The sequence below is a fragment of the Rhinoderma darwinii genome, chromosome 11 (genome assembly GCF_050947455.1).
Source record: "Rhinoderma darwinii isolate aRhiDar2 chromosome 11, aRhiDar2.hap1, whole genome shotgun sequence".
NCBI lineage: Eukaryota > Metazoa > Chordata > Amphibia > Anura > Rhinodermatidae > Rhinoderma > Rhinoderma darwinii.
In genome coordinates this window covers 23543784-23615872 of record NC_134697.1, presented here as the reverse complement: position 1 = coordinate 23615872, position 72089 = coordinate 23543784, and the positions used below count along the sequence as shown (strand labels likewise).

Here is a 72089-nt window from a genome sequence, read left to right as displayed (position 1 = left end):
CGGACCCCCACCAATCCAAACTTCTGACATGTCACTATGACATGTCAGACGTTTGTTGAACATTTAGTTACACTTTAAGGTTTAATTGAATAAGTAGTAATGTGAAATTCTGATAATAACTTCATACAATGGCCATAATAATGCAGCCTTACATTCAGAAATACACAGCAATCATATTCATAGTCATCAAAAACAAATTTATATATCGCAATACAAAAAATCCAGTTTCTGCAGCTTGTGGTTTTTGAAACTTCAGGATGCTGCACCATGTGTATTTTCCTGGCATTTTTTCTATTGATTATGGCGTATACATTTGGTACCACATTAACATGTGCTTCTTTTCTGCAGCAGTGTCATTGCCGGGAGAACCCCTGACTAAATGCTGAAATCTTCAGTACAGAGGGTAATGGTGTCTACTGATTTAAAGGGATGACTGTGGTCCCCGGAGTCTAACGCTAACCTTCCCCCATAACCCCAACCCCTAACTCTAAACCCATGAACTTAGATGTGATCGATAAGAGGTGGATCCCGCACCACGTCAGAGGCAGACAGGACCCGCTGTCACTGAAGCCGTCATTCCCGCTGACCTGACAGATTCGGCTGTGACCGCATTATACACCTTCTATGTATCCAGGATGTGGTTTAGTAGGATATACAGATCATTGGATAAACTTGAATAAGTCCGGTGGCATAGCTATAAGGGGTGCAGAGGTAGCAGTCGCACCCAGCAGACCAAAGGTTCCCCGTCATATAAGAATACCCCAATATTATTAATGGCACATGGCTGGTAAATAAAGCGCATTGTGGGACATAATGAGCACAATCATTCACTTAATAACAATTAAAGTCAGATAGGAAACAACTCGTAACAGCAATAGCAAATACTCGTTCATCTGCTGATCGTATAGTTTTAAAAATTGAAAATATTATCGTTGTTTGCAGCACATCTCCCGGTGTAAACAGGGAGACGCGCTGCCGACATGATAATAATCTATGGGGATGAGCGATCGTCCCCATACTAGCTCCTTTTGACCGGAGCAAACGAGTGCCGATTAACGAGCTATCTCGTTGATCGACGCTCATTGCACCGTCCAAAATTGGCCGGTGTAAGAGGACCTTAAAGATCTTATTACTCGACCCGACCCGACGAGGGCAATGTAAACCAGTGCTGATCAACGAGACAGTTCCTGTATCGGCACTCGTTTGCTCCTTTCACAAGGAGCTAGTATGGGGACAAGTGCTCGTTACTCCGATCGCTCGTCCCCATACATTTCTATCATGTCGGCAGCACATCTCCCTGTTTACACTGGGAGATGTGCTGCCGACAACAATATAAATAGTTTCAGTATTTAAAACTATACGATAAATGAGAGTTTGCTCGTTCATCGGCTGATCGGGAAGGAGCGTTCTGTGAATGCTCATTTGCCCAATAATTGGAAAGTGTAAAAGTGCCTTTATTCCAATCACTACCATTATTGACATCAATATTGCAGTAATTATTCAAGTTAAATGGTAAAGAAAAAAGAAAAAAAATAGACTTGATACACACCCTTTTTTCAATGTTAATGTCACTCCCATCATGCCTTAGTATCAAGTAAAAATGTCAGATGCTCTTAAACTGTAAGGAGCTTTTGCCTGTGCTCATTGTCACCCCTGGTGTGTTCTTTCTGACTTGCAGGATCAGTTAGTGATCTCTACTGTTGGGACAGAAAGAACAAGGCACAAGTTCTAGAAGTAGTGGCTTCCTCTTCAGGGGTAGATCTCACAGGCTAATACCTGGAAGGTACCGTCTCAAGAACAGGGGCACAATGACATTTGGAATCACAATTTACGCAGAGGAGTAGCTGGACTGTATTCACATGGGGCAAAGATTCCGTTTGTTGCCCTTAACTTTCACCTAAATATTCTAAACAAGGCAGAGTGGCTTATTGGTGCCCCCTTGGCACCCATTACTCTGCCTATATGCCTCACCAGCCCCAAATGCAATGTTTTCTGTCTAGTTACACCCTCATCAACTGTTCTCTCTGAAAACAGTGCTCCCTTATTATAATAGTGCCACACACTGTGCCCCTGTAAAACAGTACCACTCAATGTGCCCCCGAATACAATAGTGCCACACATAGTGCCCCTAAATATAATAGTGCCACACACTGTGCCACCTTAAAATAATAGTGGTACACACTGTGCCTTTGAATATAATAGTGCTGTCAGGGCCACCATCAGAAATTTCTGGGCCCCATCCAGTCAAAGGGGGCAACGGAAATTGTCGGGAGGGGGACTGGGGTGAGATGCAAACTGGCAGTGGCTCTATGGAGGTGGGCATGGGCTCTGTCAGGGGACAAGGGGGAGAGACTAGGTGGCAGGGACTCGGTGGAGGGGGAGGGCTAAGAGAGCAGAATGTGACAGAGGAAGGAGGGCAGCCAGGGGAGATATGCATCCTGACATGGGCTCTGGTGAGCGGCAGGGGGGAGACAGGTGGGCAGGGGTTCTGAAGCTGCTGCGTTTACACAGCAGACTCACTCACTAAGTTGCAGTGCAGGCAGCGGCTTCTGGCTCCTGCAGACTCTACAATCTTCCACCGCCCTGGTATGCCTAGACAAAGTCTTCACCTCCTCCTCACACATCACACACATGTCACCTGCGTAGATACCAGATACAAAATAAATTCATACCCCTGACCAGACCCTTAAAATAATTCAGACCCCCGGCTGAATACTTCAAATGATTCAGACCCCTAAATAAATTTACACCCCGAATAAGACCCCCATAATAATTCAGTCTCCCATCCAGACCCCTAAATGAATTCACACTCGCGACCAAACACCAAAATTAATTTAGACCCCCAATCAGACTATTACATTAATTCAGATCCCACGCAATACCCCTAAATTAACTCAGACTCCTAATCTGACCCCTAAATTCAGACCCGAGACCCCTAATTTAATTTACAACCCCAATCAGACCCCTAAATGAATTTACATCCCCAAACCAGACCCCCCCCCCCCCCAAAAAAAACAAACATTTAGACAATTATGTATTTAGCGTTCCCGGGACCGCTTTCATCCACTTCCGTCTGGGCGCCCCCTCTTCTCTTCGGGTGTCTCTTCTTCTCGGGCATGTAGTTTCGGGCGCTGGTGCCCTGCTTCACAAGCCTGGACAAAAGCACAGGGGCCCGCCTGCCAGCACTGTCCACCGCCACCCAAAGTTAATTTGGAGAAAGGAACGGGCCCCATTATATTACAGGGACCGTTCCCTTCTCCAAAGTAACTAATGCTGAGCTCTTTTTCACAAAACTAAAGCTGTGTAGCCTCACAATGTTAGGTGCAACGGTGCATATAAAGCCATGATCTCATGACGTCACACATAAAGTTATGACACTACCCGACACTACCGACACTACCTTCAGTCTTACGAAGAAGGGACCAGCATTTGTTACTTTGGAGATGGGAACTGGCCCTGTGATATAATAGGGCCCGCTCCTTTCTCCAAATCAACTGTGGGTAGCGATGGCGGTGGAAAGTGCGGGCAGGCCGGCGGGCCCCTGTTCTTTATTTTTGTGGACCGGGCCCCTGTTGGAAGTACCAGGGGTACTACCCTGATCGTGGCCCTGAGTGCCGCACACACAGTGCCCAACATACTGTGCCCACGGAGTATAATAGTGCCACATACTATGCCCCCTGAAAGAAAGTGTTACACATTGTGCCCACTGAATATAATATAACTAAAAACTATGCCCGCTGAAAATAATTTTTGCCACATATGGTGCTTCTGATTATAATAGTGCCACACTTTGTGCCCCTAAAAATAATAGTGCCACACATTGTGCCCTCGAAAATAACAGTGCCACACATAGTGACCCCTGAATGGAATAGTGCCACACATTGTGCTCTGTAAATATAATAGTGACACACACTGTGCCCCTTAATATAATAGCACCATACTTTGCACCCTAAAAATAATTGTGCTACAAATAATGTACCTATAAATATAATAGTGCCACACATTGCGTTTCCTGAAAATAACAGTACTACACGGTGACCCCTAAATGGTATAGTGCCACACATAGGGTCCTCTGAGTATATTAGTGCCACACATAGTGCTCTCTGATATAATAGTGCCATACAGAGTATTCTCTGAATATAATAGTGACACACACTGTGCCCCCTGAAAATTAAAGAGCCACATATAGCGCCCCGGAAAACAATGATGGCACAACTTGGCCCCCTGAATATTATAGTGCCACACATAGTGCTCTCTAATTATAATAGTGCCACACATAGTGCTCTCTGAAAATAATAGTGGCACACAATGTACCCCCTGAATATAATAGCCCCACGCACTGTGCTCCCTGAAAATCATTGTGCCACATATAGTGCCCATGAATATAAAATTGCTACACATTGTGCACCCGTAAATTACATTGCCACACAAAGTGACCACTGAATGCAAAAGTTCCACATAAAGTGCCCCTGAATATAATAGTGCCACACATAGTGCTTCTAAATATAATAGTGCCACCCACAGTGCCCCCTGAATATAACAGTGCCACACATTGTGCTCCCTAAGTATAGAAGTGCCACATACTTTGCCCCCTGAATGTGGTACCACTAAACAATGTGCCCCCTAAAAATAATTGTGTCACACATTGTTCCCCAAAAAATAAGTGCCAAACATTGTGACCGCTGAATGCAATAGTGGCACCTAAAATGCCCCTGAATATAACAGTGTCACACATTGTCCCCTGAATATAATAGTGCCCCCTTAAAATAATTATGCCACATATAGTGATATAAATATAATAGTGCTACACATTGTGCCCCCTGAAATTAACAGTTCCACACAGTGACCCATAAATATAATAGTGCCACATATATTTCCACTTAATATAATGGTAACACACATAGTACTCTCTGAATATAATAGTACCGAACCGCTAACAATAACCTCTAACTGTAACCGCTAACACTAACCCAAACCCCTAATTCTTACCCTGACCCCTCATAACCATAACACACCAACCCTTACCCCTAACCCAATCCCTCAAATTGACATTCCAGTTATAACATGTTATCATCTATCCACTAATTAGGTGATAACTAATAGATCAGCGGGATTCTCACCACTGGGACCACCCCCCCCCCCCCCCCCCGATCTGCAGAATGAGGATACTGGGTCCCCCGTTCCACCCAGCAGCAAGACTGCTTGCCAAGATAGGAGTTGAATGGAGCAGCAGCTGAGCATGCGCTCCGACGCTCCATTCAAATGCTATGGCACTGACAGAAATTGCCAAGTGCTGTGGGGTATGTAGAACATATGACCCTATATTGGCCATCGGTGGGGGTCCCAGCAGTCGGACTTCCACCAATATAATAGTTATCAGCTATCCAGTGGATAGATGATAACTTGTTATATCCGGAATACCCCTTAAACTCACTGGTTCCCAATCGTATTAATATGGGGGAACCCCTGAACAATATTTCCATTTCTGGGAAATCCCTATGCCCCTTCCTACCTCTAAAAAGCGTGGTGCAGGGGCGAATAAAACATTCTATAATTCTTGCCTAGAACTATATTCCGGTTTAGATGTTTTGACTGTTTTACCAAGCATATTTTGGCCTCCTTTACACAGGGACATTGTCTGGCATTTTAAACTGTATGAAAAAACTTCACAGTAAAATGCCATTGTTTTGGGGCAGTCACACGTGGCAGATTTTGTTGAAAATCAGTTCTTGTATTTTCTAATAGGTTGTAATCATACAACCCAATAAAGAACCCACCACTAGCTGAGGGCTAAACAAATCAATTATAAAAATTAACCTTTATTCAATCCTTTTAAAAGCTAAATATTTCTTTATTTCATTATAGATAACGTGCTCGTAATTAAAAAACAATCATGGACTATCTACTTGTATCTAATCTTAGGATCTACCAGATATATCATCCCTCCTCAGTGGATAAATCGTTGCAGAACGCTGCCGGAGAAAAGCTGAGGTGATAGCCCTTGCCCCTGCGCTGCTAGTACACTGTGGGGGCAAATTTATCATCCTTTGCAGTGCCAATTGCCACTTTTGGCCTTTTTACGCCTTCCTCGCCACTTATGTAGGAAGGAGGCGTGGCCTCATTAAAAGGGGGCGTGACACCAAAGCCCAAAAAATTTATTAGAATTTACGCCAGCTGGTGTAAATTTCACTCTATGGGGCGTAGCTGGGCCCCTACCTTGCACCCTCATCTTAATCTAACTACTCCCCTCCCCCTATTGGGAGGAGTTTACTCCAAATTTTCTTCCTAATAAAGGGGTTTTCCAGCTTCTGACAACTGATGACCTAGCCACCAGATAGGTCATCATTAAATGATCTGTGGGGGCCAGACACCCAGGCCCCGCACAGATCAGCTGGTCCGATGCCTTCGTGCACCAGACGTACAAGAACAGAAGCAGTTAGCTCTGGCCACGGAATAGCAGCTGAGCTGCAGTTCTGTATTCAAGTGAATAGGAGCGGACCTGAAGTTCTGCAGCACGACTGCTATGCTACGTACGGAGCCAACTGCTTCCGGGCACTGTACATAGCATTATGTGCCACAACATCCGGTGCCCACAGGCCACCAGAGCAGCTCATCAGTGCGGGGTCCAGGTGTCGGACCCGTACCAATGACTGATGACTTATCCGGTGGATAGGTCATCAGTTATCAGGTGGACAACCCCTTTAAGACTTGTCCATGAAACTCCAGTCTTAATAAATTCCCCCGTTTTCTGTATTTCACTAACATCTGTAACATCATACATTATATTGTACTCATAAAACATTTATTACTAGCTGGTCTATTATGTAAATTCACACTGGACCAAAGAAATTCTCTCATCTCCTTTAGGGTATGTGCACACACACTAATTACGTCCGTAATTGACGGACGTATTTCGGCCGCAAGTACCGGACCGAACACACTGCAGGGAGCCAGGCTCCTAGCATCATAGTTATGCACGATGCTAGGAGTCCCTGCCTCTCCATGGAACTACTGTCCCGTACTGAAAACATGATTACAGTACGGGACAGTTGTCCTGCAGAGAGGCAGGGACTCCTAGCATCGTATATAACTATGATGCTAGGAGCCCGGCTCCCTGCACTGAGTTCGGTCCGGTACTTGCGGCCGAAATACGTCCGTCAATTACGGACGTAATTAGTGTGTGTGCACATACCCTTAGATTGTCAGCTCTTAGGGTCGGGGTCCTCCCTCCTTTTGTTTTATGGTCAGTAGGTGTTTACTTGAGTTGTGATTCTGCTGCTTCAGCTGATTGTATTTTTATTATTATAGAAGAGATATTATCAGTGTGATGTAGATTTTCCCAACGCAATACAAAAGAACCACGAAAACTGCTCCAGTCAGTGAGGTCTAGATGATGTCAGAAGAAGTTATGTAAAGCCATGCAGAAAAGATCAATAATGAGCTGATTAATTGGAGCCGTTCTTATCGCGACTCACGGTAATTACTTTGAGAATTAGGGTTTATGAGCTCATTGTGGATTCTAATAGTGAAATCCTGTTGTTAATACGATCAGATAAGACGCATGCACTTCTATTAATCGCACGTGTATCTCATGTAGCAGGGTGGCCTCCGGCACATTGGACAGTTCTATTCAGAGTCACTAAAACTGGGCCTAATATCTGCTAATCTGCCCTGATTGGGACCTGGTAGATGATGGATTATTAGCTGGTCATTGAGCTGTACTTATAAATTACTTTTAAAGGAGAAGTCCATCAAAAAAATATTTGGCCCCATATGAAAATGCATTATGACTGGTCCTGTTTCTCAAGAGCGGCGCCTGTAGGGAGCTGAATGCTGATTGGGTGAAAGTATATATGTGTATGTGTATGTGTGTGTGTGTGTGTATATATATATATATATATATATATATATATATATATATGTATATATATCCAAGTGCCTCATAAAAGCCAAATTCTCCAAATTACGGAAATATATGTGAAGAATACCAGTGGGGTCCCAGAACTTAAAGGGCGTCTGTCACCATAATGTCCGTATTAAACTAGTAACGGGGTATTGTAGAGGAGACTAACCTGTTCCTAGCGTTTATTTTACATTTCTGCTTACTGCCTCCTTTGTAGTGAGATACATTTTATTAAGTTTATGTTAATGAGCATTTAGGTGCAACGAGGGCGTCACCGCTCCCCAGTTCAACCCCTCTCCCTCCTTTTTTACATTAATTGACAGGGGCCAGGCGGCGAAATTGTCACGTTCATGCCTGGCCCCGTACGGTCTGTAACGCGTGCACGACCCTGCTCTTCACTCGGAGCATGGCAGTACGATCTTTCCGCTCGAAGTTCTAATCTGCACTATAGCGCATGCGCAGCGTCCCTGCTCTTTATTTGGCACATGCGCAGTCGTGCGTGCGCATTGCAGATAGTACAGGGACAGGCATGAGCGCCGATTACACCGCCTGGACTACACTGGAGGCAGTAAGCAGGAAATTAGAATAAATAAACGCTAGAAACAGGTTAATCTCCTTCACGATACCCTGTTACTAGATTAATACGGACATTCTGGTGGCAGGACAATCATCTATTGGCCAGAGTGAAAAGTAGCTACAAAAAACATCTTTATATCTGGAGGACCCAACAACTTTGTGCATTATATAGATAGTGCATGGATTTGAATGGGCACATAGCAATGCTTATAGATCACCTGTGGTGGCGCTGCAGGGGAATTAGACATATGCTGCCCGGTTCTACCACAGGTTCCAGGTAATCGCTGGGGATTCCAACAGCCAGACAACTCCGTTTATTGTCGGGTTATCCTTCGAACAAATAAAAAAGGATTGACCAAATCTGACAGCCCCTTTAAGTGCGCAGCAGGATGTACTCAAGTTAGGACAACAGGAAATGAATTAAGTTTCTCCCTTAAGAGTAGAGTCCTTCCAAAAAGACAGTGGACCACTTTAAATTGTAGAAAGATCATCAAATAGTTTTGCACATGAAACAAGTGATAAAGTGTTGGAATTGCCAGAGTAGTGGATGCTGGATTAAAGGAATTTTAAAGAGGTTGTTCCCCTACAGAGCAGCTCTCCGTTCTAGCACATAGGGGACCCCCCTCTTTGACATCCATACATCTTAATAGGGTATATAGACAGGGGTTGTCCTACTGGAACAACCACTCTAAAGTAGTTCGAATAAAGTATAAGGTATTTCACCTGTTGCTTTTAGGTTAAATTAATAATTATGATCCCGATCACTCCAAAGTGATCATAACATTTCATATTGAAGAGATATTAAGAGTATATTCCATGCTACTAATATTTTAAGCAATACAGATGATCCACACTGATAGGAGTTTTTAAAAGTAGTACTTCTGTTACAAAAATGTGGACCCATAGGAACGCATTGGAATCCCATACATGAGTCTTTGGGGGCAGAGGATCTGTAGTCTAGTGCATTATAATCTTGACTCATTGATAAACTTAACCATCACGTGAATTATGTACAATGTGTCTTACAGATATCTGTTCATATAGTGTAGATCATTATATTATACTATCTACAAATACCAGTGGATTATTTTATATTTGATGCTCTTCTGTCATCTAGTGTTTAAATAACGATTTACAAGTGCAGATTCTTTAGCTTGTTCTCTGCCTCCATCTTGTGGAAATTCTTGAAACTGCAAGAAACTATATATTCAGTTAATAAATTAAAATAAATCTGCCCATATCAGTCTATGCTTTATTATATTACCTTTTTTAACAACTGGAAATAGAAGTTAATAAAAAGCGTTGCATGTATCCACTCCTGATTTTCCCTATTAAAACAATGACGGCTTCCAGGGATTCCACTCCTTCAGGGAGCTACAGTGGCGATAGTAGATGATAGAGCAGGAAGATACCTCACTGCTCTGCTTTAGTGGCGTCGCTACCGCTGTAGCAGCGGCAGCTGCTGCTAGCGGCGCCGCCGGCCATGAGGCTATGGCTGCTACAGCGGTAGTGACGTCACTAAGTTAAAAAAAACCCCGGGCGGAAAAGAGGCTGCTGAGTCGCTGTGCCCGGGCTCTTCTGAAAAAAGCAGGGGAAGGGAGCAAGCGCAGCACCCACTTTCACCTGCTGGAGTGATGCGCCCTGTACAATGGCACAGCTCGCACACCCTAAGGCTTGCCCTGACATTGACGTGGAAAAAAGGCCAAGCGACTCAACTATGCAAGAAAAACTAGGAACAGGTTTAATGCAATACCATCAGGGAGGCATCTGATTGGCTCCAAATTTATTCTGCACCAGGACAACGACCCCAAACATGCAGCCAATGTCATTAAGAACTATCTTCAGCGTAAAGAAGAACAAGGAGCCCTGGAAGTGATAATATGGCCCCCACAGAGCCCTGATCTCAACATCTTAGTCTGTCTGGCATTACATGGAGACACAGGATTGAGGAAGCGACATCCACAGAAGATGTTTGGAACAACCTCCCTGCCGAGTTCCTTCAAAAACTGCACGGAAATGTGCCTAAAAAAATTTGAAAGCAAAGGGTGGTCACACTAAATATTGATTTAGATTTCTCTTCTGTTCATTCACTTTGCATTTTGTTACCTAATAAAAGAAAAACTATTAACACTTCTATTTTTGAAATCATTCTGACTTTGCAGCATTTTTACACAATTGCTTAAAACTTTTGCACAGTACTGTATATCATAAACCTGTCTCACGGTAAGTAAAATAACAGCTAGGTGTTTCCATAGTATTACACCTCCAGTAATTATTTGTAGTAACGAATAGAAACTCCACAGAATATATATACACATACATACATATATATATATACACACACACACACACACACACACACACACACACACACACACACACACACACACAGGGAGTCATACGCTACGCATTGTTTAAAATATAAAAATCTTACATTTTTGTTACATATCATAAAAATAAACATTAAATACAAAGGAGATTCCAACAAAAGTTGCTATATCTGGACTACAAAAATCAGACCACTATTAAAGTATCAACGGTTCATACGTCACATATACATCAGGGTGTAGAATACCCAACAGAGGACAATGTTAAATCATCACAAAAACTAGCACGTAACCACTGGCTAAAGGGCCCACGATATCATATATTCTAGAAAAAATGCCTAGAAAAAGAGGGGCACAAAGCTATAAAGCGTCTAGAAAACGACCAGCTAGCACGTATCAATCACAGCTGCTGGTCCTAAATAGGTATTTGAAGTAAATATGTTACCCATTAACAACACTAGGTACGTGCGCCAGCGATCGCGCTGTGCCTGGCCATTTAACCCCTTAAATACTGCGATCAATAACGATTGCAGCATCTAAAACATTAGAACGAGGCGGATGCCCCACCCTGACAGCTGATTGCCGATGGTGGTCATGGCAGTCCAGGAGTGTAATGAAGGCCCCCGCCTTTCTTAATTGCCTTTGGCGGCGCTTAACAGGAGCCTGGAAAAATGACAATATACTGCAATATATATTACTGCCAGCTAATAAAGTCCTGTGATCACAGAAGCGTCAGCGCTAATTCAAGCAGGTGCTCTCTCATGCTGGGCTTCTAAGGGAAAGTATCCACAATGTCCATACTCCGAAAAATTCATTTCCGGAAAAAGCCGAACAGACACGAAGCGGAAGAGCACAGAGGTTCTGTACATGAGAAGTTTTTATCTTTCAATCGTGGTATCATTTTAATGGGGCTTTTCCACAAAACACACGTATCCCCTATAAGTCTATTGATTTTATATCCGTTTGATTCTGGTTGTACAGGTGCAGATCCGGCACATTCACGAACATTTTCTGCCCTAGTTTCAATAGCTAATTTCTTGCCATAAACACAAATGGATCCTAACAGAGGAAAGTATTCATCAAAGGTAAATTTAAATGGTAACACCACAATACCATGCAGTGCATCCCTATTTGAGATAAATCATCCTGAAATTATTCTTCCGGGGTTGTTCCAATATTAAGTGTTTTTGTAATAGAATTCAGAATTAAAAAAATATTTTTGTAATTTACCTTGTTACAAAAATGCTCCAGTTGCGAGATATTCCCTTCACTTCATTATACTGGCACCCCCTGGTGTTCAATCTGTAAAGTAATGTGAATGTTCTCCCACTCAGCTGAATGAGGGAGGACGCACGTGCTCAGTTCTACTGTCCAACTGCCACCAGCCAATAGAAAATGTCTTCTCTGCTTGTCAGTAAAGATTTAGAGACAAAGCTTTTATTCAGAAACAGCTTTTAGTGTGGATAGAGACATCTCCTGCTCATCCTCTCACTGTGTAAGCTGCAGGCTCTCCCTCTTCTTCACTTATATAGGGCTGGGCTCTCCCTCTATAAAGACATGTAATGTGGGGCATTTGTAAAGCTTCTCAGAGAGTAGGCAGAGGCAGTGAAACAGAACATCTGCGTATACAAGCTATGACAGAGAGGGGGAGGAGCTGCAGCAGAAAAGACACGCCCCTGAACTGCCGGCCTGAAGAACTACTAGCAGAGCAATTAATGTGGAGATCTCTGGATCCATGTAAGATGCAGGGCTGTTTTTTGCAAGAGATTGTCATGCACCGTATTATGCAAGATTTTCTTTCCCCTTAATTTTGGGAAAACTCCTTTAAAGGGTAACTAAATGTTTGACAAACTTCTGACATGTCATAGTGACATGTCAGAGGTTTTGATTGGTGGGGGTCCGAGCACTGAGACCCCCACCAATCGCTAAAACAAAGCGGCAGAAGCGCTCGTGTGTGCGCTCTGCCGCTTCGTGTCTGTTCGACTTTTTCCGGAAAGCCGATGTATCGGAGTACGGGCTCATAGACTTTCTATTGAGCCTATACTCCAAAACATTCATTTCTGGAAAAAGCTGAACAGGCACGAAGCCGCAGAGCGCACACACAAGCACTTTGCGATTTGTTTTAGCGATTGGTAGGGGTCTCAATGCTCGGACTCCCACCAATCAAAACCTCTGACATGTCACTATGACATGTCAGAAGTTTGTCAAACGTTTAGTTACACTTTAAGAATTTATGTGCACTGTAATTCCTGACAAGTGTGGCTGTCACCAAGAAACAACCTCTTTCGCTATTAAGGAATGTAGACATCATATAGAGCAGGGGTCTCAAGCACGCGGCCCGCGGGCCGCATGCGGCCCCTGGGGCTGTCATCTGGGCCCGCGGGACACAGAGCCGCTAGTATCGGCACTACTCCGAGACTCTGGAATTCCCTGACATCGCTGTCCACATATGAACAGCGATGTCTGGGGCTTCTCCAGAGCCGGAGTCCCGAGCAGAGCGCTGGTGTCGGCTCTGCTCCGGGACTCTGTGGAATTCTGACTTCGCTGCCCATATATGGACAGTGTGTCAGGGTCTTGCCCAGAGCGGAGCAGAGCGCTGGTGTCGGCTCTGCTCCTGGACTCTGTGGAATTCCCTGACATCGCTGTCCACATATGAACAGCGATGTCTGGGGCTTCCCCAGAGCCGGAGTCCCGAGCAGAGCGCTGGTGTCGGCTCTGCTCCGGGACTCTGTGGAATTCCCTGACATCGCTGCCCATATATGGACAGTGTGTCAGGGTCTTCCCCAGAGCAGAGTCCCGGGCAGAGCGCTATTATCGGCTCTGCTCCGGGACTCTGGGGAAGCCTCTGACATCGCTGTCCATACATCGACAATGATGTCAGGGGCTTCCCCAGAGCAGGAGTCCCAGTGATGTCAAGAGCACAGCTGGAGTCCCAGGAAGAGCCTACTAACGCTCTGCCTGGGACTCCAGCTCTGGGCAAGCCCCTGACATCACTGGGGCAGCCTCTACAGAGGGCACTGGGGCAGCCTCTACAGAGGGCACTGGGGCAGCCTCTACAGAGGGCACTGGGGCAGCCTCTACAGAGGGCACTGGGGCAGCCTCTACAGAGGGCACTGAGGCAGCCTCTACAGAGGGCACTGAGGCAGCCTCTACAGAGGGCACTGTGGCGTTATCTACATGTGGGTGTGTGACAGTATCTGAAGAGGACACTGGCATTATCTAGGGGTGTGTTGCCTTATCTACAGAGGGCACTGTGGCCTTATCTACAGAGGGCACTGTGGCCTTATCTAGAGGGCACTGTGGCCTAATCTACAGAGGGCACTGTGGCCTTATCTACAGAGGGCACTGTGGCCTTATCTACAGAGGGCACTGTGGCCTTATCTACAGAGGGCACTGTGGCCTTATCTACAGAGGGCACTGTGGCCTTATCTACAGAGGGCACTGTGGCCTTATCTACAGAGGGCACTGTGGCCTTATCTACAGAGGGCACTGTGGCCTTATCTACAGAGGGCACTGTGGCCTTATCTACAGAGGGCACTGTGGCCTTATCTACAGAGGGCACTGTGGCCTTATCTACAGAGGGCACTGTGGCCTTATCTACAGAGGGCACTGTGGCCTTATCTACAGAGGGCACTGTGGCCTTATCTACAGAGGGCACTGTGGCCTTATCTACAGAGGGCACTGTGGCCTTATCTACAGAGGGCACTGTGGCCTTATCTACAGAGGGCACTGTGGCCTTATCTACAGAGGGCACTGTGGCCTTATCTACAGAGGGCACTGTGGCCTTATCTACAGAGGGCACTGTGGCCTTATCTACAGAGGGCACTGTGGCCTTATCTACAGAGGGCACTGTGGCCTTATCTACAGAGGGCACTGTGGCCTTATCTACAGAGGGCACTGTGGCCTTATCTACAGAGGGCACTGTGGCCTTATCTACAGAGGGCACTGTGGCCTTATCTAGGGGTGTGTTGCATTATCCACAGAGGGCACTGCGGCAGCATCCACAGGGGGCACTGCGGCAGCATCCACAGAGGGCACTGCGGCACTATCTAAAAAGGGGCTGCCCAATCTTGACATGTGTGCTAACTGAGCCGCCGGACTGCATTTAGCGGCACTTAAAACTGGAACGCTGGATTGTTGAAATAAGCACGTGGAGAAATATCTCAAATTTTAAACCTAGCGCTATTATTATAGTAATGTAGTATTATTATTCTAGTAATATAGTGTTATTGTAGTTCAAATAACTAATTCATTAACAATAATTTTGTATTGTATCAAATTTGAAAGTAATGCGGCCCGTCAACTTCCCATTTTTTCTATATGCGGCCCACTTACCCGGCCGAGTTTGAGACCCCTGATATAGAGGGTCTCCGACACAGCACCCCTCTATTGGCTGAGGGGAGGGCAGCTGCATTTGGGCAGCATGTAATACAACATTTGCCCTGTAGTGGCCGCTGCAGGTAAAGTTTGCAGCCGCCTATAGCTTCCCCCCATCGTTGACAGCCGATTGCCTGCAGATCGGAATCTGGAAAAGGCGTTGTCCTAATGATACACTTCCTCCAACCACATAGGAGTTGCTCTTTAAAAAGTTCACTGAAGTTCATCATTATTGATCACAGCATTAAAAAGACTTGAACGGATTGTAACAATGTTTATTAAATTAAAACTTTTTTTTATTGACATTTAATCGAACGAGATTTCACATAAATGCGCAGAAGCATTGTCGTCCCTAAGGCCCCATTCACATCACGTTTTCTCAGTATGTCCATTGTGTATGCCAGACAAGCCGACAGAGGCCAAAAGAGTGTTGAAGCTGGCATACGTCATTATACTTTTTTTTAAGGTATGGAATAGCGTAAGAATACAATGCTATTCGATGCAACAGGAAAAAGATGTATACTGTAAGGTATCCCTTTTTTTTTTTTTTTTTGGTGACTACAGTTTGGGGAGTCTTCAGGTGACATCGGTCACAGGCATCTGTTTAACAAATAGATTATGGGCCTTTCATAACGTATACGTCAAAATGAAACCATTGTAATCTATGGGTGACGGATATATAAACGTGACAGATGCCTGTGATGGGCTATTATAGCATCCATTTAACGTATACATCATGAAAAGTTCCTGATGCATAAATTAAACGGATGCCATAATAGCCTACGGGTGATGCATGCCACAGCATATCTTCAATGTATGTTAGGAGCTATTCCTGGGGTATACACTAAGTGTAGTTAAAAAAAACGTGAAGTGAATGGGGCCCGATTCCTTATGAACTGTATCTGGTACAGACCCCCTCTGGAGGAATCATTACAGAAGAATAGTGGGTAAGGCTACGAGGCCATAGACTCCGGGTCTGAGCAATCCATTCACGATCTCTGTACTTTCCTACCACACCTCCGATCTATTAATGTCCACCCTTCAGCACGGACACCAATTCATTGCTTTCTTTCAACTCCTGTATGAAGGTAAAAAATGGAAACAAATTAACCAGGATCAATGTAACGAAGGTAAAGCAACATGATCCTATTACGTCTGTACTAGGTCTGCACATGTATAGAAACCCCCAACACTGAACGTCAGGTAAGAACTCACATCCCAACAGAAGGCTGCGAAAAGGAAACTGCATTTCCACAACTCCGGGGACTAAATGTGAAATACAGATCGTGGAAAAGCTCTTAAAGTGAAATCGGGAGAACACATTAGCGCTACCGTTCCCCTAAGACACGGGCGTCCAAAGAGACATTTGTAAAGAAATTCTGCTCAGATCTCCCAGCACATTTTAATAACAGACAAATATATGAAAGGGTTAAAGCGAGGCCAGAAACGTGACCCACTGGGGTGTATATTCAACAGGTTACATATAAGATTGATCTACATAAAAAGTGGAGTCACTTTGTTAATAGATGACGTTACTGATCTCGTACAGATCCAGATAAAGAGCCTTTATTATACTCCAGAGCTGCATTCACTATTCTGCAGGATTCGGAGCTGAAATTCTCCAGTCATTTCTTGATGCTTCAATGTCTGCACAATGATTTGCATTCTGGGAATTGTGATCTTTACACCAGGGACTGTACAGAGACGGGATACTGTCCCACTGCATTACAGGAGCTAAATTTAGGGACGGGTCTGACAGCAAGCTCGACAACAGTGTCCAATAACTGCATCAGTGTAAGATAAGCAACTCCATGTATTTACAGAGTTTCGAGCTCATAGTCCCCCCATGTTATCTATGGATGTCTTTATGGGATATCAGAAGAGGACTCAGGCCAGGGCTGCACCTAGACTTTTTATAGCGCTACCGATTGATTTTAACTCTATAGTTACAGCTGCAGTCCAAATGAATTGCATGCAATCTTGTGGACTGCAGTTGTCACTCCAGTGTGAGGGTATGTGCACACGCTGTGTTTTCAGCCATTTTTCGGGCCATGAACGTCCTGAAAAACGACTGAAAAATCGGAAGCAGAACGCCTCCAAACATCTGACCATTGATTTCAATGGGAAACACGGCGTTCTGTTCCAAATGGCCATTTTTTTACGCCTCGTTTTCCAAAAAAAAGCCTGCCAAAAAGAAATGCATGCCACTTCTTGAGCCGTTTTTCATCGACTCTATAGATAAACAGCTCCAAAAACGGCCGTCAAAAACGCAGCGAAACATGCGACTATGGTTAAAAAAAAACATGCGGAAATCAGGAGCGGTTTTCCCTTGAAAACCGCTCCGTATTTTTAGAAGTTTTTTATTTTGTGTGCACATACCCTTCAAATCAATCCGTAGAGCTACAAAAAGTCAAGGTGTAGTCCTGGCCTTAAGGTGGAATTTCAGGATAAGTGCATGTAAAAGAAATTATTCTTACGTAGGTGCATTTCTATCAGTGCATCACAGCAAGCTGTTTGTGGTATGGGTAGGATCCAGAACCGTTATAGTGATACTCTCATGGAAAACTCTGCTTCCCCCGTCAAAATTTGCAAATGACGGCGGAAAGTGCAGCGTCGTGCCTCAGTTACCGTATGACGATCTAATGAGACGTTTAGGGCATGGTACTGTACAGTAGTTAGACAAACAAAGAAAACCATGTCTGACGCTGAAGCTCCCACTGTCGCTGGCAAATTTCGGCAGCAGATGCAGCTAGTGGTGTATGAGAGGGTTCCCTGGCAAATTTTTCGGATGAGATGGATGAACCATTCAACAAGGCTGAGCCATTTCATACTCTCTGCCTTCACATTGGCCGTCTCGGATCATTGCTCATTGTGGGAAATGCTACGCAGCAGTATAAGAGGGAGTAGGAGATGTGTCGTAAAAGTAACAGGGTACTGTGTGTGCGTTCCTAGTGATCCCTGATGGTAATTAGTTCCACTGCTTTAACCCTTTCAAATTCAACACTAGTCATTGACTACCTTGACAATGTCCAAGCCTCCAATCAGTTCTCCCTTTGCGTACAGCTGGGGGTAAGTGGGCCAATTAGAGTACGTTTTTAATCCTTGCCGAACCTTAAAACGAGAGAAAACAGATAATACAACCGATTAGTAAGAGAAATATTACATACAGACACTGGAGGATTCAGCACAAAGCCCATAATCAGCATCACAGCCCATAATCAGCATCACAGCCCATGAAACGTCCCTTGTAAATATAAATCTTCCTCTGCCGTAGTTGGATATTGTACAAGTTCTGATATTGTTCTGCTTCCGGAAAAGAGGAGTGCTTGCTAATAGGTCACAGGGGTTTGTCATCTTGTGAGCAACTTATAGTTATTATAGTATAGTATTATTGTTATTATAGTATAGTATTATTGTTATTATAGTAGTATTGTTATTATAGTATTATTGTTATTATAGTATAGTATTATTGTTATTATAGTATAGTATTATTGTTATTATAGTATTATTGTTATTATAGTATTATTGTTATTATAGTATTATTGTTATTATAGTATAGTATTATTGTTATTATAGTATAGTATTATTGTTATTTTAGTATTATTGTTATTATAGTATTATTGTTATTATAGTATTATTGTTATTATAGTATAGTATTATTGTTATTATAGTATTATTGTTATTATAGTATAGTATTATTATTATAGTATTATTGTTATTATAGTATAGTATTATTGTTATTATAGTATAGTATTATTGTTATTTTAGTATTATTGTTATTATAGTATTATTGTTATAGTATAGTATTATTATAGTATAGTATTATTGTTATTATAGTATAGTATTATTATAGTATAGTATTATTGTTATTATAGTATAGTATTATTATTGTTATTATAGTATAGTATTATTATTGTTATTATAGTATAGTATTATTGTTATTATAGTATAGTATTAGTTATTATAGTATAGTATTATTGTTATTATAGTATTATTGTTATTATAGTATTATTGTTATTATAGTATTATTGTTATTATAGTATAGTATTATTGTTATTATAGTATAGTATTTTTGTTATTATAGTATTATTGTTATTATAGTATTATTGTTATTATAGTATTATTGTTATTATAGTATTATTGTTATTATAGTATAGTATTATTGTTATTATAGTATTATTGTTATTATAGTATTATTGTTATTATAGTATTATTGTTATTATAGTATTATTGTTATTATAGTATTATTGTTATTATAGTATTATTGTTATTATAGTATTATTGTTATTATAGTATAGTATTATTGTTATTATAGTATAGTATTATTGTTATTATAGTATTATTGTTATTATAGTATAGTATTATTGTTATTATAGTATAATATTATTGTTATTATAGTATTATTGTTATTATAGTATAGTATTATTGTTATTATAGTATTATTGTTATTATAGTATTATTGTTATTATAGTATAGTATTATTGTTATTATAGTATTATTGTTATTATAGTATAGTATTATTGTTATTATAGTATAGTATTATTGTTATTATAGTATAGTATTATTGTTATTATAGTATAGTATTATTGTTATTATAGTATAGTATTATTGTTATTATAGTATAGTATTATTGTTATTATAGTATAGTATTATTGTTATTATAGTATAGTATTATTGTTATTATAGTATTATTGTTATTATAGTATTATTGTTATTATAGTATTATTGTTATTATAGTATAGTATTATTGTTATTATAGTATAGTATTATTGTTATTATAGTATTATTGTTATTATAGTATAGTATTATTGTTATTATAGTATTATTGTTATTATAGTATTATTGTTATTATAGTATTATTGTTATTATAGTATAGTATTATTGTTATTATAGTATAGTATTATTGTTATTATAGTATAGTATTATTGTTATTATAGTATTATTGTTATTATAGTATAGTATTATTGTTATTATAGTATAGTATTATTGTTATTATAGTATTATTGTTATTATAGTATAGTATTATTGTTATTATAGTATAGTATTATTGTTATTATAGTATTATTGTTATTATAGTATAGTATTATTGTTATTATAGTATAGTATTATTGTTATTATAGTATTATTGTTATTATAGTATTATTGTTATTATAGTATTATTGTTATTATCCCCTTAATGACCGCCGATACGTCTTTTTATGGCGGTCATTAGTGGGCTTTATTCTAGAGCGCCGCTATTCTACGTCGCTGCTGTAGAATAAAGTAAACAGAGCAGGGAGCCGTGAAATCTCCCTGCTCTCAGCTGCCAGAGGCAGCTGAGGGCGTCCCTGCTCTGCCGGGTGAGATCGATATTAGTATCGATCTCACCCGTTTAACCCTTCAGATGCGGTGCACAATAGCGAGCACCGCAGCTGAATGGTTTTGGAGAGAGGGATGGAGCTCCCTCTCATCTCACTGACACCCGGCGATAAAATCGCCGAGTGTCTGTGTCTTCTATGGCAGCCGGGGGTCTAATAAAGACCCCCAGGTCTGCCTGGAGCGACTGCCTGCTAGATCATGCCGCAGGCATGACCTAGCAGATGCCTGTCCGTTTTAAACGGACAGGCAGTAATACACTGCAATACAAAAGTATTGCAGTGTATTATAATAGCGATCGGAGGATAGGGAAGTCCCCTAGTGGGACTAGTAAAAAAGTTTAATAAAGTTAATTTTAAAAAAAAGTGAAACAAAAAAAATGAAAAACCCACTTTTTCCCCTTACAAAATGCTTTACTATTAAAAAAAAATACAATAAAGCAAAAAAGTTACACATATTTGGTATCGCCGCGTCCGTAACGACCCCGACTATAAAGCTGTTACATTATTTAACCCGCACTGTGAACGCCGTAAAAAATAAAATAAAAAACAATGGAAAAATTGCTGTTTTCTGTTAATCCTGACATTAAAAAAATGTGATAAAAAGTGATCAAAAAGTCGCATCTACTCCAAAATGGTACCAATAAAAACTGCAAGTCGTCCCGCAAAAAACAAGACCTTATACAGCTATGCCGACGCAAAAATAAAAAAGTTACAGCTCTTTGAATGTGACAATGTAAAAATGTAAAAAATGGCTTGGACATTAGGGCCCAGAATGCAAGCAGGGGAAGGGGTTATAGTATAGTATTATTGTTATTATAGTATAGTATTGTTATTATAGTATTATTGTTATTATAGTATTATTGTTATTATAGTATAGTATTATTGTTATTATAGTATAGTATTATTGTTATTATAGTATTATTGTTATTATAGTATTATTGTTATTATAGTATAGTATTATTGTTATTATAGTATTATTGTTATTATAGTATTATTGTTATTATAGTATTATTGTTATTATAGTATAGTATTATTGTTATTATAGTATTATTGTTATTATAGTATTATTGTTATTATAGTATTATTGTTATTATAGTATAGTATTATTGTTATTATAGTATAGTATTATTGTTATTATAGTATAGTATTATTGTTATTATAGTATTATTGTTATTATAGTATTATTGTTATTATAGTATTATTGTTATTATAGTATTATTGTTATTATAGTATTATTGTTATTATAGTATTATTGTTATTATAGTATTATTGTTATTATAGTATAGTATTATTGTTATTATAGTATTATTGTTATTATAGTATTATTGTTATTATAGTATTATTGTTATTATAGTATAGTATTATTGTTATTATAGTATAGTATTGTTATTATAGTATTATTGTTATTATAGTATTATTGTTATTATAGTATAGTATTATTGTTATTATAGTATAGTATTATTGTTATTATAGTAGTATTATTGTTATTATAGTAGTATTATTGTTATTATAGTATAGTATTATTATAGTATAGTATTATTGTTATTATAGTATAGTATTATTATAGTATTATTATTGTTATTATAGTATAGTATTATTTTTATTATAGTATAGTATTATTATAGTATAGTATTATTGTTATTATAGTATAGTATTATTATAGTATTATTATTGTTATTATAGTATTATTGTTATTATAGTATAATATTAATATTATTATTGTTATTATAGTATAGTATTATTATAGTATAGTATTATTGTTATTATAGTATAGTATTATTATAGTATTATTGTTATTATAGTATTATTGTTATTATAGTATTATTGTTATTATAGTATAGTATTATTGTTATTATAGTATAGTATTATTGTTATTATAGTATAGTATTATTGTTATTATAGTATAGTATTATTGTTATTATAGTATTATTGTTATTATAGTATTATTGTTATTATAGTATTATTGTTATTATAGTATTATTGTTATTATAGTATTATTGTTATTATAGTATTATTGTTATTATAGTATAGTATTATTGTTATTATAGTATTATTGTTATTATAGTATTATTGTTATTATAGTATTATTGTTATTATAGTATTATTGTTATTATAGTATAGTATTATTGTTATTATAGTATAGTATTGTTATTATAGTATTATTGTTATTATAGTATTATTGTTATTATAGTATAGTATTATTGTTATTATAGTATAGTATTATTGTTATTATAGTAGTATTATTGTTATTATAGTAGTATTATTGTTATTATAGTATAGTATTATTATAGTATAGTATTATTGTTATTATAGTATAGTATTATTATAGTATTATTATTGTTATTATAGTATAGTATTATTTTTATTATAGTATAGTATTATTATAGTATAGTATTATTGTTATTATAGTATAGTATTATTATAGTATTATTATTGTTATTATAGTATAGTATTATTTTTATTATAGTATAGTATTATTATAGTATAGTATTATTGTTATTATAGTATAGTATTATTATAGTATTATTATTGTTATTATAGTATTATTGTTATTATAGTATAATATTAATATTATTATTGTTATTATAGTATAGTATTATTATAGTATAGTATTATTGTTATTATAGTATAGTATTATTATAGTATTATTGTTATTATAGTATTATTGTTATTATAGTATTATTGTTATTATAGTATAGTATTATTGTTATTATAGTATAGTATTATTGTTATTATAGTATAGTATTATTGTTATTATAGTATAGTATTATTGTTATTATAGTATTATTGTTATTATAGTATTATTGTTATTATAGTATTATTGTTATTATAGTATTATTGTTATTATAGTATTATTGTTATTATAGTATTATTGTTATTATAGTATTATTGTTATTATAGTATAGTATTATTGTTATTATAGTATTATTGTTATTATAGTATTATTGTTATTATAGTATTATTGTTATTATAGTATTATTGTTATTATAGTATAGTATTATTGTTATTATAGTATAGTATTGTTATTATAGTATTATTGTTATTATAGTATTATTGTTATTATAGTATAGTATTATTGTTATTATAGTATAGTATTATTGTTATTATAGTAGTATTATTGTTATTATAGTAGTATTATTGTTATTATAGTATAGTATTATTATAGTATAGTATTATTGTTATTATAGTATAGTATTATTATAGTATTATTATTGTTATTATAGTATAGTATTATTTTTATTATAGTATAGTATTATTATAGTATAGTATTATTGTTATTATAGTATAGTATTATTATAGTATTATTATTGTTATTATAGTATTATTGTTATTATAGTATAATATTAATATTATTATTGTTATTATAGTATAGTATTATTATAGTATAGTATTATTGTTATTATAGTATAGTATTATTATAGTATTATTGTTATTATAGTATTATTGTTATTATAGTATTATTGTTATTATAGTATAGTATTATTATAGTATTATTGTTATTATAGTATTATTGTTATTATAGTATTATTGTTATTATAGTATAGTATTATTATAGTATTATTGTTATTATAGTATTATTGTTATTATAGTATAGTATTATTGTTATTATAGTATAGTATTATTGTTATTATAGTATTATTATAGTATAGTATTATTGTTATTATAGTATAGTATTATTATAGTATTATTGTTATTATAGTATAGTATTATTGTTATTATAGTATAGTATAGTATTATTGTTATTATAGTATTATTGTTATTATAGTATAGTATAGTATTATTATAGTATAGTATTATTGTTATTATAGTATAGTATTATTATAGTATAGTATTATTGTTATTATAGTATAGTATTATTATAGTATTATTATTGTTATTATAGTATAGTATTATTGTTATTATAGTATAGTATTATTGTTATTATAGTATTATTGTTATTATAGTATATTATTATTGTTATTATAGTATTATTGTTATTATAGTATAGTATAGTATTATTATAGTATAGTATAGTATTATTATAGTATAGTATTATTGTTATTATAGTATAGTATTATTATAGTATTATTGTTATAGTATTATTGTTATTATAGTATTATTGTTATTATAGTATAGTATTATTATTGTTATTGTTATTATAGTATTATTGTTATTATAGTATAGTATTATTGTTATTATAGTATTATTGTTATTATAGTATAGTATTATTGTTATTATAGTATTATTGTTATTATAGTATTATTGTTATAGTATTATTGTTATTATAGTATTATTGTTATTATAGTATTATTGTTATTATAGTATTATTGTTATTATAGTATAGTATTATTGTTATTATAGTATTATTGTTATTATAGTATAGTATTATTATAGTATAGTATTATTGTTATTATAGTATTAGTATTATTATAGTATAGTATTATTGTTATTATAGTATTATTGTTATTATAGTATAGTATTATTATAGTATAGTATTATTGTTATTATAGTATAGTATTATTATAGTATTATTATAGTATAGTATTGTTATTATAGTATTATTGTTATAGTATTATTGTTATTATAGTATTATTGTTATTATAGTATAGTATTATTGTTATAGTAGTATTGTTATTATAGTATAGTATTATTGTTATTATAGTATTCTAGAGCAGCTGCGTACTGAAAATATATGAAGAGTAAATAAGATCTGTCGTCTGTTTAACCCCTTTCTGCCGCAGCCAGTTTTCGTGTTTTCCTCCTTGTTTTCCAAGACCCATAATTTTTTTATTTTTTTTTTCTGTAGATGGAGAAGTGACTGCTTGTTTTTTGCAGGGCGAGCTGTAGCTTTTATTCTACCCTGTTTGAGCGAGATGTCAGCTGAAATATACAACTTCAGCATGGAGCGGACTCAGCTGCCGAGTCCCCTCCAAACTTTCCACTCTTCCGACTAGGACGTCAAATGTCGAGAAGGGGTTAAGTAAATAAATACAATTTTTATTTTAAAAAAAACAAAAAACAATTATGAAGCAACTTTTATTAGAACTCTGCATTGTTTACACAGGGAGATGCGCTGCCGACAACGATAATAGTATACACTTATTAAAATGATACGATCAGCAGACGAGTGAGCGTTTGCTAGTTCATCTGCTGGTCGCTGCCCTGTTTATACAGAACAATTATCGACAATGAGTGTTTGCGCGTTCATCTGCTGGTCGCTGCCCTGCTTACACAGAGCAATTACCGACAATGAGCGGTTTCCCAATAATTGACTCGTGTAAAAGGGCCTTTACTTCCAAACTAAACATATGAGAGAAAATCTCTTATCATACAAGTGTGATGACAACCATACAATTAACACAGTTAAAGGCGTTTTCACATCAGGGACATTTATGGATAACCCCTTTAATGGAAACAGTCAGCAAGTGTATCATTAGACACATTCCGGCAGCTTAAATCATCTTCTACAATACAATGGAGAAGTTCATTTAAGTACATCTGACTACTATACAGTGCCTGGTGTACAGACATTTCCCAAAATAAAAATGACTACACCAAGATCTGTGCAGACATTGAGCCAGCTGGGAGATTTAATTCCTGAAACCTGTAGAATTGTGAATGCCGCTCTGAAGTAAAAGATGATTAAAAGATAAGTAATGTAATGTATTTACAAAGTTCCTCAACATTTTATTTAGAATATGACGGCAATGAAACCATAAAACATCATTCAAAACATGGCTATAAACTTTAGTAGATGCTTAACCCCTTAATGACCGGGCCATTTTGCACGTTAATGACCAAGGATTATTTTTTGTTTTTTCACGGTCGCATTCCAAGAGTCGTAACTCTTTTTTTATTCCGTCGACATAGTCGTATAAGGGCTTGTTTTTTGCGGGACGAGTTGTATTTTGTAATTGTACCATTTTTAGATGCTTATAACATATTGATTAACTTTTATTAACTTTATTTGAGGAGAGAATTGAAAATAAGCAGCTATTCCAGCATTGATTTTCACGTTATAAGTTTACGCCGTTTACTATGCAGCGTAAATAACATGTTAACTTTATTCTGTGGGTCGGCACGATTACGGGGATACCAAATATGTAAAGGTTTTATATGTTTTTCCTACGTTTGCACAATAAAAACCCTTTTAGAAAAAAATTACTTGTTTTTGCATCGCCGCGTTCCAAGAGCCGTAACGTTTTTATTTTTCCGTCGATGTGGCCGTATGTGGGCTTGATTTTTGCGGGCCAATGTGTAGTTTTTATTAGTACTATTTTGGGGTACATAGGACTTATAGATTAACTTTTATTTTATTTTTTATGGGGGGAATGGGAGAAAAGAGAGAATTTTGACGTTGTTTTTTGCGTTTTCTTTGGACGCCGTTCATCCGGCGGTTTAATTAATATGTTCATTTTATTGGTCAAGTTGTTACGAACGCGGGGATACCATATATGTGTATGTGTGATTTGTTTTGACCGTTTTACTAAATAAAACCACTTTTTGGGCCAAAAAAGTAGTTTTATTTGACTTTGACTGTAATTATTTTTATTTTTTTTTCACAAACTTTATTTAACTGTTTTACATTTTTTTTTTAGTCCCACCAGGGGACTTCACTATACAATGTGCCGATCGCATATATAATGCTTTGGTATACTTAGTATACCGAAGCATTATTGCCTGTCAGTGTAAAACTGACAGGCAACCTGTTAGGTCATGCCTCTGGCATCGCCTAACAGGCAGATGCTGAAGGCAGACCTGGGGGTCTTTGTTAGACCCCCGGCTGTCATGGAAACCCGACGGCGACCCGCGATTTGTTTGCGGGGGCGCCGATCGGGTGACAGAGGGAGCTCCCCCCTCTGTCAAACACATTAAATGCCGCTGTCACTATTGACAGCGGCATTTAATGGGTTAAACTGCCGGAATCGGCGCGCGCTTCGATTCCGGCAGTTGCAGCAGGAGCCAGGCTGTGTATAACAGCCGTGCTCCTGCCGCTGATCGCGTGGGTACAGTCTCAGTACCCGCGCCATCACAGGACGGATATATCCGTCCTCCTGCGCGAACTAGCAGCTGCTGAGGACGGATATATCCGTCCTTCGGCGTTAAGGAGTTAAAGGACTTGGTAGAACAGTTTCTCACCTCCTCATCCTCCAATATGTCAAAGGTTTCATAATCCACACTGAAAAGGGGAGAGAAAAATACATCATTACCAGGTCTTAAATACTCATTTTAAATATACAGGATATCAGAGGTAGTGATTATTATTATTTTTTTAATAGTCAGCCTGGTCTTTTTGCTGAACATACACTAAATTGCAACGACAAGAATGACAAGCCGTAAGTTTATGGAAATCAAGGAAGTATCAGGTCTCTCCTCAGACAACCTCATTGATAGCATGCCAAGGCATGCAAATACGTGGATACTGAATTAATCAAGATCTTTGGAAGATTTTGTTTCAATCTTTTTTAAATTTGCAAATCATTGACATGGCTATTGATTGTGTGATTTCCACAATTCCAAAACTTTTTCTTGTGTAGTTCAATAAATATCAATTTCATGTATTATATGGAGAAACAAAAATTGGGTAAAATAAATTTTAAAGGAATAGTCCAGGATTAGAACGATATGGCTGCTTTCTTGCAAAATCTGCACCACAACTGTCCACAGGCTGTGTGGTATTGAAGCTCGAGCCCATTTACTTTAATGGAGCTGAGCTGCAATACCAGAAACAACCTATGGATAGGGGTGGCTCTGTTTTTGGAAGCAGCCATGTTTTTCTAATCTTGAACAACTCCTTATACTCACTTTGCACAGTCAAAACTACCAAAACACCCAATATGTCAGTAACATGCAGTGATCCCATAATCCATACAACGATTACCTGACTTCTAGCAATCAGAATTGAGCAATGTCACACAGAGGAGGTTTTACATGTTGTTGAATCGCTGCACAATCAGCTGATCCTAACCTTCGCTAAAAGAGGGGGGGGGGCAGGAACAGACCCCTATTCACTTGCAGTGACAGTTAAGCAAGAATCAAAGGGTCAGAGGGAGTAAAGTAAAAGGACTGTGGGACATGACTACACAGGGTTGATTTGTAGTCTGTAACCACGGAGACACAAAAGTATGCATAGAAGCTGTGGACACAAAGCAATAGGATATTTGTAATCAAGACTGTTTGCATATTTTTTTTATTACTTAAATGCATTAAAGCTATTTAAGGGGAAATTACATTTAAATGCGAAAATATTTTTAAGGGATAATAAAACTTATGTCGATTTGATCTCATTTTGCTATACAGTAGAGTACAGCATATGGCTCGCTATAAGGAGCCATTTCGGGTTAGGGAGAGGATGACTAGTATTCTTCTAACGGGTTTCTGATAGGAAGTCAAACCAAAAGTTTGCCCCTATAAGATATTCCCTCTGAGAATTTCTAGAAACATTTAGAAGCCCTTTAAGTAGAAGTTGTGTCCTAAATGGGAGAATGCGTATAAGAAGGGAGAATGCGTATAAGAAGGGAGAATGCGTATAAGAAGGGAGAATGCGTATAAGAAGGGAGAATGCGTATAAGAAGGGAGAATGCGTATAAGAAGGGAGAATGCGTATAAGAAGGGAGAATGCGTATAAGAAGGGAGAATGCGTATAAGAAGGGAGAATGCGTATAAGAAGGGAGAATGCGTATAAGAAGGGAGAATGCGTATACGTCTCATTTTTTCATATTCATCCGCGACACAGAAACAGAATGAACGTCATCATAGAGAGACAGCCCCCATCTTGCCTATGGTCTATGCCTAGCATTGCTGCACGTCCCCATTCACTTTAATGCCGCAATACCAGCTGCAGCCTATCGACAAGAGTGGCGCGGTTTCTCCTTTAACTAGTTGGTTGGATAAGTTATCCTGTGACTCTACGGATCTCAAATACTTTTCAATGCAACACAAATGAAGAATGTCGACATGGAATTAAAATTGACATCCGGCACCTACAGGGGGAAATAACTGCAGGAGACATAGATGACATTTCTTCAATAACCGCGGCTGAACATCAGTATTTACAACCAGCAAACAAAGCCTGTCAATTATATATCACAAGTCACAGATCGGCAGGAGCTCGGTGTATACAATAAAGCTGTGAACGTACCCAGTGTTGTTCATGATCTCTAGAATCTGTCTGCTAAATCCACATTTAGCCATCTGGAAAATAAATAGCGATTACAATTTTTATTTTTAATCAGGTAAAATAAAAACACTTAGACACATATATATATATACACACACACACACACACACACACACACACACACACACACAGATACATATAGACACACACACAATATAGACAGACCGACAGATCGATCGATCGATCGATCTTTCATACCTGTTTGTTCCCCTTCATGAAAAGGATGACTGGGTCTTTATTAATAAGTGCCTTAAGTCTGAAAAACAAATTTTCAATATTATTTATCTACATTTTCAATTTAATTGATCATATATTAAAAATTTAAAGGGGTTATGTGGGGACTGAAAATTATTAGCAGTGTACTTACTGCAGTATGTGAGTACAATCACTAATATACATTCCGGTATCCCGTCGCACGGATTCTGAGATTTTCATCAATGTTTATAGCGCTGGCCGGGGGGCCGGAAGTCTAGTTGCACAGTCTCTTCATCATATGACCGGCCCCGCTGTACTCTATGTACTTGATGTGCTATTGCTACAGAGATTACATAGAGTACAGCGGGGCCGGTCACATAACGTAGAGTCGTGTTGTCATGAAGAAAGACTGTGCCACTAGACTTCCGGTTCCCCGCCAGCGCTATAAAAATTGCTGAAAATCTCAGAATCAGTGCGATGGGGGACTGGAATGTATATTAGCGAGTGTATCTACATACTGCAGTGACTGCACTGCTAATAATGTTCGGTTCTCACATAACCCAGTAAGGCCACGTGGTGGAAAACAAATCCGGTGTTACACACATTGCAAAGTGTGAAATCTTCATCAAAACCGCTACCTCATTAGGCGCGTCCCCAAATCCGCAGCAGAAAAATCCTGTGTTAATGAGGTTTTGCAAAACCCCATTCACTAGCATTTAATAGTAAATATGCCGCTATAAATCTAAAATTGTGTGAATATTCGCACGGCAGTGAAAGGGTTAATTTTATTTTTTTTATTTTTATTTTTTTTTCTTAAAAATAAAGATGCAGTTCTCTCCTGTTGGTCAATGTTCCAGCTATAGTGATAAAACATCCAGTGACAGCATTTGGTTGATGCTGCAATGAGGCATTACGTGCAAAATCAATACGGCCTAGTCGGGGCACAGCAGCTTGGAAGAACAGTCAAGAATTTTGAGGGGGTCGTCCACTTTGAATAAACCCTTTTTGTAAAAAAAACAAACTCTCAACAATTAGCTGTAATTTGTGAAGTAACTTGAAAGTGTTCAATTTCCCTGCAGCGCCACCACAGGGGAAAATGAAGCATTACACAGTTTCCTTTAAAAATCAATGAGCTTTCCATGCAATATATACAAAATCGATAACCATTAACAGGAACAAGTACATAAGATATCAGTACCCATGATCACACTATACTGTATGGTGTATAGCACTGTAGGCACTAGAATATAGATAGTAAAGCCTCCTCCTACCTGTCCTCCAGGCTCTGGGCCCCGGGGCACATCGTTTGCAGCTCCCCTGATGCTTCCATCTCCTAGAGAGGAGAACACTGGTTAGACATGACAGGTTTCCTGGTACGATGACACTTGGCGCTTGCTCGGGATGTTTGTGCCGCAGCTCACCTTGACAATGTCCAGTCCTCCAAGTAGCTCCCCATTGACGTATAACTGGGGATAAGTGGGCCAGTTGGAAAAGGTTTTCAGTCCCTGCCGTACTTCTTCATCGGACAGTATATCAAAGCTGCTAAATTTGATTTTATGCTGGTTAAGGATACCCAGAATTTGCCTGCTAAATCCTGCAAGACAGTAAATCCGGTCTCAGCAGAGGTGGCTGATTCTTTACTCCATTAAATACATAACCCAGATGACTCTGTAGATGCTGTAACCTGCGCATCAGATCCTGTGTCATATTATACTTGTTGTAGTCGTGTTTTCAGATATTAAAGGCTCGTGATCTCCTGACAACCCCTATTCTCTTGCTGGTTACCCTTGCGGCCAGTTAATCTCAGAGGGTCCCATTGACTTCTAGTACTGAATGCTGGTTTATCATGAACTGGCACAGCAGGACAGAAGCAGCATTACACTACATGTCATTGATAGCAATGGGCCGTTCATGGTTGGCTCTTTTGCCTTGGTTTATAGTAGGGAATCCAGAATGGAGCTCCCTAAAAGAAAACTAAAAATTACCTGTAGATAAACGTCCTTGAGTTTTGACTTGTGTGAGGTCTAAAGGGTTTGTGCGAGAGTATTAGAAAAGAAAATAGCTGCAGGTAATAAAAAAAAATGAAAAAAAAATAAATAAAAAAAAACACAAACCAAACATCATCACCTCTTAAATCCCCCGCAGCTCCAGTGCCAATGCTCCAGGGGTCCCAACCGGACCTGGTTTACTTCTCCACTTGACTGCTGCAGCCAATCACTGGCCTCCGCAGTCACATACCACACATACTAGCTTCCTCGCTGAGGCTACTGATTGGCTGCCAGCGATCTCATGTACGAACGGCGAGTCATCGCTGCAGGAAAAGTAAACAAACGCCAATGGTGACCATTGGAGTATCGGAGCTGCGGCAGCAGAGGATTTATTAGCGGAGTAATGTTTGGTTTGTTATTTTCTTAATTGGGACAGGCAATTCTGGATGTAAAACAAGAATGTTTCTGTTCACTGACAGCAAGCAGGTCTTGAAAATGGTGAGGAATATTGTCTAAAATAAAGACAGCATAAAGAAACAGGAGCCAGGCAGAAAATGTGGCAAATTTATCAGAGCGGCACACGCTGTGTGATAGATTTGGTACATCTAGAAAGACACTTTTCTATAACCTACGCCTTTTGATTGGCTTACTTTAGATCAGTATTTTTTGCCAAAATTTGGGTGCAAATCATTAAAGGGTAACTCAACTTTTGACATGTCATAGTGACTTGTCAAAAGTTTTGATCGATGGGGGTCCAGGCACTGAGACCCCCACCGATCGTTAAAACGAAGCGGAAGAAGTGCTCAGGTGAGCACTGTGCTGCTTTGTTTCTGATCGGCTTTCCTCATAAACCCAATAGAGCGGTGAACGGGCTCACAGACTTTCTATTGAGCCCGTACACCACTTGCTTGGCCTTCCAAGAAAAGCCGATCAGAAACAAAAGCAGCTCAGAGCTCACCCGAGCACTTCTGCCTCTTCGTTTCAGCGATCGGTAGGGGTCTCAGTGCTCGGACCCCCACCAATGAAAACTTCTGACATGCCACTATGACATGTCAAAAGTTGTTTTAAAAGTTTAGTTACCCTTTAATAAATTTGGCACATTTTAGGACTACACTTAGCCACGCCCCTTTTCTCTACACATTTAAATAGCGTCTAGCAAGGCGCAAAAGAGTCTCTAAAACACGTAACAAATCCGTCGTGCTGCACGTACGCCCGTTTTTTTGCGCAGTTTGCTCAAGTAAATCTGCCTCGGAGTTAGAGAACTTTTCATTATAGAAAATGATAAATGTAGAGATTGTATCATGAAATGGGGGAGCACGAACGAAGGGAACGTGGTAAATCTTTCTAGGTAACTGCTAACAATACTAATGACGAGCTGATGAAGATCTTCTGTCCTTTCCCCGTGTAACATAAATCAGGCATCCTCATTATGAAGTCCTCTTTGTCTGCCCGGGCCTCGTATGTGAACAGCCTCTGTGTGACCTCCATTCCCATATCCCTTCCAGCACTGCTGCGCTGCTGCCATGATGTCCACGCGGTGGAGGTGTGCGATGCGCACGCTGTTATTTATTCTCTACTGCTACTCAAGTGTTAAGTTCATGTACAGCCCGGAGTAAAACACAGATCCTGAAATGTGCCATTCATCTGGGAGTTCATTAGTAAATAGCTGGGGGCTGATTGCTTTTGGTTATTCTGTTTCCAATACATTCAATCATTTTTACTGTACTGGGCCCCACCACAAAGCTTTGTCTGAGCTCCGGGCGACACGTGAGGACGGGGAAGATTGATGGCCTGGATATCAATTTTAAGGGTTAATGCGGCGCAGTGTAAATGTTGTGCTTTGGGACAGAACCGCCGCGCGCTTTTTTTTTTTTGGTTTGAAACTAAGATGAATAACCACTCATAATATTATACTCGGAGACAAACATCACAATCTCCTCACAACTAATACTTGCACTTGGGAAAGGCACAGAACGGTTTTCAGATAAAAAAAAAAAAATGACACCGAAGAAAAAAAAAAAAAAGTTACCTTCATATTGTTATCTTCACTCATTACCTAATATGAACCTTAAATTATCTAGAGCTCTACAATGATACATCCCTTAACTCCTTGAAGACCAGGTCAGTTTTGGTCTTAAAGGGTTTTTCCCATAATCTTTATTTATCACCTGTCCACAGCATAGGAGATAAATATATATTCGGTGGGGGTCTGACCGCTGGGACCCCCACCAATCATGAGAATGGGCTTACCTTGCTGTTCCCGGGAGCCCCATATGATTGGAGCGGTATCCAATCATTTCTATAGGGCTCCTGCAGATACCGCTCCGTTCCTGCGGGGCTCCCGGGAACAGCAAGGTAAGCCCATTCTCGTGATCGGTGGGGGTCCCAGTGGTTAGGCCCCCCCCCCCCCCCACCGATTAGATATTGATCACCTATACTGTAAATAGGTGATAAATCAGGATTATGGGAAAACCCCATTAAGGTTAGGAACACACACAGCATACATACTGCAGATTTTCGGCAACTGATTCATTGCGGACAATCCACAGCGTATTACAGTAGCAGCCGAAGAAAACCACACATAAATTGACGTGCGGTGCGGTTTCTTCAATCGCATCATGTCCGTTAATGCTGCGGAATCGCAGCGCTTCCATTGCGGGTTTTCCCATTGAATTCAATGGGGTGCTTAAACCCGCAACAAAGTAGTATGTGTTGTGATATTTGCAGCATGATCACAGCGATTTCGCCACAAAAATCGCAAGTACGAAAAGAAAAAAAAAGTTATACTTACCCAGAGTTCCCTGCTTCTTCTCCAGTCCGGCCTCCCTGGATGGCGTTGAAGGCCATGTGAACGCGGCAGCCAATCACAGACTGCATCGACACATGGCCTGCAACGTCATCCAGGGAGGCCGGAGCGGACGTCAGAGGGAGGGAGGGGGTAAGTAGGTGCAATAATTTACGCCCGAAAAAAACGCACCACGGTGTTGTGCGGGATTTCGGACGCCATTCCCTGCGGTGTTCAGGGCGGATACGCTGCGCAGCTTGACGCAGTGTATCTGCCCTGAATGTGTGTGTGTTCCTACCCTAAAGATGAACGGACGGCTCTCCTGACCATTTTAGTGAATACTTGTATTCTCCATAAAATTTCCTTAGATCGTACAGTGAACCCTATAAGAACCCCAGAATACACCCCAATAATTTTCCCATAGCGACATCTAATATAATATAATTATTCCCCTGGCTGAGATCGGACACGGACTAGCAGAATTCAAGCAGCTTTTTATTTTTTGTTTGTAGCAGGATGAGGGTTTATTTTTTTGCAGGACGAGTTGTACTTTATGTAGGGGACCTTTTTTTGTACTTTTACATTAGCATTTAAATTTATATTCATTTTTATTTGGGCAAAAACACAGAAAACAAACAATTCCTGTCGTTTTTATTGTATTTTTTTTTTTTTTTTTTACAGAATTCACCAATCATCATAAATGATGCTACATATTTTTTTGTACATGTTACAGATGTGACGTTAACAAATAGTATATTATTTAATGTTTTGGGACTTACATGAACTGAATTAAATATATCGTAAAAGAAACGCGTGTTGTTTTGTTGTTTTTTACCAATTTCTTTTGTTAGCATTACTTTTTTTTTTTTTTCAATAATTTTGCTTTTTAAATCTCATGACTAAATTTATCAAATTAGATTTTTTAGTTCTTCACTATCATACACCGGCATATATCTATATGCCAATTAACCTCTAGCCTTTACACTAATAATGCACTGGCAGTTGTTAAATAAAACCTAAGTATGCCCTAAAAACAGTTAATCTGGTCAGAGGGCCATCGGGTTCTTCAACAGAACTCTCCGCTGTCTGCCCATACTACGTGTGTGAATCGAATGCGCCATAGGGATTCCCTGTGATGAGATCATAGGGGGATCCCTCCTGAGTCTCTTCCTTTGAATACTGTGATCAGCGTTAACCGTGGAATTCAAAGGGTTAAACGGCGGAGATTGAAGTTCTCTCTCGTTGGAGCTGCGGCTTTGCATTACAGAATTTACCCCGCTCAAAACGCAAGGGTACCCTCGCTGTACCCTTTAGATTAATAGGGTGAGCACACGCTTGTCCTGATATGGCAACTGTCTGCCAAATGTGTTATTTTTTCTGTTTGGCTGCTATTTAGCTCCATACAGGGCACATCTATGATCAGTGACTACAGCTCAGTATCATTGTTGTGTAAGCCGTAGATAAGTTTGAAACATACCTCCTGTCTCATCAGATGCTCAGAATGCTGCTCTGTCCTTAATGCTTTACACTGCAGCTCTGTGTGCTCGGATTAACCCCTGTGTATAAGCACAGGTTCACCAAGAAGTCCGTAAACGTTGAGCCGATTTAACTCAGCCAAATAAGCCTCAGATAGGGGGAGCCTAAAGTTCCCCTTTGAACTACTTTCTAATATTCTTTGTATTTCAATTCCTCAACATTTTCAATATCTGGTTGTTGTCAGTGAATAGAAAAGTTTTTATAGTTCCATCCGGAGGTTGAAAACCTATCCTAAAAACTTCCAATTAACATGACCTTTGGTCTCGAAATCGTTGGGGGTCTCAGCGGTCGAAACCCAACAAATCGGACATTAATAGCATACCTAATCAATACGCAATCAATGCGAATCATAGCAATACGATAAAGTACCATAGAAAGTCAAAACGTTGTCATAATGGCATGCTTGCTGTCAGTAGGTGGGGGAGGATTTATGCTTTGGTTATGTTTCTGCGGTGTGATATACAACCCCGTCCTGTACATACCACATCTGGGCTCCTGAGGGGACCCTTTCATGAACAGCATACAAGGAGCCACGTTGATCAGCTTCTTCAGCCTCACATTGATGTCTTCCTTGGGAGCAGCGTTGGAGGTAGCTGGGAAAGACGTGTTTGATGCATGGCGCTGGACTCGTTTGGTCAACTCGGGTGCATGGGCCCCATCTAGCTTGTCAACCCTCTGAGAGCTCTAAGACAGAATAGAAAGACATGATCGGAGTGCTAAGAAGCCTGCGCTTCAAATACAGATACTACGAGGAGGAACATTTCTCTCGGGGGCTACATTTTTCATACTTTCCTGACAATCATTTACAAAGCACCTGCAGAATCGCTGCCCTTGTGTACTGTATTACCAATCATAATCACGTGATCATAAAATCCAGCAAGTTTTATTGTGAAACATCATCTCGGGTTCTGTGGATGTATCAACATATCAGCTTCATTAAAAGTTTTTTTAAAGAAATACTCCAGGTAAAACGGACACACAGTGTTATACCTAGTGCAGGGCCGGAGGGGGCGGAGCATGACACTTGGATTCTCACTTTGGTGTGTTTGTATTCCTGTGTCAAGCCCCACCCCCTCGGACCCTGCACTAGGTATAACACTGAGTGACGGTTTTGCCTGGAGTGTTCTTTTAAAGGGTCCCTTGACAATAAGATCACACAGTGTCCCCCCCTGCTAAGACCCCCAGTGACCAGCTGTAATCCGTTAGGAAAGCTGGTAGTAAGTGTTCAATTTCTCTGCAGCGCCACCACAGGGAAAAGGAAGCATTACACAGTGTCCACGCAAACCAATAGGTTGTCTGTGTAATGCAGGACAGGACAGATCCTCCAGAGCGAGGGATGCACTTTCTAACAAGAGATGAGGATCCTGAACAGAGGACCCTCCTATATAAACCCCGAACTCCCTAATGAGGTATTTCAAAATGGGTTTTCTAAACTGAACAACCCCTTTGAGTAAGCCAATGTATTATAGTTTTAGTAGGCCCCAAATTAAATATACTTAGGATAGGCCATCAATGTTTATTGGTGGGGAGCTGCATCTAAGGGACCTCTAATGAACAGCAGAATGAAGGGGTACAGTCCCGTTCATCAATGTTAACCTACTGGAAATCACCTTTAAATAATAAAAAATGGAGTATGGGATGCAGCCATTTATATTTAGAGGATATATACCCCAGGAAAAACGCCAGTATATAGAAGACCTTGAGCAGTTGTCTTCTGTCATGGTGTAAGAGTCTATTCAGCTGTTGTTTTTTCCTGTTTTTGGGAAAGCTGGGTGACAACTAATATGGCCACCATTTTTAGAAAACATTTTTATCTCACAGGCAGATTCTTAATTTTATATATATATATTTTCTTTCTTTTTTTCATCTATAATGTACTATAAATATTTGTACGTATTACGTTAGCCTGTGTACTGATAGTATACAGGCAAATATTAGGCCATACCCAAGTATACCCTAACAACAGGGAATAAGGTCAGACAGTCCTGGGGTCCCTCCAAAGTACCCTGGGCTGCCTGTCCATATAAGGTATGGGCTCACATCGTGTCTCAGGAATTTCATGTTACATAATCAAGGGGGGGGGCACCCCCCTCAGTCTCTCCCATTATATGCCGCAATTAGAATATAAAAATGGGTTAAATGAAGGATATCAGAGGAATCTGCTGACGGCATGGGCACAGTAACAGTCAGCATGGGCGCTATAATGCAGCCACTGCCTGCCGCTCACACTCATCAATAGTCAGCAATAGTCAGCAAGCGGTTAAAAAGTTGAAGAATCGTAAAAGGGGTTTCCTATAATAGAAGTAAATGTGAATACTTTCAGTGTTTGAGAAGCGCACAGGAGAAAAAGTTATAAAGCGTCACGGCCAACAGAGGGGGATCTACACCCACAAAACACAATGTCAGCAGAAGAAACCTGCACAAGCTCCCATGTAGGAAGAACCACTGAGCATGGATACAACGCAGAACAAAAGCATGGATTTATATAGGTACATGAAAAATCATTAAATAGATACGAACATTGCAGATTGTTTTAGTGAAGACGGTTCAACAACTTGTGGCGAGGCGAGATTCTGGGGCCAGGAAATCAGAACGTTTCAGAAATGTCCTAATTAGAACGAAGGCCTCGTGCACATGTCGTGTGGATTTGAGGCTGTACTGTAGTGTACCAGAGCTGTGGGCACTCCATGTGCCATTGTGTGGTGCTCCGTACTGCACCGTATGACAGCGCAATTCTCCCCTAGAAGCAATACACCATCCGATGGAGCAGGCCACCTACTTATTCATAAGGATTCCGGCAGGAAAAAAAACAACACTCTGTATGAGGTATATGGCGGTAAAGTGTGAAGTCAATAGTCTACGGGTCCTGTATTGCAGTTCTGTACAACCCGGAGGTTGTATGCCGATGTAATATTACACAACGAAATGCATAATGCCTAATGGCGGCAATTTCGGAGAATAGATTATACGGGGGTTGTCCTAGAGTACAAAAAAAAAATAAACATAGCAGGAGAAAAACTAACATAGCCAGCTGTCAAATCTCGCCCGCCCCAGCACCAATGCTTTAGTGCTTTCCCACTAGTCTTTCTTTGCATTTCAGCATCAATGGTCACGTGTCATACTTCCTGGCAGTGATTGGCCGGTACGGCACGTCATCACTAATGGCATGTAAACAAGTACCACAAGAGAACCACCAGAGTATCGGCGCTGGGGTGGCCGGGGATTTAACAGGAAAATTATGTTCTTGTTTTTTTTTTTTTAAATTCTATTTTCTGCTGCCTTTTGGACTCTTGGACACCTCTTTAACCCCTTCCCACAATTGGGCACACCATTACGTCCTTAGGATGAGTTCCCATGCTGCGTAAATGCTGCGAAATTGCCGCAATGGAATTCTGTGCGGAATCTCTGCAGCTTTTACAGTAGCAGCAAAGTGAATGAGATTTAGAAAATCTCACGCCCACGATGCGGAAAAAAACAAAAATCAGCAGTCCAAACATCTGTAAACTGACATGCAGTGCAGATTTTAACTCCGCAGAATGTCAAGTTATGCTGCGGATTGGTTGCTCTTCTGCTGTGCGTTTTCCCCATTAAATTCAAAGAGGATGTAAAACCTGCAACAAACAGCCAAGTGTTGCGACTTTTGCGGTGGAAACTGCAAATTATTTTTTTTGGTGCGTTTTTTTGTGGCGGAATTCCCTGCGGGTTCTTGGTTGGATACTCTGCATACTTTTACGCAGAACATCCAACCCGTTGGAACTCAGTCTTATTGTTTCTGGCCTAAAGATTGCCGGTCAATTTATTGCGGACTGACAATAATGCTTAGGTATATGAAGTATAGCAAAGCACCACATCAGTAACCAGCAGATCGTAGTGTGGAGCCCCACAGTGGGACTAAAAATGGATTTATATTATATAAAAAAAATAAAAAAACAGCGATCGCAACCACCCGTATAATTCAAACTGCATAGTGAGCGAAGAAAAAAAATAAAAAAAATCGGTGGTATGGATTCCCTCTATTAAAAAACAATATAGAAGTTGATTAATAAATCTATATGTTCCCGAAAATGGATCTATTAAAAAAATATAACTCGTCCCGCAAACAACTAGCCCGAATACGGCTACATCAACAAAAAACTATAATCAGAGCCATGGCTTTTGAAATGCGGCGACATAAAAACTATTTTTTTTTTACAATAAAATGCGCCATTGTTGGCAAAAGTTGTAAAAAAAAATAAAATAAACTACATATTTGGTATCAGTGTCATCGTACTAAAGCCTTAGAATAAAGATAACCTGTTATTTAAGCTGAACGTTGAAAGGCATAAATTGAAAACGCAAAAAGCTTAGGGGGAGGGGGGGGGATTGCTGTTTTTTTGTTTTTTTTACCCCATCCGCCAAAAAAAAGTTAATAGAAGATAATCAATAAGTTATATGTACCCCAAAATGGTGCCGTTGAAAAATACAACTTGTCCTGTAAAAACAAGCCCTTATACAGCTGCATCAACGGAAAAATAAAAAACGGTTTGGGTAAGTCCACACGGGGCAGACACGCTGCGTGAAGGTACACAGAATATCCGCAGGGAACTCTGGGCTAAAAACCGCACCAAATTGTGATGCAGTTTTTCGCCTGGAATGTCCCCTGCGGAAAACTGTAGAATTTCATCCCAGGAGACGGCTGCAGCCTGTGATTGGCCTGTGATTTGCTGCAGCGGCGGGCACATGGGATGAAACGTGACCCCAGGAGGCCAGCGCGCAGAACATCACATGTAAGTATAAGGTCTTTTTTTGGTTGTTTTTTTCTAAGCTGCGATTTTTGCGGCATAATCACTGCGATTCCGCTGAAAAAGTCACAAAACTTGACTGTTTGTTGCAGCTTTTAGATCCCCCATTGCATTCAACGGGAAAAACCCGCAACAACATACCGGCGATTCCGCCACCACCATGGACAGGCTGCGGCTTAAAAAAAACGCACCACAGGTCAATTTGTGTGCGGAATTTCCGCATATGACGTACACAGCGTGAGGATGAAATTTCTTGAAATCTTATCCACTCCTCTGCTACTGTATTATGCTGCAGATTTTCCACAACAAGATAAGTTGCAGAAAATCTGCAGTACTTCCGCTACGTGTGGACAAGCCCTTCGGCCTCATGCACAATTCCATTGCCTATCGTACGGCCGCGAACGATGGATCCGTGAAACACGGGCCGCACGCGGCTGGCTTCAGTCTGCAGTCCGTTGTTTCACTGGACCAAATGAATGAAAAGGCCGAGACTGTTCCGTCAAAAACGGACAGGAGTAGGACCTGCCCTATTTTTGTCGGAACGGCCACACGGTTCCGTTAAAACAACGGAAGTATGCATGGCCCCATAGAAATAAATGTGTCAGGGTGCTATCCGTTAAAAAAAACCAGATAGCACACTGGAGAAAATAACAGAAGTGGGTATGAGGCCTTATAGTTCTCTTAATGCAGTGACGTTATAACAAAACAAAAAATAATCCTGCGTTTTTTTTCCGATACTGTAAAAAAAAATGGCCAAAATCGGGAAATGCCATAAAATTACAAAAGACCCATAACTCACCTGATAAATAGCGTCTGTAACAGCACCGCCACTCCGGTGGTCCCCGCCAGTCTTTGTTTACAGTGCTGCAGTGCCCGCTGCAGCCATTTACTGGCCTCAGGGGTTACGGCACTTGCCCGCTAAAGCCAGTGATTGTATTCAGTGGTCAGGTAAGTATACAGGAACGTCATTGCTGCAGCACAATAAACAAATACCACCAGGGACCACCGAAGCGCCGAAACAGCGGGTGATTTATTCGGTAATGGATCTTTTTTTATTTGATGGCATTCCCACCACTGTGGCCAAATTTTTCTTAATCTTGGGAAACCTCTTTAACGCTCGGTCATTAAAGGGGTAATCCTACGATCGACATTTATCACCTAACCACAGAATGGGAAAAACTGGAAAAAAAAAGCAATTCCAGGAGATTTTTAATTAGGACTATAAGCAAAGTTGCTCAATCTTTCTTTTTAGATGCAAAAGAACAATAAAAAAAGATGGCGGAATGTGGAGCTTCCCTTTAAACGATGTATCTCATATTCTTGGAAGGGGGATTGGTGGGGGATTTCTTTAAACATATCGAATAAAAGTTGAGCAATATATAGGCCCATACCGAAGATACACACATTTAATATACATATATACACACACTATACATACACACACTATACATACACACATATATACCCACACACACTATACATACACACATATATACCCACACACACTATACATACACACATATATACCCCCACACAAATTATGCATTTCAGCCTCGTTTCTTACCTTAAAAAACAAGAACGTTGGCACAGAGGTGATCTCGTACTTTTCCGACACTTCTGGAATGGCTTCGGCTTCGAGCTTCAAATAATAATAATAAAAAATAAGTAAAAAAGGATGAAAAAAAAAAAAACACAATGTTGAAGTAATTTTATTTTCATGTCCCTTTTTATGGCACGTGTTTAGAAAACCCTCGCAGGGATACTTGGGATGTTTAAAATGGAGTTGAATGCAAAACTTTGCAAGTCATTTACATTTAAATGAGACTCGCCGGGCTGCCCCTGTCATCCACTGAGCTTGCACTATGACAAAACAGGTTCAAGGGTTCTTATTTTGTTGCACATTTCAAAAGTTGCCCCGAGGCTGCAAATAAAATTTTTGGTGCACTAGTGACCTAGTAAATTTTCAATCATATGCAGCTACTACTATATTGAAATCCATAAATCACTGACCCCGGTTATGTCATGATTACAGTGCTTATTTTCTGCCCAAAGCAATTCTAGCGGTTTGCTCTATTGACTAATTTCGGGAGGCAGTACATCAAGACTGACATTTGCAGCTCTCTGCAAATTATGAAGGAAAAAAAAAAAAAAACACGGGCGGGGGGGCTGAGTATTTCTTCAATAAGCTATTGATGTCTAGTAAATTTTCTGCTTAACCCTTCACGCTGCAGCTCGTTTCATAGTAGAGCGATAATGCATGGTAATTCTTAAAGACAAATGGCGGCAGACGATCGAACGTTAGTCAGTCAGGAGAAAAGAAAGCGGAGTTTTCATTAAATGTGAATAGGCTTCTTCAAAAATGGACCACGAAATTTAAAGGTGTTCTCCCATCTTTGGACAATCCCTACTTCTTAGAAGGGTCCCTTGACAATAAGATGATCAGAGTGCAGGGATCCTCAGCGATCGGCTGTAATCTGTTGGGGAAACCTGGCAGTAAGTGTTCAATTTCCCTGCAGCGCCACCACAGAGGAAATTGAGTATTACACAGTGCACATTCATATCTATAGGTTATTTGTGTAATACAGGGCAGGACAGGTCCTCCAGAGCAAGAGACGCTCTTTATAACCGCTCTCTACTCTGGTCAATAGATTCTGAACAGAGGACCTTCCTCTATTAACTCACAATACCTTAATAAGGTGTATGAAAATGGGTCTTTGAGACGCCCTCTTCTGTCAGATTGCCAATGACGCACATATATACGGAGGATTGTGCTCACTACATGACTACACTTGTCCTTTATATTGGTACCCTCATAGCTTGTAGAATGCATGGTTCTCTCCATCAGTGCACCATCTGCATCTGTTCAATCTTTGCAGTGTAAGAGGAGGAATGGTCACAGGAATAAAGGGAAGGAAGAAGTGACCCTAGAATGTGCGGCTATCCAAGGGATCTATATGGCAGCCACACAGGGTACGTTCATACATGGTAGATTTGGGCGCACACGGGCTCAGTGGTTAGCACCGATGCCTTACAGCACAGGGGCTCTGGGTTCAAATCGGACCAGGGCCACAGCATGGAGTTTGTATGTTCTACCTGTGTGTAGGGTTCCTCATGCTTTCTCCCAGCCTCCAAAAAAACATACTGATTGGCTTCCTATGAAATTAATCCCATCAACCTAATGTGTGCGTGTGTCTGAGATAGGGAAATTAGACTACATGAACAGATGTGACAATCTCTGTACAGCTCTATGGAATATAAATAGACGTATGGAGACGTCCCAAAAATTTCCGCAACAAATTTAAGGCTTCGTTCAAATCCGAATTCAGGGTTTCCATTGGTCTGCTTCGTCATAGGAGCAGAACAACGAAAATACCGGAAGCGCCGGGTCCATTGCATGATGAACAGTAAAGGCCGTTTTACAGCGGCCGATGCAGCGAGCACCGAAATATCATTGATCGGCACTCGTTTGCTCCTGTCACACGGAGCTCTGGATGGGGACGAGCGATCATTACTCTGATCGCTCGTCCCCATCCATTATCATCATGTCGGCATCGCGTCTCCTCTTTACACAGGGAGATGTTCTGCAGACAACGATAATATTTAACTTTTTTTAAACGATACGACCAGCAGATGATCCAGCGTTTGCTCGTTCATCTGCTGATCGTTCGCTTGTTTACACAGGGCAATTATCGGCAACGAGCGTTCAGTGAATGCTCGTATGCCCGATAATCGTCCAGTGTAAAACCCCCTTAACAGTGCCCGACTTTAATGGGTTTTGTTGGATTTCCTTCATGGTGTCTGTCGTTTTACCTGACCAAATAGCGCAGCGTGCTGTTTAACCCTTTAGATGTTGGTCATTATTGGCCTTGGCACCTAAGGAGTTTGACAGAGCTCCATGTCAGCACATTTGCACCACCGTGCTGCAATTGCGGGGGCCGTTGGGTTACCATGGCAGCTGGGGTCCTAATAGAGGCTGCAAGGTCCACCATACAAACTATTAGGCCATGAGTCTTAAGCCTAGGTCTACATGCATACATCTTCACAAAATCGTCAAAATCTCAGCAAACACGATGCTGGTAAACATCTGCGTCATGGAGTCGAGCAATAGTTTGACTAGACGCAACTACTCATCTTCTCACCGCGTAATAGAAAGAAAAAAAAAACATAATGTGACAATCAGGGGCACATATCCTCTCTGATGGGCAAGAGGGGTGATTACAAAGAAAAGTCCGTGCATCAGCCCCCTGGGGGTCACTGGAGGCTGTACAGGGGGAGAAATGACAAAGAAAAATAGGCTGTGATCTTTCCTTCTGCTGTCCTTGCAGGTTCCCCCCTCCCTCACACAACTTCAAACAAGTGCTGCTCCCCGAATATCGCAACTAGAGCTTTGAGCCCGGTATTATTTGAAAGCAAAGAAGATTATGTGATATATATATATACATAAATACAGTGGATATAACAAGTCTACACACCCCTATTAGTTTTTGTCATGTTACAAAATCAGTACAAGATAAATAATTTCAGAACTTTTTCCACCTTTAATGTCACCTATAATCTGTACAATTCCAATAGATCACTCTGTGTGTAATGAATCTATAGAATATAGAAGTTTCACTTTTTGAATTTAATTACTGAAATAGAATATCATCAAAAAGTTAATTTATTTCATTGAGAAGGACTAGTATGTGTATATCATGCAGAGGTGTTTAGCGGTTACACCAAGATCTAAGCCTTAGTACTTCTATTCTAGTCGCAGCAAGCGTTTTAAGTAATGACATTACATACGTCATAGGTAGTGAAAGGGTTAAAAATCTCCCCTACCAACTGCTGCTAATGATTAAAGTGCAGGTCCAGAGCCAAACCGTTACTCTGACATGGCCCATTCAGACGCAGCAAGATTTGGTAGGGAAGACCAGCAACTACTGGTCCGGCAGATGCCAGAGGCTGGGCCACGACAGTCAGAATCCTGGGAGCCGAGATGAAAGTCACTTGTCGGATTATTCACTATACAATACCTTTACGAATGTGACTTCAGGATGGACCTTGGCCAGTTCAGCCATAACTTCGTTCATTTGAGAACACTGAGGAGCCCATGGTGCCCAGAAATGTACAACGAGCAAAGCCCTAAAAACAGAAATAAAATCACATAAGTCAATGGGGTAGATTTACTATCCACTGCACCAGAACTCAGGCACAGAGGCCAAATTTATCCAAAGTGTCATCATTTTAGCCCATTTCTAAGTTAAAGCCTGCTGGAGAAAGGGGGCAGACCCCGAAAACTTCACCTCAGTGTAGCAGGATGCCCCCTTTTCCTTTGTGGATTCTCTGCATTATACCAAACCTCCATGGGATAAAGATTAAAGGGTAACTTAATATTTGACAAACTTCTGACATGTCATAGTGACTTGTCAGAAGTTTGGATTGGTGGGGGTCCGAGTACTGAGACCCCCACCAATCGCTAGAATGAAGCAGCTGAAGCTCGTGTGAGCGCTCAGTCGCTTCGTTTGTGTTCGGCTTTTTCCGGAAAGCCGATGTATCGGAGTACGGGCTCATAACTTTCTATTGAGCCCGTACACAGCTACATCGATTTCCGGAAAAAGCTGAGCAGACACGAAGCGGCTGAGCGCTCACACGAGCTTCAGCTGCTTCATTCTAGCGATTGGTGGGGGTCTCAGTACTCGGACCCCCACCAATCCAAACTTCTGACATGTCACTATGACATGTCAGAAGTTTGGCAAACGTTTAGTTACCCTTTAGGGCTATGTTCATACCTGCATCGAGCTATTCCATTATTCTGCTCCGTCAGAGGGGCAGAACAAGGGAATAATGGAAGCAAGGGTCCCGTTGCACAACAGAAACCACCGGTATCCATTGACTATAGGTTCCGTCGCCTTTCCATCGAGGTGTCCGTCATATTACCGTAGACATAATGGCACTATGGTCTCCGGTAATCTCGGCCGGATCTGCGACGGAGGCCCCTAACAATGCCTCCAACGCAGATGTGAACGAAGCCTTATGGCCTGTTCACATCAGCGCTGGCTTTCCGTTCCAGTGTTCCGTCTGAGGTTTCCGTCGGGTGAATCCCGCAACGGAAAGTGAAACTGAAACAACAGCTTCCGTTTCAGTCACCGTTGCAAATGGTTTCAGTTCGTCATCATTCCGGCAGGTTTCCGGTTTAATGACAGAATCAATAGCGCAGTCGACTGCACTATTGATTCCGTCGGAAAAACGGTAACCTGCCGGAATAGTGACGAATGGAAACCATTAGCAACGGTGACTGAAACGGAAGCTGTTGTTTAAGTTTGACTTTCTGTTGCGGGGTTTACCCGACGGAAACCTCAGACGGAACCCCGGAACGGAAAGCCAACGCCCTAACCTGTACGTTTAAAGGACACTTGGCACTAAGGCTACATTCACACGACACGGTCAGTTTTTGATGGCTGTTTTGCATCAGTGTCTCGAAACCTTCATCAATTCCAGACCATCTTTAATGACCATTTGTCATCTCTTTTTCATAGCCGTTTAAAAAAAAAACCTGATGGATTTAATTTGTCAGGATTTTTTTTTCATCCAAACCCCCTGAAAACACCACAGTGCCCCGGTAGATAGTGCCCACATAGATAGTGCCAATAGTGCACACATATAAAGTGCCACAGTGCCCATATAGATAGTGCCACACACTGTGCCCATGTAGACAACACCAGTATCCCCTCTAGATAGTGCCCATATAGTGCCACAGTGCCTGTGTAGATAGTGCCACACCCATCCTAGATAGTGCTACACAGCCCCTCTGTAGATAGCGCCACACTTTCCCTCCTGTAGACAGCGTCACACACACCCCACCCTGTGGATAGCGCTACACCCCACTCCGATGTATATATGGACAGTGAAGTCAGAGGCATCCTCTAGCAGCGGAATCCCCAGCCAGAGCATTGCCAACGCTCTTGTCGCGGTTTCCGCTCCAGGAAGAACCCCTGACTTCACAGTCCATATATGGATAAGTGAAGCGAAGAACTCCTCGAGTTACAGAATTCCTGGCCAGTGTTGACGACGCTCTGGTCCCTCAAAGCCCCTAACGTCACGGTCCATATATGGGCCGTGACATCAAGGGCTTTCCCAAGACAGGAGTCTCCAGCCAGAGTGCTTGCGATGGTCTGGCCGGGGACTCCATAGTTGAAAGCTCTGACATCACTGTCCATGTATAAACAGTGACATCAAGGGCTTCCCCGGGCTCAGCACATAAAGTAGCGTTGTGCCCGGGAAATCCTCTTGCGAAGGACAAGATCAGTTTTTAGTGGCCGTAACAAGGATTGACTCCTGAAAAACGGCCGTTAAAAACTGATGCATTGAGTTCTATGGGGGCCAACTGACCGCGAAAACTGACAAAAAATTATGATTGATGGCTGAAGTAGAGTGAAGCCGCCCAGCAGATAGGCATCAATGGCTCAGTGCACGGATGTCGGGTGGGTGGAGAGTATTTCCTAGTCTTGTAAAGAACCAGCTGACAGTAAACATTACTACTCCACTTCACACAGGCTCACATTTAACCAACCAATCAGACTGCAGAATTCACAATGTGCCGCTTATATGTCCGTCCATTGATCACCGAATTTCCAATGGAAACTTTCAGTGTTCTGGAATCTTCCACTCACCGCTGCTCCTTGTTTTTCCGATTAGTTAGCTCAGTGTCAACGTGGAGAGTAGAAAGATGGCGGCAGTTGTAAGCGGAGTGTAGGGACCGGGGGCTGGTCGCAGGGAGTCAGCAACAAGAATGGAGAGGACATAGAGAACAACACTCCTTCCTACTCCTGGCTATGCATTTACTCCTGTATGCAGAGCCGCTGGGCACCCGCACAAAGTTCTTTCCTTAAAAACGTATACCCAGGTTTAGTGTACCTTTTACACGCAGATTTTCTACCTGTTAATTGAGCGCCGATTGACAATACAATTGACCATGTTGATCTGCGATCGTTTGCTCTGTTCAAATTGAGCCATGGACAGAATGTATGCGGACGAACGATGGTTAATACGATCGTTCGTCCCCATACGTTTGCATCGTCGATAGCACATCCGGTTTATACGAGGAGACGCGCCGCCGACAAGCAAATATTTTTCTGGCCGCATGAAAGATCCGATCAGTCGACAAACAAGGGTCTACAGTCTAGTGGAAACACCGCTGCTGCCGGTCTGGTTGGAAGGCCTTATAGGTTTGCTGTCCCGGATCCAATTCTGGTTTAGGCTTTAAAATAAAAGCATGCAAAATCTACAGTAAATCTGCGCTGTGTGTACAAGGCCATCATTTAAAGTGGTTTTACACAGGACGATAATTGAGGGCTCATACGAACGCACGTTCCCAATCGTTGCCGTGTGTAAACAGGGCAGTGATCAGCCAATAAAACAGCGAAGGCTCGTTCATCAGCTGATCACATTTTTTATGAGTCAAAAAAATGATCGCTAGTCGGCATCACATCTCCACATGTAAACAGGATGCAAATGTACGGGGACGAACCATCGTAATCATGACCGTTCATCATCATACACAGCAATCATTGCTCCATGTAAATGGAGCGGACGAACGCAGGTCGATGTGATATATATATATATATGTGCTATATCGGCGCTCGTTTACCGGCCAGGAAAGCTGCCCATGTAAAAGCACCCGCATATAGAGGTTTGTCTACAATTGTGACTTAGATAACAATGGTCTTCCTGCTTGCACCAATGACAAATTGCAGATTCACTCTGTGTACGGTGCCGGAGGCGATACCTCTGTAGAGCTAAAATATGTACAGCGTAGACAGGTGTGTACTCATATAAGTGACGTCCTATGGGGTTATGCTTCATTCCTGGACAGAATAGTGTGTCGCTAGCTCCATCTTTGAACCGCACTTTAAATCTACACATAATGTTGAGCGAACATTTCAGCAGCTGAGGTGTGTATTACGAGGGCACGGCGTTCTACCGGGTACACAGGGGGCCCGGCGTTCTACCGGGTACCCAGGGGGCCCGGCGTTCTACCGGGTACACAGGGGGTCCGGCGTTCTACCGGGTACACAGGGGGTCCGGCGTTCTACCTGGTACACAGGGGGTCCGGCGTTCTATAGGGTACCCGGCGTTCTATAGGGTACACAAAGGGTACGGCGATCTACCGCATACAGGTACACAGGGCAGGCTGATCTACCGGGTACACGGCGTTCTCTTGGGTGCACAGGGGCCACTCATATATAGATGTACGATATTCTACAAGGTCATATGTTGCATAACACAGAAGAACTAAATCTGAACCAGGCTTTACCATTATTCATGCACTAGCAAGGCATGCTGGGACTTGTAGTCACATAATACTCTAAGGGTAGATACCAGACAGGCCTAGTGTACCCTTCATATGTGATCATGTCAGCCCCCTCTATGGGGTACAGCTCTGATGACACTGACCCGGCGGTGCAGAGAAGGTCGCACCTCTCTATACACACACCTATATATGTCATCATAGTACACCCCCTGTCATCCACACACGTACTTATCACTCTTCTGTAACAGTTCCTCAAAATGCCCCGAAGAACCGGCTTCCAACACCGCCGCCATGATGCCGGGAACTACGGAACACTGGAGCGTCGAGCAATCGATCTGTGACTAGAATGGTCTATCCGTATCATGTGCGCCTGACCGGAGCCCGCCTCTATGACAGCCAGACCTTACTGGCTGAGCGCAGAGATGCTGATGAGCTCTGTGTGTTGTCATGATAACGGGCTACAGATGTTTCACAGAGATAAACAAGTGTGACAATGTAAAAAAATAAATAAGCATAATGACTGTAACATTTCAAAAACTAAATTTAGTGGTGAATTCTCCTAAGTTTATGTTCACACAGGTCGGAGACATTTTACCACAGCAGTTATGTTCACACGCAGAGTCAAAAACGTCTCACAATACGGAGCTGTTTTCAAGAGAAAACAGCTCCTGATTTTCAGACGTTTTTTGTGACACTCGCGATATCAGGCGTTTTTACAAGTGCAGGCGTTTTTCACGGCGTCTTTTACGGACGTAATTGGAGCTGGTTTTCATTGGAGTCGATGAAAAACTGTTCCAATTACGTCCCAAGAAGTTTCCTGCACTTCTTTGACGCGGCCGTAATTTTACGGGCCCTCTTTTGACAGCGACGCGTAAAATGACAGCTCGTCTGCAAAGAACATCGTAAGAGCCATTGCAAGCAATGGGCAGATGTTTGCCGATGTATTGGAGCCGTCTTTTCAGGCGTAATTCGAGGTGTAAAACGCCTCCGTTACGTCTGAAAAGAGGTCGTGTGAACATACCCTTACAATGACTCCAATAAAGAACAGCTCCAATTACGTCCGTAAAAGACGCCGCGAAAAAAGCTCCGTAATTTCAGACGTATTTTGCGTGTGAACATACCCGAAGTGTCCTGCACTTCTTTTTCACGGGCATTTTTTAAGTGTAAAAAACGCAGCGAAAAACGCTCTGTCGGAACAGAACGCCATTTTCCCATTGAAATCAATGGGCAGATGTTTCGAGGCGTTCTCCTTCCGATTTTTCAGCCGTTGTTCGGGCGTTTACGGCCCGAAAATAGGCCGTGCGCACATACCCTTAGGCTATGTTTACATGATTACTAAAAAACTTCTGAAAATACGGAGCTGTTTTCAAGGGAAAGCAGCTCCTGATTTTCAGCCGTTTTTAAAGCAACTTGCGTTTTTTGTGGCGTTTTTTTCCAGCCATTTTTGGACCTGTTTTTCTATTGAGTTAATGAAAAGCGGCTCCAAAAACGGCTCAAGAAGTGACATTCACTTCTTTTTACGAGGCGTTTTTTTACACGGCCGTTTTTAAAAACGACTGCGTAAAAAATGCTCCGTTGGAACGAAACGCTGTTTTTCCCATTGAAATCAATGGGCAGATGTTTGGAGTTGTTCAGCCCCCATATTTTCATGCGGTTTTTGGGGTGTTTACGGCCCGAAAAACGGCTGAAAATAGGCCGTGTGAACATACACGTACTAGTCCCTAGGAGGACTAGTGAACTATGTAGAAAAAGTTGATTAAAGTTTTTAGTAGTGTAAAAAAATATATATATTAAAAGTTTAAAAAAAAAAACTTTTCCCATTTTTCCTTTAAAGTAATGTCAAAAATAAAAAACAAAAGTGGTATCGTCGAGTCCGTAAAAGTCCAAAATATTACAATGTATCATTATTGGACCCGCACAGTGAACGTCGTAAAAAATAAAAAATTAAAACGCCAGAATCGCTGTTTTTTGGTCACTTCATATCCCACAAAAAAATTCAATAAAAAGCGTTTAAAAAGTCTCATGTAGCCCAAAATGACCAATAAAAACTACAGCTCGCCCCGCAAAAAATAAGCCCTCATAGCACTCAATAGACAAAAAAAAAAGTTATGGCTCTCAGAATATGGCGACAAAATACACATTTTATATTTAACAATTAGTTTCTTACTTGTAAAAATAGTCAAACATAAGAAAAACTATGTAAATTTGATATCACCGTAATCGTATATACTGGTAGAATAAAGATAATGTGCCATTTGTACGATAGGGTGAAAACCGTAAAAACTAAACCCCTCAGAAGATTTAGGAATCGCTGTTTTTTTCCTATTCGACCCCAAATTCAAATACATTATATGGTACAATAAACGGTGACATGAAACTACAACTCGTCCCGCAAATAACAAGCCCTCATATGGCTTTATCCAGGAGCGTAACTAGGAAAGACTGGGCCCCATAGCAAACTTTTGACTGGGACCCCCCTCCGCTGGGTATCACACAACCCCCCCCCCCCCCTTGTAGATAGTGCCTCCCTATAGATTCCCTCACACAGCGCCCCCTATAGATAGCACCATACACAGCCCCCTGTAGATAGCGCCATACACAGCCCCCTGTAGATAACGCCTTACAGCCCCCCTGTGGATAACGTCTTACAGCCCCAAATCCCCCCTGTTGATAACGCCATACAGCCCCCTGTGGATAACGCCATACAGCCCTCCCTGTAGATAACGCCATACAGACACCCTCTGTAGATAACGCCATACAGACCCCTGTGGATAACGCCATACAGACCCCCTGTAGATAACGCCATACAGACCCCCCTGTAGATAATGCCATACAGACCCCCTGTAGATAACGCTATACAGAGTCCCCCTGTAGATAACGCCATACAGAGTCCCCCCTGTAGATAAACGCCATACAGAGTCCCCCTGTAGATAATGCCATACAGACCCCCCTGTAGATAATGCCATAAAGACCCCCCCTGTAGATAATGCCATACAGACCCCTCCTGTAGATATCGCCATACAGAACCCCCCTGTAGATAACGCCATACAGAACCCCCCCTCTAGATAACGCCATATAGCCCCCCCAAAAAAAAAACAGCCTATAGTTTGTCCTACAAAAGACATGCATCCCCTATCCACAGGATACGGGATACATGTGTGATCGCTGGCAGCGATAAGGAGAACGGGGGACCGAAAGTCCCCCGAAGTCCTCCATGACAAACCTCGGACTTCCGGCGTCTGCGCAGTTCAATAAAAATGAAAGGAGCGCCGGTCACGCATGTGCACAAGCGCGACCGGTGCGCAAGTCATTTCTATGGAGCTGCAGACAGACCCCGGAAGTCCGAGGTTTGTCATGGAGAACTTCGAGGGACTTTTGGTCCCCCGTTCTACTTATCGCTGGGCGTCCCAGCGATCCCACGTGTATCCCCTATTCTGTGGATAGGGGATGCATGTCTTTTGTAGGAACAACCCCTTCAGTAGCGTCGCGCTGTAGCAGCCATAGCGGCTGCTAGTGGAACCTCCGGCCATGGGGGGGGCGTGCCGGGGGTGGCACGGGCCCCCTCATGCTGCAGGCCCCGTAACAGCCGCTACGGCTGCTATAGCGGTAGTTACGCCAATGGCTTTATCGGCGGAAAGATTAAAAAGTTATGGCTTTTGTAAGGTGGGGAGGAAAAAATGGAAACGAAAATCCCAAAAAATTGCTGTGACGGGAAAGGGTTAAAATATGCTCAGCAATATTTCATGGGAAATACAAGTATTTGGTAAAAAAAAAATAAATAGATGCCAGGAGAGCTGACCACTTTTGTCGGATATGTAGATTGTCCACCACTCCATTTTGTCTCCTCCATTATGTGATCACCCTGGCAGCCGCCGTGGTTTTGCAAAACTGGAACCCTGTTGTCCTGATAGGTGGGGTCCCAGAAGTGCGACACCCCCCCCCCCCTATATAAGACATTTATGGATATCCTCTATGCATGAAAAATAGAAAAAACATGAAGCCCCCTATGCAGGTTTTTTTTTTTTTAATGGGAGACAATGGCAGGTGTATGTTTACATCCAGGATACACGTTCATCAGCATTTTTCAAACGTGCCTACTGAACGTAATACCCAAACATGGTGTAAATCGAGCCTACGCACAATAATATTTTAGGGCATGTTCACACAGGTCGGATATGCTGCTGTAAAGTATCTGCCAGACACATCTTCTGTGTCGACGCCCGTGGTTAGTCAGTCTGCACCTGCTCCTAAGTCTGATCGAGTGACCCCTCCTTCTACCAATCAGGCTGGGAGGCTGAGGAGTGGGAGAGCCTATCACAGCCTGGCCAGACGGAGCTAGTTCCCGCCCTCTGTCTATTTATACCTTCACTTCCTGCTCCTACTTTGCCTGTGATTCTCCTGTTTCCTGGCTCTGCTGCTTGAACTATTTGTCCCTGCTTCATATTGACCCTGGCTTACTCACTACTCTCCTGCTCTGCGTTTGGTATCTCGTACACTCCTGGTTTGACTCGGCTCGTTCACTACTCTCCTGCTCTGCGTTTTGTACCTCGTACACTCCTGGTTTGACTCGGCTCGTTCACTTCTCTTGTTGCTTACGGTGTTGCCGTGGGCAACTGTCCCATTTCCCTTAGCTTCTGTGTACCCATGTCTGTTTGTCTGTCGTGCACTTATTGAGCGTAGGGACCGTCGCCCAGTTGTACGCCGTCGACTAGGACAGGCCGTTGCAAGTAGGCAAGAACTGAGTGGTGGGTAGATTAGGGCTCACCTGTCTGTCTCCCTTCCCCGTCATTACATAATCACAGGCCCATATACCTTTTCTACTCTGGTCCCTGACACAACTATGGACCCCCTTGAGACCCTGGCTCAGCAAATGCAGGGCCTCTCCCTACAGGTCCAAGCCCTGGCTCAGAGGGGCAACCAGCATGATGCTACCATGGTAGTGCCCCCCACCTCACCTCTTGAACCCCACCTCAAGTTGCCTGACCGGTTCTCAGGGGACCGGAAGTTCTTTTTCTCCCTTCGGGAGAGTTGTAGGCTCTATTTCCGTTTAAAGCCCCACTCCTCAGGTTCTGAGAGCCAGCGAGTGGGTATAATTATGTCCCGGCTCCAGGACGGGCCACAAAAATGGGCCTTCTCCTTGGCTCCTGACACCCCTGAACTTTCCTCTGTTCTTTTTTTTTTCTGCTCTCGGGCTCATATATGACGAGACTGACAAGACTGCCTTTGCCGAGAGTCAGCTGGTGACCTTACGTCAGGGTAAGAGACCCGTTGAGGAGTACTGTTCTGATTTTAGGAAGTGGTGCGTAGCTTCTCTGTGGAATGACCCTGCCTTGAGGTGCCAGTTTAGATTGGGTCTGTCGAACGCCCTGAAAGACCTGCTAGTTAGCTATCCCTCTTCTGACTCCCTAGATCAGGTTATGGCTTTAGCGGTACGTCTTGACCGACGTCTCAGGCAACGACAACTTGAACGTTTTGGTGCCTTCTCCTCTGACCCCCCCATGATGGCTCCCGAGGTTCCGTTGCTTCGTTCTTCCACGGAAAACTCGGATGAACCTATGCAACTCGTGGCCTCCGTGTCTCCCCAACAACGTAGAGAGTTCTGCAGGAAGAATGGTCTCTGACAAGCATCAAGTGAACAACTGTCCTAGGCGTAAGAATAAGCAGCCGGAAAACTTCCGCGCCTAAGTGATCATCGGGGAGGTCACATGGGCGCACAGGTATTTCCCGTAAATATGAAACCTAATAAAATCTTGCTTCCCTTTCAGGTCTCTTTTGGTGGTAGGTCTGCTACCGGCAGTGCCTTCGTGGATTCAGGGTCTTCTGCTAATATTATGTCTGTGGAATTTGCTATGTCTCTACCTATGCCATTGATTGACTTGCCTAAACCTGTCCCGGTAGTGGGTATCGACTCCACTCCTCTTGCTAATGGTTATTTTACGCAGCATACCCCTGTTTTTGAACTCCTTGTTGGCTCCATGCATTTGGAGCAGTGCTCTGTACTGGTGATGCAGGGATTATCGACCGATTTGGTTTTAGGCCTTCCCTGGTTGCAGATGCATAATCCCACATTTAATTGGAATACTGGGGATCTTACCAAATGGGGTAATGAATGCATGACGTCATGTTTTTCTGTTAATTCTATTTCTCTCCCTGAGGAGGTGAACACTCTACCTGAGTTTATTCAGGACTTCGCTGATGTTTTTTCTAAAAAGGCCTCCGAAGTGTTACCTCCTCATAGAGAATACGATTGCGCAATCGATTTGGTACCAGGAGCTAAGCTCCCTAAGGGTAGGATATTTAATCTCTCTTGTCCCGAACGTGAGGCCATGAGAGAGTATATCCAGGAATGCCTGGCCAAGGGTTACAATCGCCCCTCTACTTCTCCTGTAGGTGCTGGCTTCTTCTTCGTAGGGAAGAAGGATGGTGGTCTTAGGCCGTGCATTGACTACCGAAACTTGAATAAGGTCACTGTAAGGAACCAGTATCCCCTTCCTTTGATTCCTGATCTCTTCAATCAGGTTCAGGGGGCCCAATGGTTCTCTAAGTTTGATTTACGGGGTGCTTATAACCTTATCCGCATCAAAGACGGGGTAGAATTCAAGGTGGCCAAGATTGTGGACAGCAGGATGGTCCAAGGCTCTCTCCAGTACCTGGTCCATTGGAGAGGATACGGGCCTGAGGAGAGGACTTGGGTACCCGCCCGGGATGTTCACGCTGCAGTATTGCTCAGGAGGTTCCATCTTCGGTTCCCCAATAAGCCAGGTCCACCTAGAAAGGGTCCAGTGGCCCCTCATAAAAGGGGGGGTACTGTAAAGGGTCTGCCAGACACAGCTTCTGTGTCGACGCCCGTGGTTAGTCAGTCTGCACCTGCTCCTAAGTCTGATCGAGTGACCCCCTCCTTCTACCAATCAGGCTGGGAGGCTGAGGAGTGGGAGAGCCTATCACAGCCTGGCCAGACGGAGCTAGCTCCCGCCCTCTGTCTTTTTATACCTTCGTTTCCTGCTCCTCCTTTGCCTGTGATTCTCCTGTTTCTTGGCTCTGCTGCTGCTGCTTGAACTATTTGTCCCTGCTTCATATTCACCCTGGCTTACTGATTACTCTCCTGCTCTGCGTTTGGTACCTCGTACACTCCTGGTTTGACTCGGCTCGTTCACTACTCTACTGCTCTGTGTTTGGTACCTCGTACACTCCTGGTTTGACTCGGCTCGTTCACTTCTCTTGTTGCTCACGGTGTTGCCGTGGGCAACTGCCCCATTTCCCTTAGCTTCTGTGTACCCATGTCTGTGTTGTCTATCATGCACTTATTGAGCGTAGGGACCGTCGCCCAGTTGTACGCCGTCGCCTAGGACGGGCCGTTGCAAGTAGGCAGGGACTGAGTGGCGGGTAGATTAGGGCTCACCTGTCTGTCTCCCTTCCCCATCATTACAGCTGCGTAAAAGAACACAGCGTATCCAGCGTAGAACCCGGAAACAATTCTGGCTGAAAAAACGCACCAAACTCTGTCGTGTGCAACGGGCATTATACTGCCCGTCATTGACCGTGTAAACAAGCGCCGATCAACGAGACAGCTCGTTGATCCGCGTTTGTTTGCTCCTTTTACAAGGAGCTAAGTTTGGGGACGAGTGGTCGTTACTAAGATCGCTCGTCCTCGTACATTTCTATCATTTTGGCAGCACGTCTTCCTGTTTACACAGGGAGATGTGCTGCTCATAACGATAATATTTTCTGCTGCATAAACGATGCGATCAGCCGATGAAAGGGCGTTTGCTCGTTCATCGGCTGATCGTTGCCCTGAGGAATTCTCGTTAGCCCGATTATTGGCCCGTGTAAAAGGGCCTTTAGTGTATTGCTATGGAGGCACTCGGACTAGCTCTACAATAGGGGTTCTGTGACTGATGCTGCTATGGGTACCATTTGTGTCACTCATCTTCTTCAGATTGTAAGCTTTTACGACTCCTCTGTCCTTTTGTTTTATTGTCAGATGTTTCGTTTTCTTTATACCTCATTATGTGCTTATTGCTTTCCCTGATTGTAAAGTGCGGCAGAATATGTTGACGATATAGAAATGAAGTTATATTACAATATTATCATATTGATCTAGGCACATGTAGTACTGCCTATCCTTATCTTCGTAGAGATGGTGTAGGCACAGATAATACTGCCTTCCTCTGCAATCACTAAGTCCCGGACCGAACACAGTGCAGGGAGCCGAGCTCCTAGCATCATAGTTATGTACGACGCTAGGAGTCCCTGCCTCGCTGCCGGACAACTGTCCCGTACTGTAATCATGTTTTCAGTACGGGACAGTAGTTCCACGGAGAAGCAGGGACTCCTAGCATCGTACATAACTATGATGCTAGGCAGTGGCGGATTAAGTAGACCATGGGCCCTGGGCTGTTACCCAAACTTGGGCCCCCCTTCCTCACCGCCGCCCTGCCGTAACTATTTTTAACACTACTTTTTTGGGCAAGCATTAACAGTGTTACGATTTCCCTTGTCACAGGGCTGTGTCCCTACATACTGAGAGTATCACACTGTGCAGGGACACAACCTCCTGACAAGGGGAATTGTCTATCAGTCCTGGACTGCAGAAAGACTTTTTTTGAAATACAAGGATTCCTATAATAAACATGTCAGGAGAGGTGACAGATTCTCTATAAATCTAGTGACTCACAGGTGACGACGTCTCAGATTCTAGTAGTTTTTTTCCTCTTTTCTTCTCCATCCAGTCCAGCGCTCATGACGACTTCTCCCGGCCATGACTCATTTCTGCATAATTTGCCACTCAGACGTCTCCTCACTTTTCCAACATTTCCACACCTATAAACGAAAATAAAGTTATCATGGTGCCACATACTGTGCCCCTAAATATAATAGCACCAAACACTGCGTGCCTGAATATAATAATACCACACACTGTAAAACACCACATACACACAGCCCCCTGTACATAGTGCCACACACAGCCCCTGTAGATATTACACACCCCCATAGATATCGCCATACACAGCCCCCTCTATATATCACACATCTCCCCGGTAGAGTTCGTTACACACAGCCCCATATAGATAGTGCCATACAGCCCCCTGTAGAGAGCGCCACACAGCCCTCCCCCTCTTGTAAATAGCACCAAAAAGCCCCCCCTATAAAGAGCGCCACACACATACCACTGTGGATAGCACTACACAGCCCCCCTTGTATATAGTGCCACACAGCGCTCCCCCTTGTATATAGTGCCACACAGCGCTCCCCCTTGTATATAGTGCCATGCAGCACTCCCCTTGTATATAGTGCCACACAGCGCTCCCCCTTGTATATAGTGGTACACAGCGCTCCCCCTTGTATATAGTGGCACACAGCGCTCCCCCTTGTATGTAGTGGCACACAGCACTCCCCTTGTATATAGTGCCACGCAGCACTCCCCTTGTATATAGTGCCACGCAGCGCTCCCCCTTGTATATAGTGGTACACAGCGCTCCCCCTTGTATATAGTGGCACACAGCGCTCCCCCTTGTATATAATGCCACACAGCGCTCCCCCTTGTATATAGTGCCACAAAGTTGTGTACACATTTAAAAACTTTATATCATAATTTTATATATATATATATATATATATATATATATATATATATATATATATATATTAGTATGTGTGTGATTGATTGATTTTATTAAAAAATATTTTCACTTTTTGAGATACAGCTGCTTTGTATCCTGTATCCGTCAGGTCAGCAGGACTGACAGGATCAGTGACACGCAGGATCCACCTCAAATCTATCACATCTAAGATTATAATTTAGCGCAGGGCCCGTTTCACTGATCCCGTCAGTCCTGCTGACCTGACAGATACAGGATACAAAGCAGCTGTATCTCAAAAAGTGAAAATATTTTTTAATAAAACGTAATTACAAAGTTGCACCAAACACACATTTTTATAAAAAAAAAAAAGACGACGTGATTTTTGCGACGTTTTTTTCCGTAGACAATGCAGGTTTCGTTTTTTATTGTTTTTATACACACCTTTTTTGCTTTTTTAGAATTTTTGTTCATAAAGTTTGAAAATAATAGTAAAAAAATAAGCTTTTTTACGTTTCAGCTATTTTTTTTGGTAATAAAAAGTTTTACCCTAAAATAGACCTTTTATTTGTAATCGTCATTGTTTACCGTAAATGTTAATATATTACATGTCTATATTAGGGTAATTGGGTCAGCGCTAGCGTTACAACAATGATTGGCGGGGGAGAACGTTTTTTTTTGGGGTGGGTATTTTATGTGTATTTATTATTTAATTTTTGTTTGCACTTTACTTTATTCTTTTTTTATTACTATGGTCTGTCCCTCAAAGGTCAAAAAAGACCTTCGGGGAACTTTATATATATTTTTTCTTTCTTTTACACCATGTTTTTCCACTGTAACTGGAGCTGCACAGCAGCCCCAGTTACAGGGGAAATCAGCCCTCTCATAGTGACGATTGTCACTAATAGGGCTGTGCTGGGTCTAGTTAGACCCAGCAACAGTCTGCCACTAACGGCACCCGGCGATCATGTGACCAGTCACATGATCACCGGGAGGAATAGAGACAGCACCGCTGCTGCTGTCTCTATTCCTATACACAGCGTTCATTGAACGCTGTGTAAGAAGACATCGGAGAAGACAGAAGCAGAATAGCTGCTTCTGTCTTCTCCTCAGGGACCCCGGCAGTCACTGACAGCCGGAGACCCGACATTCAGTTGCCCGATCGCGCGGGCAGCAAGTTAAAACCCGAGCCGTAGAAAGTCTATGGCTCGGGTTTTAAGGACCCGTCCCTGACCGCTGGCCGTAAAAATACAGCCAGCGGTCGGGAACCAGTTGGGCAGGAGGATAAGCCAACTAACCTCAGCGCCGGTGACCGCCCGCCCGGCTCTTCTCTTGCAGCTTTGGAGTAACAGAACAGCCGTCCGTCGCTGTTCTGTTACTCAATGGCGGCGCCCGCACTTGTCAGGGAGGCGTGTCCTACCCCTTTCCCGGCCAATTCCCTGTTCCTCCCCTCCTCATCTTCGGCAGTTAGCAGCGCTAGCGCGCTGAATAGGTTTGTAAAATGATGTGCGGTTCGGGCTGCCATGGGCCCCCTGGGAGCCTCGGGCCCCGGGCGGCCGCCCGAATCGCCCATATGATAATCCGCCACTGATGCTAGGAGCCCGGCTCCCTGCTGGGTGTTCGGTCCGGGACTTGCGGCCGAAATACGTTCCATCCATTACGGACGTAATGTGCTCGTGTGAATCCAGCCTTAGGGTATGTGCACACGATAACTGCAATTACGTCTGAAAATACGGAGCTGTTTTCAAGGGAAAACAGCCCCTGATTTTCAGACGTTTTTTGAGCAACTCTCGTTTTTCGCTGCGTTTTCGCTGCGTTTTCGCTGCGTTTTCTACGTCCATTTTTGGAGCTGTTTTCATTGGAGTCTATGAGAAAACGGCTCCAAAAACGTCCAAAGAAGTGTCCTGTACTTCTTTGACAAGCCGGGTCATTTTACGCGTCGTCGTTTGATAGCTGTCAAACGACGACGCGTAAATGACAGGTCGTCGGCACAGTATGTCGGCAAACCCATTCAAATGAATGGGCAGATGTTTGCCGACGTATTGGAGCCGTATTTTCAGGCATAAATCGAGGCATAATAAGCCTCGTTTACGCCTGAAAATAGATCGTGTGAACCCAGCCTTAGGCTAAGTTCACACAGAGTTTTTTGACGAGTTTTTTGACGCGGAAACCGCGCCGCAAAACTCGTCAAAAACGGCCCGAAAATGCCTCCCATTGATTTCAATGGGAGGCGTCGGCGTCTTTTTCCCGCGAGCAGTAAAACTGCCTCGCGGGAAAAAGAAGCGACATGCGCTATCTTCGGGCATTTACGCCTCTGACCTCCCATTGACTTCAATGGGAGGCAGAGAAAGCCTACTTCGCGGTGTTTTATGCCCGTGGCGCTCAATGGGCGAAAAACGCTGCAAAAATCGCTGCGAAAATCTGCGTGCAGGGAGAGGAAAATCTGCCTCAAACTTCCAAACGGATATTCCTCCTGCAAAAAACTCTGTGTGAACATAGCCTTAATGTTGTAGGCACGGATAGTACTGTATCTTCTTGTAAGTATAAAGGAACAGATAATACTGCCTTTTTGCCTCTCCATGATGTAGGCACAGATAGTACTGCCTCCCTGACTCTCCCTGTGCTGCATCCTCTCTCATTACATGAATGCTGGGACTGCATATAAACGTTTACCTTCTAACTGAGCAAATTATGGGGAGGAACAACACTTTTGTACATCTGTAAGAGCTTATGGATATTATAGGTGGTCCTAGACAGCTATGGACCGTAACTCTAGTAGCCAGAGTGGCTTCTGCTGCAAAAGACTTGGTGTGACCATGTATTAAATCGTTAGCCATTCATTTGGGGTGCCGTGTAATACAACATTTCGCTTGCATCGTCATTTTAAGGAGAGATTGTCCGGGTGGCACCAAATCATTAAGTTGTAGACTGGAAACATTAGATCTGGTTCCATACAAGTTTTACTGAGTGATATTCTCCAAGTTGCTTCTCATTTAACAATCTAGTGTGGGGGACAAGTCTTGCCCCATCTCCCCATGAAGATTTGCAGCGCATATTGATAAAAAATGCAACAGGGGAAGCACATCTGGTCATTCCTCCGACACAGGAGAAGCATCTAGTCAGTAGGGTCGTTTTTTATTCAGACTGTGTCATTTTGATGTTTTTGCAATCCCTCATCTCATTATCTAATTTATTACAGGAAATTGAAGGCTTCAGACGTCTCTCTGGAATTAAAGTCAATTATGACAAGTCTAATATACCTATATAAATCTTTCTTCTCACAAAGGAAAGTGCATGCAAATTAGCATTGTCTATAAAATATCTGGGGATAAATAATATTAATCCTCATTCCACTTTATTTGGCATTAATTTCTGCCACTCTGTCATCACTGCAAGCTGGAAATTTCCGCAAAGTAGACGTGTAGAATATTGCAGCTCGGGATAGCAGTGTCTGGTTACTTAGAGATTATTTTGTTGATGCGCAGTTTTAGTGACGGTTATTAAAATGTGTAAAAGTCACCTTCACTTATCTTCATGTAATTCAGCTCTTCACTTTTTTAATTTGTGAGATTATCTGAAGCTCCTTCATAGGGAAGGAACGTTAGCCATAAAGACTTGAAATTCTGGTTTTAAAGGGGTATTACGACCTTTTAAAAAAAACTAAACAGTGTGGTCGATGGTTCAATGGTCCCCACTGGGCTTTTTAACTAGGCTGCAATCATATTGTGCTATACTTGACACAGGACACGGACACATGTTGAGTACTCCATGTCATAGCTGCAACCAAGCAAACAAAGGCCATTGCTGGCCAACGGAACAGAAAGGGGATTTCAAAAGTGAATATGCGCAAATTTATTTTATTTTAACACATGTTATTCTGGTGTTTTTAAAAACGTTAGAAAGCCCTTCAAACCAAAATTAGAGTTGAATGTGCTGGTTCATGCTACACCAACCTCCTATCCAGGGACAGGAGGGCAAGGAACTTTTTACCTCCATCGGCCTTATCCCTTGGAGAAGGAAAGTGCAGCATGACTCCTCACTGTCCAAGTGACAGTGCCTGTAGAGAGGGGCAGCACTGTCCTAGTTTGGACCACTCATGGCGTAATGCCTCCTACCTTGGGTACAGTCCCTTTCTGTTTTATTCAGGTTGTGCAGATGTCTTCCAGGCTATGTTTGTTGGAGTGGCCCATCAGCTTGATTTCACCGTGCGCGTAATGTGAACTATATGTACAATCATGCCCTTAGTTACTCAGCATTCTTTAGAGTCCATGGGCACAAATCTGTAGGGATCCAAACCAATGTCTACATTCGGACAAGGAGAGTGATCATGGAGAATTTAGGGTGTTAATGGCACGGAAAAGTGGGGCCTTAAACCCAGTCATAGACTGCAGATGAAGAGTAAAAATCGTTGTCCAAGACCCAATCAATAGTAAGCTAAAGGAACCCGCAGGAAATGAAGAAATACTTACCTATATACTTTATCTACTGGTGTCCCACTTGCTTATAATAACTACAGCGAGAGGTGGGGTTAGGTCAGAAGTGGAATTTTTAAATAAACTATATTTTTAATTGTCCTTGTTAAGGATCTGCCAGGCTCAGCTTCTGTGTCTACGCCCATAGGTAATCAGTCTGCACCTGCTTCTATGTCTGTGAGACTGACTCCATCTTCCACCACTCAGCATGGCAGGCTTAGGAGTGGGAGAGCCTATCACAGCCTGGCCAGACGGAGCTAGCTCCCGCCCTCTGTCTATTTATATCTGCCTTTCCTGTTCCTCCTTGCTTGTGATTCTTCTCGTTTGGTTTCCTGGCCCTGCTGCAGCTTCTTGAACTATTTGACCCTGCTTCATACTGACCCTGGCTTACTGACTACTCTTCTGCTCTGCGTTTGGTACCTCGTACACTCCTGGTTTGACTCTGCTCGTTCACTACTCTCCTGCTCTGTGTTTGGTACCTCATACACTCCTGGTTTGACTCGGCTCGTTCACCACTCTTGTAGCTCACGGTGTTGCCGTGGGCAACTGCCCCTTTTCCCTTGCTTCTGTGTACCCTTGTCTGTTTGTCTGTCGTGCACTTATTGAGCGTAGGGACCGTCGTCCAGTTGTACCCCGTCGCCTAGGGCGGGTCGTTGCAAGTAGGCAGGGACTGAGTGGTGGGTAGATTAGGGCTCACTTGTCTGTTTCCCTACCCCGACATTACAGTCCTGTTTTATCCTTCCTTCCAGATTCCAATCTTTAGTTTAAAGCGGATTTGTCATATTACATGGGCAGGACTGTTCTATTAGCCAAAACAGCCAAAACATATGTGCTATTTGACTACTAGGAGCAAATGAAGAATACACCGGACTCCTAGTTAGGAGTCCAGTGTATTCATGAGGAGAGCGCTCCCCTGCCTCTCCCCGCCCTCCTCACAGTGACTGACAAATTGCTGTGTATGCAAATATGTCAATCACTGCTCAGAGGTGTGGGGGAAAGTAGAGGAAGCGCTCCCCTCATGGAAACACTGGACTCATAATTAGGATTGTATTCTCTGATCGCTCAATATTTATTTGGCTAATAGGAGAACATACCTGTCCCTGTAATGAGACTTGGTGTTTTTAAAGTGTAACTAAACGTTCGACAAACTTCTAACATGTCATAGTGACATGTTAGAAGTTTTAATTGGTGGGGGTCCGAGCACTGAGACCCCCACCAATCGCTAAAACGAAGCGACAGAAGCGCTTGTGTTAGCGCTCAGCAGCTTAGTTTCTGTTCAGCTTTTTCCGGAAAGCCGATTATATCGGAGTACAGGCTCATAGAATTTCTATTGAGCCTGTGCTCCGATACATTGATTTCCGGAAAAGGCCGAACATAAACTAAGCTGCTGAGCGCTAACACGAGCGCTTCTGTCGCTTCGTTTTAGCGATTGGTTGGGGTCTCAATGCTCGGACTCCCACCAATCAAAACTTCTGACATGTCACTATGACATGTCAGAAGTTTGTCGAACGTTTAGTTACACTTTAAGCAATTTTGCGTCAGTTAACCGCAATTTGACTGCACTCTGTGAATAGACCCTAATATGCTGCCCATATTCAGCTGTCAAATCCGCTTAACCAGCAGGGGCACAGTTTATGCTGAGCAGAACACTCCATGCTTATATTTTTACAACTATAATATATTTTTGAATCCACGGTTTATGAAATCCATTTTGTTCCACTGATAAATTATACATGAGCCGAGGTATGAGTTATGATTGGTAACTGCTTCACTTTTTTTCTTCACCAGTTTTGATAAATATCACCCTACGTATATGCCTTATGTATAAAAATATATAATTTTAAAGTACAGCTCTACCTTGTATCTACACCTTTCACTAACGGTTGGACAATCCCTTTTATAGCACTGTAGAATATATTTCAATTTTAGTTCTTCTTCGTTTCATTACCCAACCTAAGGCTGCTATACATTGCTAAGTGTATTTGGCAGGGAATAGACAGCAATGGGAATGTTAGTTGCTTGCTCAGAGGAAACAAATAGCTGCGTTTTTCGGCTTTTAGAAGTACTGTATATTAGAACACTGATCTAAATAATGATTATGGGAAAACCCCTCTGTGAGAAAGCTGAACAAGGTTAGAACACGTGCAGAAAATTAAATAACAGCAGTAGTGCAGCCTCAGGCTTTAGGTCTGTAAGTTCCTGCACTAATAACTAAGCATAGAAACTAGTCATATTTTTTACATTTTAAATGTACACCAATGGGCCTTATACATATTATTTCTGGAGGTCTCCTTTAAATTTCTTTCCAGGGACAGTTTTCTTCTAAGCTAAAGTCTTTAAACAGTCGAGGCTAACGTCACTAGATATAATAGCCACTAAATTTCAATCTAAAATATTATTTTGTATTTTACAGTGAAGCTACACCTTCGGAGTGACTTTATTGTATTAGGGCATTAACCATTCCCTTGTATAGTTATATTGGGTGTGGATCTGACTAGGACATTATCTGCATCAAATTTATAAATCCCCCCTTGTTCACGTGAGTTTCTCCGGGTGTTCAGGTTTTAACTCCACGTTTCAAAAAATACCTAGGCTAATTGACTTCTTAAACAATTAGCCTTAGGGAAATTACATTGTGAGCTCCACTGGGGACAAGGACGGCGAGGCATGTGCCGTGTACAGTTCTGTTTAACATGGGAGGGTGGCAAGACAAAATTGGTAGTAAGTATTTCCAGTAATGATTTTGCTTTGTCTATGGACCTTGGACATTATTATAGAGATGAATGTGTCTTGTTCTTCGCTCAGAATGGATTACAGAGACTTTATTACAAAGTTAAAGTGATATACAATATAACACATTAATGGTATATGCATAGGGCAGAATATATGGCGGACTGGTACAACCTCTGGGACCTCCACCTAATATGAGAACGGCGTCTTGTCACCCGTTGCTTGTTAGAACCCAGTGGCAGAGAAGAGGAGAAGTCGGGTAGATGTCCATGGATCCATGAATGTGCACAGAATTTTTTATTGTAGTTTATTGGAGAAACAAAAAGAGAGGAGTGCTTGCCCTCCCCTCTGTCGTTGGGTACTAATGAGCACTACAAGCAATTAGACCACATTTTTGGCATAGTTGTATTGATAAGAATGGCGTTCCTGCTGAATGTCACATTTTTCAAGCTCCCTGCTACTTTTCCCAGCATCTATGTTTTACTATATAGTCTGTTGAAAAACGTTGCAAACTGTGCACCTTGTTTATAAGGGTATGTGCACACACACTAATTACGTCCGTAATTGACGGACGTATTTCGGCCGCAAGTCCCGGACCGAACACAGTGCAGGGAGCCGGGCTCCTAGCATCATACTTATGTACGATGCTAGGAGTCCCTGCCTCTCCGTGGAACTACTGTCATGTGCTGAAAACATGATTACAGTACGGGACAGTTGTCCTGCAGAGAGGCAGGGACTCCTAGCATCGTATATAACTATGATGCTAGGAGCCCGGCTCCCTGCACTGTGTTCGGTCCGGGACTTGCGGCCGAAATACGTCCGTCACTTACGGACGTAATTAGTGTGTGTGCACATACCCTAAGGCTATGTTCACACGGGGTATTTTGCCGAGTTTTTTGACGCGGAAACCGCGTCGCAAAACTCGGCAAAAACGGCCCGAGAACGCCTCCTATTGATTTCAATGGGAGGCGTCAGCGTCTTTTTCCCGCGAGCAGTAAAACTGCCTCGCGGAAAAAAGAAGCGACATGCCCTATCTTCGGCCGCTTCCGCCTCTGACCTCCCATTGACTTCAATGGGAGGCAGGAGAAAGGGTATTCCTCGCTGTTTTATGCCCGCGGCGCTCAATGGCCGCGGGGGAAAAACGGCGCGATAATCGTCAAAAAACTCGGCAAAATACCCCGTGTGAACATAGCCAAGAGTTTTGCGCCACTTTTCCATGCGTCATCGCTGTCTTGGGGAATAGGGTGCACGCTTCTTTATAATAGTTACACAAATAAATACCGCTTGGTAGTATGTTAGTATTAGTACATATGCTGCAATGTCTCCCTCATTTACCAGGGAAATGTATATATTCTTACCTAATAATCTCCAAAAAAAGAGGTCATGTATGTCTGTAAAATGCAAGGGACAATACATGACATGAGAACATGGCATAACAAGTGTTCTTATTACTATCCACAAGTTCTCTTATAATTACTAATACTTTATGCTAATATATATTCAGATGGAAAGGAGTATAACTGCAGGATCAGACTATACAGGATTTGTTTGTCGTCTGTAACCATAGAAACACATAGTTCTGCATGGAAGCTGTAAACACAAAGCGGTAGATTTTTAATCAAGACAATTTGCGAAGTTGCTACATTTATTTTTTTTAATCGGTTGCAAAGTTTTGCCATCTGTGTCTAATGTATGCACACCATAACGCTGATAAAAATATACATGAAGTAGTGACGTCATGATTTATTTTACCGGAGCAATTACAGTTGTGCTGTAATTGTGCTCCGTTCTCCTTTCAGAAATGAGATCATAACTTGTAAGATTGTTCAGGAGGAAACCTCTGTACTCCGTAGACTGCTGTAACTTCTCCACAGCGCTCTATTCCTAGAGACACGGAACACCAGGGGTTAAATTATCCGCGCGCTCTCTCTCCCCGCTTCCCTGTTTCTATCAGGCATTGGTTAATGACGTCACTGTATTCGAATGCCGCTCGCTGATTGGCTGGAAGGAGGGCCGGATGATACATTGTAACACTATACACGTTCGGCGCTGTGTTGTGTGTATGGAGAATGGGCGGGGGGACCGTGCACCCCGTGGGCACAGAGCAGAGCTGCTCCCTGGAGTCTCCTCACTTATATCAGGCCGATTGGAAGGTAAGTGTTATCCTAAGCTACCAAGTGATGTCCTGGCACGATGTGGGGGTGGCACGATGGGTAAGCGATCTTTACACTCGCTTATAAGAGTGGGTTAAGCCAGTTTTGGGCATTCCTGCGCTCTCAGGCTCTTGTGGCCCTATAAGATACATGCCTGTTACTTAAAAGTGTGTGATCGGAGTTGTAGTTCTATAGCTGAAGGCGATTACAGAATTTAGCATGATACTGGGCACTAAATGCAATCTGCATACTATTCATTCTAGTCCTAGAATAGATGTTGCTTATTGCAGCTGTGTGTGAACACGTCCCATACAAGGCAACTTCTAACAGTACAGGGTGTCCATTAGCACTAGGTCTTATAATAAAATAATTGCAGATCTTTAGCAAAAGTTCAAGCTTAGCTTAGTCTTGGGGCAATGCTGCGCAGCTACCTGTCCTAGAAAATAGCCAAAATTCCAGAATGCTCTGACACCAGGCGTAGCATACAAGAATGAAATGTCCATTCCTTAAATCTGTCAGCTGGAAGTGTTTCACAACTCTTATGGTCAGATCGCCAGTGGGCCTCGAAAATGTTCTACCCGCCGCTAACCTACAGGGGTGACTATGAAAGTTTTTATGGTGGCGTTAAAAGTTTAATTGGGTGCTAGAGCGGGCTTGTGGACTACTGCGATTTCTGTCTGTCCCTGCTTTATAAAGTAGAAGTTATCTAGCCTTAGCCTTGTTATTGATAACTTTATGTAATGGAATCAGAAAGTGTAATATTTATGTAGCAATAGCAAAACACTAGATCAGGTTGACACAGTTTCCCATTGTTGAAGCCTGTTATTAATGCCCTCTGTGGTTCAGCAAGATGTTCAGGCTAGTCTGGTTATTGCCCTGGGGCACGGCTTCTGGAATTTTGAGTGCAATTTAAGCAACCAATGTATAGGTCCGTTTCATACCCAAATCCTGAGCTCATTGAGCCAGCCATTTACACTCCGAGATAATTTGCTAAGTTTGGGAAAGTTCTCTCCGGACCAACATGTATGCTTGGATTGGCCGAGTTATCATGTTTATATCCATAGTGAGGGAGATCAGCTGCTGTCAGACACCTCTATCTCAGGTTTATTTCCTGAGGGAACAAGGGGGACATAAACTTCATGTATTGGGGCAAATTTAGTAATACTCTCAAAGATAGACCAGACTAGCAAAAACTGTGCCAAATTTATCACATTGAAAAATGCTGTATAAAATTTGACACGTCTCGCTCGATATGTGAGACCCTTTGCTTTTCCTTATGCCACCTCATGGCTGGCGTACTTTACATCAAATTTTACGACTATTCGCTACACCTGTTTTTTCTAGGAAGTTGCAAAAAGTGTCTGCAACACATAATAATTTTGGTGTGCGCCATGTATACCACTTTTTGGTACAGTTTGTCGCAGAGTTCTGTTGCATTTTGCTTAATCTTCCTCATTGGGTCGTGCAACAACGTTTTCAGTAAGGCAAGAATAGACATGGCAACAGATGATGTGTAAAAATGAACAGAGCTCATGCACATGGCTAACGCACTGTGCTAGTTACAAGGTATTTGTTGCTGTAAAGAGTTGTCTGGGAGTTTCAAAAATTAGCCTAACTGGAGGAAATGCGATAAAATAACCATTACCCGTCTGTTAAATTCTCCGTCGCTCCAGGGCCGATGTTCCGGTGGTGCTAGCCTGCCTCTGTTTACATTGCTGCAGCAATGCCGTGCCGTACATGTACTCTGCAGCCAATCACTAGCCTCAATTGTAACACTTAGGCTTCACGCACACAACCGTTCTTTTGCGTTTTTGCGGATAAATTGCAGACCCATTCATTTTTGTGGCCCCATGCACACAAACGTGGTTTTCACGGATCCGTGCTGGGGTCGCAAATTCAGGCCATAAAAACTCTGGACAAGACGTTTTACAGTCCAGATTTGCGGCTTCACAAACTGGAAAATCTATTTATTTTGTTGCGGATCCGTAAAAACTGATGACGCACGAAAAAGTTATATATTTTTTGCGGACAAACGGACCACGATGAATCTGTGGTTTTGCGACCTGCAAAACCACTACGGTCGTGTGCATTAGGCCTAACCTGTACGTCACAAGACTGCTGACGCCAGTAACTGCCTTTAGCATTCACATGGATGTTTGACACCTCATCTCTGCATCAAAGTAAACAAAGACTGTCAGGGACCACCGGAGCGTCGGCAATTCAACAGCTGAGTGATGTTATTTTCCTACCCATTTTAACATAACACCCATGCAAGTCTTTGGGGCCACTACTGTATTACTCATTTTATTTTTTTATTTTTAATATGGAGATTTGTTTTCTTGAATTCTTATAAGATACAACAGACAAAAATCGTGCTGTGTTCCATTGGATACTGTATTATGGATTTGCTCTACCTTTAGAAGCCTTGCTTGTAGGGGAGAATACCACCTTGATACAATGCTGTACGGAGGCATCATACGGCAACACCTGAAACGCCTACGGGATGTGTATGAGCTCTTAAAATGACTTGGGTGGAAAGAAATATAGCCGGCAAGTGGCGCAACAAAAGTCTGTGTATCTCCAGTCTAAGAATCCATTCATACCACGTTTATGACCATCCAATCGAGGCATCCAGATACTCTCTTGGCATGTGATGGCCTATGGGTACAGCACTGTATATGATTGGATACTTTTATTTAAAAGTTTCCTTGTGATTTGAACAATAAATATGGTGCAAACTTAACCTTGGCGATTTAATACTCAGGTGGTCCAACATTCTCGGATAGTTGTGTGAAGCCCTGCAGTCTGCTGTAGGGGTAGGTACATCTCTGCTACTGGAAGCCTGGCTTTGGTTATCATTGAAAGTTTTTTTTACCATA

The 72089-nt window shown here is 41.7% G+C and overlaps 1 protein-coding gene across 1 annotated transcript; it reads right to left on the bottom strand.

Moving 5' to 3' along the window:
* Positions 1 to 15442: 15442 nt before the first annotated feature.
* GLRX3 (glutaredoxin 3) lies at positions 15443 to 50638 on the bottom strand. Its single transcript, XM_075843160.1, has 11 exons — positions 50506 to 50638; positions 46001 to 46109; positions 42550 to 42624; positions 36687 to 36888; positions 31317 to 31489; positions 31167 to 31228; positions 29899 to 29956; positions 29662 to 29714; positions 27660 to 27699; positions 18202 to 18294; positions 15443 to 16261 (listed from the first exon to the last, which is right to left on the bottom strand). The coding sequence occupies exons 1-11, from the start codon at positions 50568 to 50570 to the stop codon at positions 16211 to 16213; spliced, it is 981 nt and encodes a 326-aa protein (XP_075699275.1). The 5' UTR covers positions 50571 to 50638; the 3' UTR covers positions 15443 to 16210.
* Between the last annotated feature and the right edge of the window lie 21451 nt (positions 50639 to 72089).

What these genes read in the sequence shown, in the direction of transcription:
- GLRX3 (XM_075843160.1), bottom strand. Translation starts at nt 50,570, where the DNA reads ATGGCGGCGGTGTTGGAAGCCGGTTCTTCGGGGCATTTTGAGGAACTG. An exon ending in GAGGACTGGACATTGTCAAG is followed by an intron (nt 31,229 to 31,316) that starts GTGAGCTGCGGC and finishes TCTCCTCTCTAG; the next exon opens with GAGATGGAAGCATCAGGGGA. An exon ending in GCCCAGAGCCTGGAGGACAG is followed by an intron (nt 29,957 to 31,166) that starts GTAGGAGGAGGC and finishes TTTGTTTTTCAG; the next exon opens with ACTTAAGGCACTTATTAATA.